General features: G+C 40.5%; 1 protein-coding gene across 2 annotated transcripts; it reads left to right on the forward strand.

The window, feature by feature from the left end:
* The first annotated feature begins 21,554 nt into the window (after positions 1-21,554).
* Positions 21,555-42,603, forward strand: Zc3h15 (zinc finger CCCH-type containing 15). 2 transcript variants are annotated; one of them, XM_059260798.1, is made up of 10 exons: positions 21,555-21,805; positions 29,745-29,846; positions 34,709-34,820; positions 35,693-35,845; positions 36,213-36,304; positions 37,800-37,982; positions 39,144-39,290; positions 39,439-39,540; positions 40,416-40,539; positions 41,792-42,603. In XM_059260798.1, the coding sequence occupies exons 1-10, from the start codon at positions 21,731-21,733 to the stop codon at positions 41,980-41,982; spliced, it is 1,281 nt and encodes a 426-aa protein (XP_059116781.1). In that variant the 5' UTR covers positions 21,555-21,730; the 3' UTR covers positions 41,983-42,603. The 2 variants fall into 2 exon arrangements, with proteins under 2 accessions (XP_059116781.1, XP_059116782.1); XM_059260799.1 differs by lacking the exon at positions 21,555-21,805 and adding an exon at positions 22,422-22,457.
* Positions 42,604-72,089: the final 29,486 nt, after the last annotated feature.

The following is a 72,089-nucleotide window of genomic DNA, read 5'->3' on the forward strand; positions in this document are numbered from 1 at the left end:
AGCTTAGTGTTCTACTGGCTCATTCAGCCTTGATATGAGGGTTTGTGTCTAGTTTTATTGTAACTTGTTATGCTGTGTCCATGATATCCCTGGGAGGCCTGCTCTTTCCTGAAGGGAAAAGGAGGAGGAACGGATCTGAGGGAGAGGGGATGGGGGGGGGGGGGGGCTTCAGTCAAAATATAATATATGAGAGAATTTTTTTTTAAAAAAAAGGATTCTGGAAACTGAAAGCCAAAGATAAAGTGTATTATCCTAATTTTAAATTTAAAATATTGGTACCCACCTCCCATTTCTCATTCTTCTCCCCCAGATGCAGCACCTGCCGCTGCTTTCCCTGGCCTAGGAGCTAAAATTCCAAGGCTGATGCGACCATTCTGAGGTTGGGGGACAATACTAGTGCTTGAGAAATAATCGTGGTTCCTCACTAAAATTAGGTTTACTTTAACCCTACAGACATCACGGAGTTAAAGCTAACAGGACAGATGGAGAGGTGCCTAAGCACATGCTTCTTCCAGGGGACCCGAGTTCAGTTCCCAGCACCCTGTCAGGGGTGAGGGGCTCACAGCCACCTGTAACTCCATCTGACACCTTTTTCAGACCATTGAGAACTCTCTCTCTCTCTCTCTCTCTCTCTCTCTCTCTCTCTCTCTCTCTCTCTCTCTCTCTCTCTCACACACACACACACACACACACACACACACACACACACAGGAATTTTTTTTAAAAAAACTAATGACAAAGAGCTTAATCATTGAGGTAAAACCAGAGTCCAAGTAAGCTGTATTCATTTTATGTAATAGTTGTAAACACATTTCTATTATGATCCATCATTTTTACCTACACATATTTTCATGTTTAAAAATTAATGAAAATACTTGAGAAAGCTTAGTCTCTATGTGTGTATATAAATATATACACATATGATACATATATTTACTTTTACTAGAAGATGTGTAAAGCAAGAGAAAACAAAACAGTAAATCTACAAGCTATTCAAACAAAAGTGGTTTCTCACTCACTTAGAAAGGAATCCTCTAATATCTTGCAAATACCAAAAGAAAATTCTGAATTCTACTTCTCAAAGTAGTGGTAGGTGTGGCTAAGCGCAAGCGCCACAGTCTCACCACTGGGGGGCACTGTGTAGCATCTGTACAGACCTCTGCTGGCAATTAATGTGCAATTTTGCAAAAGAAAATTTTGTCACTTTGAAGAACTTTGGATTTCTATTTTTAAAGTGTTCTATTAGATCATTTGAGAAAGTAACAAAAACACCATTTAATTGCTTCTGGGGTTGTGAAATTCCCAAGGTATTTGAAATTATCCAACTTTAAAATAATCGTGACTGCATTACTCAGTATTGAGGATGCACGTGAGCAGAAATTATCTGCTCTCTCAGCAGGGAGAGCATCTAAAATGAAATTTGTAGAGAACATAAAACTGATGAGTGTGATAGGCACATCAGAGTCTGAACTTCTGCACGTAGTAAAATCCACATTGCTTGACTTCTTAATTATTGCAAGCAAAAAAAATTAGTATTGCAATTGCACACAACGTTTAAAAAAAAACCTAAATGAATAGAAAGAGAATCATAGATCTTGTCACAGGAGAGAAGAAATGTGTTGGTGCTGCTGGCTTACAGCCCTAACCTCATTGTGACACCTGGTGGATACTGTTGAGAAGACAGAGGACAGCAGCAAGCTGCACAGTGACAACACTCTACAGAGTGACATGTAGCCGCCCTAAATGGAGATATGCTGTGCAAAGCACCATCGTGAAAATGTGTAATATCTCACTGATCATGCTCCATATCGACTGTGTGCTGAGACGGTGTTATTAAAGATGCAATCGTTAAGATACATTAATTCTGTTTCTATAGTCCTTCTCCTATGTGGTAACTGAAAATTCCGAAGTTACCTCTAAGATTCGCATTCATGGCTTGCCTTACATATCTGGAGAATGACGCTGTGAAAGCGTCTGAGGCTTAAATATCATAAAGATAACATTTCTCAGCTTGTTTCTGAAGACAGGAGAAACATTCCTAGTTTAATAACTGTACGGTGAGCAGATTTTTAAACATTTTATTATGTTTAGTTGGGAGGCACATGTGTGGAGGTTGGAAGACAGCTTTAGTCCGTTCTCCTCCTCTACCACGTGGGTCCCAAAGACTGAACTCAAGTCATCAGGTTACAGCGACTGCTTCCCCCCACCCCCGAGCCATTTTGCTGGCCCAGATTTTTTAAATGACTCTAAGTGAGCCATTCCCTTTGTATGATTTCTTCCCTTTGTGTTCAAAGGACCTGTGAATAAATATCATTTATTTCACTTGGGTTATACTACATAACAAGAGTGAAGGGAGTTGACAGATATAATTAAGGTCTCTAAGAAATTGACTTGAGTTCATTAAAAGAAAGACTATGTTGGATGGGGCCAGCTTTAAAAGACACTCAACATAACAGCACTCTTCTATGGGCCCAGAGAAGCTAACCACAGTGTTGTAGGGAAAGCCATACAGCAAAGAGCAGCAGGCATCAGTCCTTCAACTCTAAGACACCAAATCCTGCCAAATAATCAGTGAGCCTGAAAGGGGTCAGCTTCACATGAGGCTGCAGCTCTGCACAGTGGCTTCTTTGCTGTGAGAGCTGAGCAGGACCAGCTGAGCTGTGGCTGGACACTGACACACACACCAAGCAACTTGTGTTCTTTCTAACTGTAGTATTTACTTGGATGATTTGTTACAGAGCAGAAAATAAATAATGTGGTGATATATTGTATACCCCAATAAAGCTTGCCTGGGGAGCAGAGGACAGAACCAGCCACTAAATTAGGCATAGAGGTCAGGCAGTGGTGGCACACACCTTTAATCCTATCCCTCGGGAGGCAGAGATCCATCTGGATCTATGTGAGTTCAAGGCCACACTAGGCTATATGAGAGAAAGAGAACCAGGCAGTGGTGACATATGCCTTTAATCCCAGGAAGTAATATGGCAGGACACAAAAAGGCATATAAGACGTGAGGAAACAGGAACTCGCTCTCTTGACGCTGAGGATTCCATAGAGGTAAGCCAGTGGCTGACTCTTAAGCTTCTCTAATCTTTCAGCTTTCACCCCAATATCTGGCTCTGGTTTTTATTATAAGACCTTTTAAGATTCATGTTACGGGCTGGAGAGATGGCTCAGCCATTTAAGGCTAGGCTCACAACCAAAAATATAAGATTCATGTTACAAAATAACATACCTTTCAGTTGGCTTTTTTTACTTTACTTTTTGTATTAGAACATTACTAACATTCACTGAAATTGATTTTCCTTATTCATCTAAGGCATATTCATCTTAAGATGTCAAAATCCTAAATAAAAACAAGCACTTTGAGAGTAATACATTCCCATTACTTTATTATACCATGTACCTGTTATAACATACACAATGGAAGCAAATAAGCACAGTGCAATTATACAACACTAAATATAAACCTCTCAATAGAGCTGCAATTGTAACAGCCCAAGAGCAGCTCTTGGCAACCAAAAGCTGTGGTGCAGCTTCTTCTTCATCCTGACTAAAGTTCTTAAAGCCTCAACAGACTTAAAGTCTGCTCACCCTAAATATCAAAAGAAAACTGAATGGAGGGGGGAGTGCTGAACCCACAGACCCTGTGTCTTCTGAGTATGCTCACTATCGCTACACTACACCCTCAGCTCAGACCTCAATAGTAAGTGGCAACTGGTTACCAGAGTAAGGAAAAGCAGGACAGTTCTGTGAATTACCTCCACTAACTTCGCCATCCGGAGAGAAAAGCTATCAGTGTGTCTGCTCAAAGAGCTCCCACGTGCACAAGACTGGATATGCACAGGTATACGAAGAAAATGAAAGCAAACCACCGCCACTACCCCTTGTTTTTCATTTGACTACCTCCCTGAAATTGGATCTGAGTTATTCCTAACTCTCTCTTATTTGCATTCATGTGTGGTTGTAACACAGGCGGTTACTGTGCTGGCTAGTCTTATGACAACTTGACACAAACTAGAATCATCTGAAAGGAGGGAACCTCAGTTGAGAAGATGCCTCCATAAGATCTAGCTGTAAGGCATTCTCCTAATTAGTGATTAATGGGAGAGGGCCCAGCTCATTGTGGGGTGGTTCCACCCCTGGTGTGGTGGTCCTGGGTTCTATAAAAAAGCAGGCTGAGCAAGTCCTGGGGAGCAAGTCAGTAAACAGCACCCCTCCCTCACTTCTGCATCTTCTCTAGTCTCCAGGATCATGTCCTGTTTGAGTTCCTGCCCTGACTTCCTTCAGTGATGAATAGTGCTGTGGAAGTGTGAACTGAATAACCCCTCTTCTCCCTAACTTCCTTTGGTCATCGTGTTTCATCACAGCTACAGGAAGCCTAACTAAGAGAGTTAGTTACCCAACTTTTTTTTTTTTTTTTTTTTTTTTTATCTTTATGTGTGTGGGGCTTTGAATGAGAATGTCTGTTACAGTCTCGTGGATTTGGATATTTGGTCCCCAGCTGGTGGCACTGATTGATGTTTAGGAGGTGTCATCTTGCTGGAGGAAGTAGTCTCTGCAGGTGAGCCTTGGGAGTTTAAAGTGTCTTGCCACTCCCAGTTCACACAGTCTACTTCATGCATGAAGTTCCAGACCGAGGCGCTCACTTCCTCTTCCTGTTGCCATGCCTTCTCACCACAATGCACTCTTATCCTTCTGTAACCATAAGCTCGAATAAACTCGTTCTTCAGTAAATCACGCTGATCACAGTGTTTTATTCCAGCAACAAAACAGTAATTGTGACAATGTGTGTGGGTGTTTGGCATGTTCGTCTGTTTATTTTATAAGTACAGCCTGGTACTCACCAGAGCCAGAAAAGGGTGTCAGGGCCTCTGGAACTGATGTCACAGATCGGGAGCGGGCCTGTGGGTGTTGGGAAGCAAACCCCAGTCCTTTGAAAGAGCAGCCAGTACTCTTAACCCCTGAGCTGTCTCTCTCCAGCCTCCAACCCAGCTCCTTCTTGCATATCTGAGTATGTTTGTTAAGCTGGTGGGTGTTTGTTTGTTTGTTTGTTTGTTTGTTTGTTTCGCTGTCCTTGTATTTTGGTGTCTGATTCTTAGAAGAGAGCTTTTTTCTTAAATTACTTTTTTATTAAATCAACACATTTTCTAACTTTTTACATTCTATTGCATGTCCGGTCATCTGAAGGTCCTATTAGTTGTTTTGGGCACTGCCATTGGAAACTTGTGCTGGAGAATTCCCAACAGCGGGTATGAGCTGCTTCAGGCCTGTGTCTGCCACTCCACCTTTCTCAATTTCACATCCTTCATCTCTAGAAAACAATAAAAATAAGGTGAAACAACACAAATACACTGGCTCTGCTCCCTTAAGACTTCCCTGCGGCTTAGCCAAAGCACTTAGAACCAATGTCTGCTATAACCAACAGCAACGTGCATTCCGTCGAGTCGGGAGCTGAGTTAGCTGAACAGCAGCTACACTGCCATCAAGTGCAGGAGAGAGGAGAGTCGCCATAGTTTTCAGTTTCGACTAGTCTTTAAGAAGTTGCTAAACTCTGACTTTCTTGTAGATGAATGTGGTATTGTAGGTTAGACAAGAAGAAGAGAGACGAAATGAAAGGAAGACATAGGCCCTGAGGAGCAGGAAATTAAAGTCCTGCTGCTTTTTACCCTGAAAGTCATGAATGTCCTTGAGGTGTTTTGATTAGCTTCACTTCATGTTACTGGTGATATTTATTTTGATAATTAGAGTGTAGAAAGGTTTCTCTTCAAGTGAACGTCTTGTGACTCCTATGTCTATGAGTTTCTAATCTCTGTGTGAACTGAGCTACTGTCTGAGTCTGTCTCAGCCAAGTTTATTGGAATTCCGGTTTATTTGGGAAAAACTTAACAAGCGTTCGTTTTAAACTAAAGGGCACCCCAGTCCTTAGACACAATCCTGCCTCAGATTCATAAAGGCAAATCAACAGAGTCAGCCAACCCTAAGTTAACTATCAGCTTGGAACCATTTCTATTGATTAAACTTGTGTTTCTGCCTTATTGGGAAGAGCAAAAGATCCTTGGGAATGCTATGGAGAAAAAGGGTACCATAAATACCCTATTTATGCCCCTTAGTCATGCCCCTTATAACTTCTATTTCCAATTTCACACCAAAGGATGACATGACTGCTTTTATGTATGAATTATTCTTCCAGATTGGCAGAAGTCTTTTGCAAATATAAAAAACTGTCAATGTTAAAAATTGTTGGTGTTTCTAAACATATCAGAAAATAAGAGAAAGTGGAGTAGATAAGATACGTTGCACGTGAAACGTCACCACAAACTTCTATAAAATCAGAGAGTTAAAAAGTGGGAAGGATTATCTATAAGAATGAATATGTTTATAATGACTATTAATTTATAAAAATTACTAAGAAAAGTGTCCTATTGATTCCTTATGCAATTCTGTTAGCCTTTGCGTGTTTTCTACAACAGCAAAAGCAGATAGGTAATTTTATACATAAAAGACAATGAAGAAACGAAACATGTTTTCTACAGGAGGAATTCTGCCTCAAGACTATCAATTCTTAACTGAGGTTTTTTTTTGGGGGGAGGGGGGATGAGGGGTTTGATGTTTCATGTTTTTGTTTTAGAATTTCATACATGCATAGAGTGTGTTTTTATTAAAGCCAACACCCCATTCTTTTCCCTCTCCAGCTCATTCCCTAATCGCCAATACTTTCCTCTGCCAACTTCATGCTTCTTTTTCCAAAGCCCACCAAGCCCGCTTAGTGCTTCTGGTATACTCATAAATACCGGGTACAGGGCCATCCATGGGAGCGTGGGTTTCTTCAGTGATGTAACAACTGGTAAGTTGCCCATGCTCTGGTGAATAACCTTCCATTCCTATTCCTGTGAGCAACTCTAATTAAACTCGTGAGACCACAAAAACAGACACGAAAGGAGAAGTGGGACTCGCTGGGCAGAGGAAAGTGAGAGGGGACAAAAGAGTGATGAGCAAAAGTGACCAGAAGACATTATACAGGTATGGAAATGCCAGCGAAACCCATTATTACATAGTTGATATAAAATAAGAACTAATAGTGACTACTGTTCTGTTGATATCTACTGTTCTCTAAAGGAAAACTTTTCTATCAGTGTTTAACAGCAGGACCTAATCCATTTGGGGGTCTATAACTAATGTCATTAACTAGATAGCTTATAAGCAGCAGAAATTTATTTCTGACTTTGCTGGAGACTGGGAGACACACAACCAAGGAGGGAGCATAGGCAGTACCTAGTAAGAGCCAGCATTCTTATTCCTAATCAATTTTGAAGTGACGCAAATATTCCAATCCTAACAAATATCACTAGATGTCAATGCTTTGACGGTGTTGAGGTTCCTGTCACCCCCAGCTTCCACTGTCCATGCAAATGTTAGCACACATAAAGGGTCAATAATGTTGCAATTTATTATGAAAATGGTTTTCATCTCAACTCCTTGGAAAGTTCCAGATGACCTTCCCATGTCTATCTGCCTCTTTTTGAGAACTGGATGCTGGGATATAAGGAGTTTGTGTATTTTAACTCTCATCCATGGCAGAAATAGACAAACTGATCACTGAACAGCTACTTCTTTATGTAAAAATTCCAACCTTAAAAAAAAAAATCCTCCAGCATGAACAGGAAGCAAAGTTCAAGTCTGTGTAAAACAGATTAAAAGAGGAAAACCTGCTGGAGGTCCTTCAAAACTAATGTAACAAGAAGGTGAGCTATAAACTGCACATGGTGGCACAGCCATAATCCCAGCACTCAACAGACTGAGGGAAGAGGACTGCCTTGAGTTCTAGGTTACCCTGAATTTCACAATAACCTCTTATCTCAAAGAGAGAGAGCGGGGAGGGAGGGAGGGAGGGAGGAGGGAGGGAGGAGGGAGGGGAGGCTAGAGTAGTAAAGCCACAACAGAAAGGAAACATATCAACCAATTTCAGAAGTATCGGAAATGTCAGTATACCTTGGCTTTAGGAAAATATGGAAGAGATAGACAAAAATATTCCTCCAATCCAAGGAGGAGAAGCATCACTGAAGGAAGAGAAAATGAAAGACTCACTTTCCTGAGTCTTCACTTTTTAAGCACTTTCATCTTCAGACTTTTTAGACGTGTTTAAAAACTACAAATTTCTTTATGCATCTCTCTATTGATGGACAGACAGCTAGGCTGGCATCATCTCTATGGTGACTAGTGATGTCATAGCATAGATGCACAGGGATCTTTGTAGAGTGCTGGCCTAGACTCCTTTGGGTGTGTGCCAGGGGTGGTAGAGCTGGACCATACGGTAGTTCTCTTTTTAAGATTTGGAGACACCCTCACTTTGATTTCCACAGTGACCAAACTCATTTTCATTCCCATCAGCAGGGTTTCCTTCCTCCCCACTCTGTCCCCCCTAGCACTTTTGGGATTAGTCTTCTTCCATTTCTGGTTGTAAGCCTAGACATCAATGGCTGAGCCATGTCTCTAGCCCATTATCAGTCTTCTTAATGGTGGCCTTTCTGACTGGGATAAATAGGAATCTCAAAGCAGTTTTAATTTTAATTTTCCTGGTGGCTAAGAATGTTGAACATGATTTCATATGTGTATTCACCATTTGTACTTCATCTTTTAAGAATGTCTCTTCTATCTCCTGGGTAGACTGGGGGCAGGTGGAAATGGGAACATGAGGGATTGGGTTGAGGGGTGGATGGAGGAGGAGAGTAATGAAAGAGATGATTTGATGGGGGAGGGCTTTTCGGGACAGGTAGAAATCTGATGCAAGGGAAACCCCTACGAATCTACAAGGATGATCCCAACTAACACTCCTAGCAATAGAGGATAGGTAATCTTAACTGGCCATCTCCTGTGATCAGATTGGTTACTATCCCAATTGTTATCAGAGAGCCTTTGTCCAGTAACTGATGGAAACAGATACAGGGACCCACAGCCAAGCACTGAGCCGAGCCTGGGGAATCCTGTTGAGGAAAGGGAGGAAGGATTGTACGAGCCAGGGGGTTCAGGGTCATCACAGGGGAACCCACAGAAGCAACTGGCCTGCTCATGGGAGCTCACAGCCTATGGACCCATGGCTAGGGAGCCTGCATGGGACCAGTCTAGACCCTCTGCGTACATGTGACAATTGTATGGCTTGGTCTACTTGTGGGACTCCTGACAATGAGAGGGACATCTGTCCCTAACACTTTGGCTGGCTTTTGGGAACCTATTCCTAATGCTAGGTTGCCTTGCCCAGCCTTAATACAAGAAGAGGAACTTCATCCTACCTAAACTTGACATGCCATGCTTTGTTGACACCCATGGGAGGCCTACCCCTTTCTGAACAGAGGTGGAGGAGGGGTGAATTAGGGAGGAGACAGAGAGGAGGTGGGGTAGGGAATGGGAAGAGGGGGGAAGGGAGGGTTCCATCAGGATGTAAAGTAAATAAAAATTTTTAAGTAATAATAATAATAATAAAAAAACTAAAAGAAAATAGGCGGGTGGGGGGGTGGGGTGCATGCCTTTAATCCCAGCACTTGGGAGGCAGAGCCAGGCAGATCTCTGTGAGTTTGAGGCCAGCCTGGTCTACAGAGCGAGATCCAGGACAGGCTCCAAAGCTACACAGAGAAACCCTGTCTCGAAAAACCAAAAATAAAAAATAAAAAATAAAAGAAAAAAAAAATGTCTCTTTATTTTATTAGCCTACTTATTGTTTGTGCTTCATGTATGTGCAGTTCTCTCCTACTTTTATGTGAGTTCTGGGAATCAAATGCAGGTAAAGGCACTTTGTATTTTCTTGGTGGCCTGCATTTGGTCCCCAGAACTCACAAAGTTGTCCTCTACCTCCACATCTTCTATGCTGTGGCATATGGTGATATTTTATTTGTGCTGAAATGTGATTTTAATTGTATGTTAATAAATAAAGTTGCCTGGGGGTCAGAGGTATTACAGCCATAACAAAAGCTGGGCGTTGGTGGTGCACACCTTTAATCCCAGCACTTGGGAGGCAGAGCTAGGTAGATCTCTGTGTGTTCAAGGATACAGCCAGCATTGGAGACACACGCCTTTAATCTCAATACCGACCATAGAATACCTGGAGGTCTGTACAGATAGGCAGTGATGAGACAGTCATGTGGTTGGGTTTACAACCAATGAGAAGACAGAACAAAAAGTCTATATAAAGACAAACAGACAGGAAGTAGGTCTCTTTGGGAGAGGTCTCTTGGTTGAAGAGGCTAGCTGCAGCAGGCAGGTAAGGCTCTTAGCTCTGATCTCTTGGCTTTCTTCTTTGCATTGGTTCTGTGTTTCTTATTTAATAAGACAGTTGTTTACATCTACAGTAGCATACATGTGCCTCCCAACACATACATACATCATATACATATACACATATGAACACACAGTAATAATTAAATAATTAAGAAAGGGGTTGGAGATGTAGGTCAGTGTGGGGCGTTTACCCACCAACCCCACAGTTCCCCAGAGTTTTCTTGAGTGCGAGCAGCAGGAAATATTAGATAGAAGGATTTATTGTGGAGAATCTTGCGGAGATAAACAGAAAATAAAGGATAGCCTCGAGAGGGCCTGGAACCTATTCCAACGGGCCCCGACTGTCTCTGCCCCAGGGTTTTTATAGAGACGCCAAGGGGTGGAGCAAAAGACCTCCTCCCCCAGCACAGCCAAGTGCAGACCATCTCAGACACCTGCACTCAGGTCTGTGGTCTAATCATCCTCTATGAGGACCTGCTGGGTAAAGCCACGAGGAACCCGAGAACGGGCTCCCACAGGTCAGTTCCTAAAATGTTTACTTAGCATGCATTAAGCCTTAGGTTCGATCCCCAGCACTGCATAATTTGGACAAATTCTTGGAGAGTAGAAGGAGAAGGATCAAAGTTCAAGGTCATTTTTGGGTAGATAGCCAATGCAAGGCCAGTCTGGACTACAGGGGACTCTCTCTTAAATTATGTATGAATAAATAAAAGTTAAAAGTTTCACTTGCACAAATAAAAAAAGCACACTCCCAGGAAGAAACTTTATAAACACTTGATGAAATTAAACCCAACCACCAATGAGGTGTGTTACTTGATGGTTTAAACATCTTCAATTAGAAGTAAGAAGTGGGTCTTGCCTTTTCTAACAGGTAACTCTGCACAATGAATGTAAATTGCAGTTTTATCCTTGAATAATAAAGATCTTCACAGGTTTTTGTGATGTAAGTGTATCTTCAAAACCATGCATTTTGTAAACTCATATTAGGAGAACCATTCAAGCAACTATAGCATGGTTGGAGCAATCCAAGAAAGGCTTTCTCAGTGTGCTCACTAAAACTGCTTTTCAGATTACAGCAGTTTAATTTTTTTCTATTCAGCTGTCAAAAGTGTCTGCTGGTTTTCAGCCTTGACACATGGCATTGGTATGTGAATTATACATTACATTCACACATAAATGTTAGGGAAACTTGCCTTATTTTGCTGCGTTTGAAGTCTCTGTTTCATTTCTGTAGGAAATAACTTGACTGATGCTGTAAAATCCTTTTTGCGTTTATCTTCTTTGCCATGAAGGTTTTTCATATCCGTGTGTGCTACCTTTGCCTCAGAGTGTGAAAAGATAAGCATTTATTGAAGAATATCATTTGTTGTATGCGTTTTGGAGTCTCACATTTGACATTTGAATTAAATATATCCCAACTCTTCTTACAATTTACTTGTAAATGTATTATAGTTGGAAAACAATTTGTAGGGAAGTCCAATAATAAACTGGTTCAATAGACCATTAGTCTCCAGTAATAAATAGGAGTTAAAAGGCTGTACAGTTAGGCTCTGGCATTCACATGACACTCAATGCTGAACCAACCTGCTTCTTCCCTTGTCTCTCTGCAGGCCTCAGTGAAACAATGGAAATTTTCTTCCACTAATAAAAAATGTTAGATAACATATTCCCTAAAACAGAAAGAAAGAAAAGGAGCCAGGTAATGGTGTCAAATACTTTTCATCCCAGTACTTGGGAGGCAGAGATCAGCCTGATGTACACAGAGCAAGTTCCAGGACAGCCAGAGACACACAGAGAAACCCTGTCTTGATAAAACTAAATAAATAAATAAATGGGAAAACAAAATAAATAGTCCTTCATGCAGAAAACATAAGGATTCATATAATAAATATACTTTTTTCACTTTTATTATTTCTTTTAGTGCATGTGTGGTTGTAGAGACGAGAGAACAACTTGTGGGACTGGTCTCTCCTTTCAGCATTTAGGTTCCTAAAATGCACATCATCAGGCTCAAGGAAGCACCTTTCTCCAATGAGCCATCTTGACACCCCAACTGACACGATTGTGTTAGCAGTACTAGACAGTAGTTCAACAGGACACAAAAGACAGATGATGTGAAGATAAATCAAGGAAAGACTGAGTAGGAAGCGAGTTTATAAGTTGTCTGCCTAGCCACTCTGCTGCTTATAATCAAATAAGAAAGAAAAAGATGTAAAAGGAGAGGAGGGAGATGTGAGGTCGATGGAGGGAGAGAAAGAGGTATTTTATATCCTAGGCCAGCAGTTCTCAACCTGTAGGTCATGACCCCTTTGGAGGTCAAATGACCCTTTCACAAGGGTGTCATATCAGATGTTTACATTATGATTCATAACAGTAGCAAAATTACAGTTATGAAGTAGCAATGAAAATAATTTTATGGTTCGGGGTCACCATAACATGAGGAACTGTATTACAGGGTTGCAGCATTAGGAAGGTTGAGAACTACTGTCCTAGGTTGTAATATTTTGTGGTTGGTTCTGTTTCTGGAAATCTGTTCTAAATTCATTTATTGGATACAAACCAATTAATCCAGCCCAGTACTCAAGAGAAAGTAAGTTAAGCTCCCCATATTGAAGGCATCAATGAATGTATGGGTGTGTTTTATGATAATGCACCCTTCTGAAGGGGTCCCTGCAAGTGTCACAGCAGGCAGGGAAATGATTCTTAAAGAGGTAAGAATGAAAACTAGGTTCAGCCCAACTTAGTCTGATAGGCTGGATCAAACTTCTAGAAAATCTGATGCCAGGAAGTTTACTGCCAGCATATTTAAACACAATATAATTTGGAGAAAAAGTTTCCTGGTGTAATACAATCCCCAGTGTACAATTGCACAAGGAGGTAATAATTATATCAAAATGTAACTCAAAGTATATGTCATTTCTTCTAAGAAGATGGGTTCTAGGATAGTCTACCTATACTAGCTTAAGGACCTAGGGAAGGATCTGGCCTGGTCTTGGTCATACAAATAGTACAGAGGTCATTTGAGCTATTAGCCTGGTCCTGGCTGTGGGAGCTTGGAGGAGTCCCTGGCCATATAGATAATGTAACGGTCATTTAGACCATTAGGTATTTCCCATCCTGGTTGGGGAGGCTTGGGGAGGTCCTGGCTGTTCAAATAATATAAGGGTCACTTAGATTACCAGCCCCTCTGGGCCTGGTTGTAAGAGCCTGATAAGGCCTGGCCCAACACATATCGAAGATCACCAAGGCTACTAATCACTTCTAATTCCCAACCTTCCATAAAAACAGCTTATATGTCCTTTCCTTTGAAAGGACAATTCTGGGTGCTGAACATTCCTGGTTCCCCGGAGATCTGTGAGCGCAGGACCTTCATGCTCCCAACATTGTTCCATATTCTATCCCTGTACAGTGCTGTAGCTCAGGAGTCCTTTCTTGGCTCTCTCATTTCACCTTATTCAATCTCCTACCCTGAGTGATCTCAACTACTCCCAGGAGCTCTTTTGACACCTACGTAATAGATGGATCTAAAATTGTCTTTACCCTGGCCTCTCTCTGTGCACCCATATTTAAATTTTCAGCTGTGTATCAAGCCATCTCAGCCTATCCAAACTCATTCTTTGTGTTCCTCTCCCCTTGTCTCCATTGTGCTCCTTGCTCTAAATCTTCAGCCCTGTTATCCAAACACAAACTCGTTCTCAGTTCCCACCTGTCCTTCTTACCTCTCATAGGCTTTGACATAGATTTATCCTGATTATTTATAAGTCCTAAATAACTCAATTGAGTCCCTTATCTCAATCATTACTATCTGTACAGGCTGTCATTCATCTCCTACTCTACAGCAGTAACATAAAAATTGATTTCACTGTCTAGTCTCTCACCATTCTAATTTATCTTTTGTCAGGTTTATGTTGGTTAAAATATGGATCTGAGCTCATATATATCTCTATAAAAGCTTTGAATGGTTCACTAATAACTTCATTTTAAAGCTCAAGCTCTTTAAGGTCATATATAAGACTCTAAAATAAAATCTATCCTAATGTGTTTTAGCTGCATCTCCTATCACTGTCTCAACATTTCTTTAGCAAACCAGTCATTACCTGAAAATGTCATGTATATAGACATACATAGACATACATACACACATGCTATTTCCTCTGCCTGAAGACCCGATACACTCTGCTCTGCTTAGAAATTGTTTCCATTGTTTGCAAAGGCCCTTTTCTGAAAAGCTAACTTCCCTGGGTGAAAAGTCATTTCACTTTCTGTACCCTACAATATTTTTCATACACTAATAGTATTTGTCTGACACCTGTATGTTGTGAATGCTTTTAGGACTGTTTCAATTTCAAATTTTCTATCTTAGCCTTCTTATAAGATGAAAAATGAGGGTGGAGATATGGAGTTACAGCTTTGTGGTTACATGCCCATTGTGTTGTAGAATATTATTTTAAGATGTGTTACATTTGTTCATGCTGTGGAACATTTGCTTAATGATGCAAAGATGTGTTGCATTCTTTTATGTTGCATTTGTTTAACTCTGTGAAGCTGTGTTACTGTGCCTATCTAAAACACCTGATGGCCTAATAAAGAGCTGAACAGTCAATAGCAAGGGAGGAGAAAGGATTGGGCTGTCAGGCAGAGAGAATAAATAGAAGGAGAAATCTGAGAGGAAATGTAAAAGCAAGAGAACAAGAAGAGGAGGATTCTAGGAGCCAGCCACCCAGCCACCCAGCCACCCGGCCAGCCATGGAGTAAGAGTGAAAGTAAGATATACAGAAGTAAGAAAAGGAAAAAGTCCAGAGGCAAAAGGTAGACAGGATAATTTAAAGTTAAGAAAAGCTGGCAAGAAACAAGCCAAGCTAAGAGCATTTGTAAGTAATAATTAAGTCCATTATTTGGGAGCTGCCCCCCCAAAAAGCAAAGAGTAAAGAGAAAAAAACAACAACATTTTGGCACCCAACCTGGAGCTAGAGTAAAAGAAAACCCAACAACACTGTTGTTTTTCCAGAAGACCAGAGTGTGGTTCCCAGTACCACGTAGGGCAGTTCACAACCACCTATAGCTCTAGCCAGGAGGTGAAAAGTCCTCTTCTGGTTACTGCAGGCATACACACACACACACACACACACACACACACACACACACACACAAATAAATAATAAATCAGAATATAAATTTGTCAGGTGTCTTAGGTTTTTATTGCTGTGAAGAGACACCATAACCATGGCAACTTTTTTGTTTGTTTGTTTGCTTGTTTCGAGACAAGGTTTCTCGGTGTAGTTTTGGTGCCTGTCCTGGATCTCGCTCTGTAGACCAGGCTGGCCTTGAACTCACAGAGATCTGCCTGGCTCTGCCTCCTGAGTGCTGGGATTAAAGGCGTGCACCACCACCGCCCAGCGGCAACTCTTATAAATGAAAACATTTAATTGAGGGGACTCACAGTTCCAGAGGTTCAGTCCATTATTATCATGATGAGGAGCATGGCAGTGTGCAGGCAGATGTGGTGCTGGGGCTGAGAGTCCTACATCTTGCAGGCGACAGGAGGTCAACTGTCAGTCACACTGAGGGAAGCTTGAGCAAAACAGACCTCAAAGCCTGCCCCCACAGTGACACACTTCCTCCAACAAGGCCACACCTCCTAATAGTGCCACTCCCTTGGGAGCCATTTCTTTCAAACCATCACATCAGGCCACATTTTCTACTTTTAATTCAGAAAATACAAGAGCCAGTAACACCATTGACCTCCAGGCGGCCAAGATTAAGCTCAGAGATTTTTTTTCCAATCTTTTGATTGGGGGGGGGGGGAGAAACCAGTATCATTATGGGGGATTAAATGTCATTTCAAACTTAGAGCACAAGTAAATAGCTTGGTAACATTAATACCTTTTCCATATTGACCATTCCCCATTTTCCACAATTCACAAAACATTGTTACAAATCTACATTTCATATTAAGCTGTGATCAGGAAAACTTGGGGGAAAGGAGCCTACAAATGTATGCATCAACATGGAGACCTTCATCCTCAGAAGTATCTTCTATTGCACGACTTTGTTGTGAACTTGAGCCACTGAGGGACAATTACGAGTCCCGTGATTACCAGGAAAATCTCCAGATGAGTCTGTGTGCTCATGTGATCTTGGCACAGAAGCTTTTCTCAAATCCATCTCCAATAACAAAACCAAACATAAAATTAGATGTACCACTGCAGAGCAAGTGGAGAAGAAATTCTCAGCACTCAGGAACCATTTGTTTTTGATGTTCTGTTTGTGAGCCTGGGTTTCACTAGCTGAGCCCTCTCTCTGGCCCGGCATCATTCATTTTGTTGTCGATGTTTGCTTGGTTTTGTTTGGTTTTTGTAGGTATTGTTGTTGTTCTCACTGTTGTTTTGAGGCGAGGTTTCTCTGTGTAGTCCTGGACCTTGCTATGTAGACCAGACTGGCTTTAAACTCACAGAGAGCCTCCTGCCTCTGCCCCCAAGGACTGAGATAAAAGGTATGCACTACCATGTCTGGCCACATCATTCTGTCTGGCCACATATAATCACTAATCCTGGGCCATTCATAAACCCCAGAAAAGGATGAAAATCTTTATAGGGTTTAGATTTAGCTTCTAAGACAGTAACTGTGTGAAAAATGTTGGGGGGGGGGGCGCTGGAGAGATACCTCAGTGGTTAAGAGCACAGACTGTTCTTCCAGAGATCCTGAGTTCAATTCCCAGCACCCACATGGAGGCTCCCAACCACCTGTAATGAGATCTGGTGCCCTCTTCTGGCCTGCAGGAACACATGCAGACAGAACACTGTCTACATAATAAATAAATAAATAAATAAATAAATAAATAAATAAATAAATACAAAAAAAAGAAAAACGTTGATACCTGTTAGAGGAAAAATTGACACTACTGTAACTATAGAATGATCATCAATGTATTATAAATTTCTGAAGTTTATTAGTAAAATAAAAACCTGTGATGGAAGCATTCCTATACAGTTAGGAAGAAAACATTTAAGTAATAGAGTAGCACCATCTAAGTCATACCATAGCACTTACTTTGAGAGGAATAACTGGGAAGAAAATTGAACAAGATAAAGAAAGTAAGAGCCTCTCATAACAGTCCAAGCAAAAGATGCAGCCCTTAAATAAGATTGTGAGCTGGAAAGCAGATATCTGAATCCTACTGAAGAGAGGATTGTGGCTCATAATAAATCACTAGTGTAAGGCCTCCAATTTAAGGCCTCCAATTCTACCTAGAATTGATGGGGATAGCTATGAATTGGCTGGGTTCAGAGGTTGAAGAATAAAACAGTTCATTAAAGATCCCAGCACTCAGGAGGCAGAGCCAGGTGGATCTCTGTGAGTTCGAGGCCAGCCTGGTCTACAGAGATCCAGGACAGGCACCAAAGTTACACAGAGAAACCTTGTCTTGAAAAACCAAGGGGGAAAAAAGGATTCTAGTTATGGTACCTAGATGGTACACCTTTTCTTCTTCCTCTTCTTCTTCTTCTTCTTCCTCTTCTTCTTCACTTTCTCTCTCTCTCTCTCTCTCTCTCTCTCTCTCTCTCTCTCTCTCTCTCTCTCTCGTCATATATGTAAGGCATGAGACAGTAATGGGTGGTGTGTGAAGGTTGGAAATAGGAAAAGTTGAACTCAAATTCAGAATATCAATTAAAGTGGCAGAAGCTGAAAATCATTCACTACTGTGCTAAGGAAAGTGCAGACTCCTTGCATTGGATTCCAGAGGACATGGGAAACCACCAGAAAGCTATTACTAGGGAAATGACATGATTGATGGGGATCAGGAAAAAATGGTTTAAGCTTCAGTGAAGCAAAGAAATATTTGGAAATTGTACATCTCGATTTCTTGACAAATGCCGTAATAGCTATTATAATGGTGCCAGCAGTATTTCAAATAGAAACAGATAAGTCATCCACTTAAGAAAATTTTATGTCAGTGTAGGTTGCAGTGAAGGGTTACAGTACAGAAACTCAAACTGACAAGTGAAAAGAGATTTTACATGCTCTGCTGAAACACTGGCAAGTCTTTGGTCATAGTTTATTTTGGAGGGGAAAATGTCTTAAAGGAGACGGCCTGAATGTCAGAGTATTTTGAAGCACTAAATATTTAAATAAAAACATTTCCTGGTTGGCACCATCTCAACTCATGATTCAGCAATTTACATGGTTGGGTATATTAGTCTTATCTTTACCAAAAGAATTTGAATAAAATAGCCTCTGTTCACACAATAGCAATTATCTATACTATAGTTCTATCCCTTATCAGAGTATTACTTTGATAGGGTTTCCATAACACAGTACTATAGATTTTGTACTTAAACAATACGGAGGCTGTAAAGATCAAGAGTAAGGTATCATGTAGCCCAGGTCGGCCTTGAACACAATGGAGCCAAAGATGACCTTAAACTTCTGATTCTTTTGTCTCCATCTCCCAAATGCTGGGATTACAGGCATGGACCACCGTGCCTCATTCGTGTGGTACTAGATATTGACCCCAAAGCTTTGGGCATGCTAGACAACCCCTCTGTCAGCTGATCTACAGCATCATCTCTGTGTTTTGTTTCTTCTAAGGCAGTGGTTCTCAACCTTCCTAAAGCTGCAACAGTTCCTCATGTTATGGTGACCTCAACCATAAAATTATCTTCATTGCTACTTCATAACTAATTTTGCTACGGTTATGAATTATAATGTAAATATCTGATATGCAACCCCTGAGAAAGGGTCATTCGACCCCCAAATAGGTCACAGTGCACAGGTTGAGAACCGCTGTTCTAAGGCCTCTCCTTGGCTCAGAAAGCCCCTTTCTGCTCTGTCTTTGTGTGGTCTTTCTTGCTTTACACACACAGAGATACTCTCTTACACCAGGCCTGGAGACACAAATATGTAATTCCAGCTACTTGGGAAGCCCAGGTGAGAGGGTGGCAAATTCAAGGCCAGCCCAGGCTAGAGAGTTCAAGGCCAACGTGAGCAACTTAGGGAGACCCTGTCTCAAAAGAAATTTTTAAACTCAAATTTTCTTTTTTAAATAAGGACTTCAGACTCCATTTAGATTGGATTAGGGTTGATCCTGAAAACCTCATTGCAACTTAACTACTTCCTTTATAATGTCCCTATCTCCAAATATAGTCACATTCTGAACTAGTTGTGGGAATTTTGAATATTGGGAACACAATTCAGTCCCTAACAGTTTTGGGTTACAAACAACTAAAACCAACTCTAATTTCCATATAAAAGGAATGTACTGGGAATATTGGCCACAGAGTCTAGAATTAACATGGCTTAGTTAAAAGCCAAGAGCAACGAACAGCCAGGCGGTGGTGGCACAGGCCTTTAATCCCAGCACTAGGGATGCAGAGGCAGGCAGAGGCTTGTAGCTTTCTCTGAGTTTGAGGCCAGCCTGGTCTACAGAGCAAGTTCCAGGAGAGCCAATACTACACAGAGAAACCTTGTCTCCAAAAACAAAAACAAAACAAACAACAGCAAAAAGAACAGCCTCAACCTTCTCCATGGAGTGCTGCAGTATTTGGATTGGCTTTGCAGGGCTGTGGTGGCACATGCCTTTAACCTCAGCACTCAGAAGGCAGAGGAAGGTGGATCTCTGAGTTCGAAGACAACCTGGTCTACAGAGCAAGTTCCAGGATAGCCAGGGCCACACAAAGAAACCCTGTCTTGAAAAGGAAGCAAACAAACACAAACAAACAGCGGCAAGAGGCCAATAATGAACTATGGTTCTTCATCTATAACTGTGAGAGTCTAGATTGTTCTAGATTCCCCTATGTGTATTGTAATGACTGCCAATAAAAATCTTCAAAAATCACAGACATTAAATGAATCACTAAAAAGGAAGAAATTAAGACCACTACATTCTACCCTTACAGGAAGTCTTAAAGTAATCAACTTCTGAAGAAATACATAATACAGAAAGTAAACTGACACAGTGTCCCACAAAAGCCCATGTTGGCTTGAGTGGCACTCCTGGGGAAGTGGAACACATAAAAGGTGAAGGGAAGTCAGGCCCTTGGGCAAGCCTTTAAATAGAAATATTGGAATCTCTGCCCTCAAGTGTCTCTCTTTGCTTCCGTTACCACCAGGTGAACAAGCCTCCACTATCCACGCCCCCATGGTGGTTCTACGATTGTGCCACCACCTCCCAAGGTAGCAGTTTTCTCCTTATGAAAAAATATTGAAAAATTAGTAACTCTCTTCTCTGAAAGGATGGTTCTTCCCATAATCAAGGCAAGTAAAACAATAACTATGCAAAAGAACAGCCGTTCATTGTGTTTTATTTTATTTATTTATTTATTTATTTAGGTTTTTCGAGACAGGATTTCTCTGTGTAGCTTTGGTGCCTGTCCTGGATCTCACTTTGTAGACCAGGCTGGCCTCGAACTCACAGAGATCTGCCTGTCTCTGCCTCCCCAGTGCTGAGATTAAAGGCGTGCACCACCTCTGCCTGGCCTCATTGTGTATTCTTTTTAAGTATGTATTTTGATTGTGCAAATACTAATAGACTCGTTTACATATCAAGGACAAGTCGTAATTTTGGATCAGACTACAATAGAAATATTGGCCCTGAAGCAAGACTGTCCGGGCTGAAATCTTTGTCTCAGACCTTACCTTAAATTTAGGCAGCTTCCCTTCCATGTTTCACCTAAAGAAGTGCTAACAGTTAACCATTCGTACCTCAGTGTAGCTGTTAATGAGTAAAATCGTGTGCCAAGTCGTTATGGAATTCACCAAGCACTTAAACTAAGCTTAAACTGGGTTTAGCCCATACTCATACTTTCGCATAGTAAAATGGTGACTTTCAGGAATCGTTAAGGCGTTCCCTTAGAACCTAAAATTAGTACAGGACTTCAGAAGAGAGCAAAGGCTCCATCCACTAGGACTCCACTTCTGATCTCCAAACGAAACTTTATTTCTTCACATTGTTTCATATTGAAGGTGCAGCATTCCAACCCTGCCCCTGCAGGGGTCAAGAAAGCGGTTCAGAACCGCTGCAGACGCTTCGTGACCACCCAGGATGGAACTGTCTAGTACTAACCGGATCTAGAACTGTCTAGTTCAAGGGTCCACACAAGCTAAGCTGACCGACCCCGTAACACTCGTCATGCAAGCGAAGGAGGGAGCCTAGCCAGCCCCAAACCCCAGGAACCCAGGTATCACGTGGTCCGCCTTTTCCCGTTCCCACGTCTCATCCACGCCCCCTCCTGGCCCGCCGCAGCCGGGGCGCACGCGCAGCTCCACTTCCGGGCTCCTCTCCTCACCCCCCACAATGCCGTGCGGCGCCGTCCTGTCGCAAAGGCCGCATCCGGGCGGCGAATGAGCGAGTCGCTTTGCGGGCGCTGCGGCGGCGGCTGGGTCTTCCTGCTCCCGCCGTGCTGCCGGACGCCCCGACGGTAGCCATCTGCTCCGCAGTCGGCCCGGTGCCCCCGCCTCCGCGATGCCCCCCAAGAAACAGGCTCAGGCCGGGGGCAGCAAGAAGGCGGAGCAGAAGAAGAAGGAGAAGATCATCGAGGTGCGTACCCTCCCCCCTCCGCGCGGGGCTGGGGCTCGGCGGGCTGCGGAGCGCCGCTCCCGGGGCCACGTGTCGGCGCCCAGCCGGGTGGGCCCCGGCCCGGGTGGCGCTCGCCGCCCCTCATCGCTGGACGGAGGCCGCTGCGCCCCCGCGCCCGCCGCGTCTCCACCCACGCGCCCGCCGCGCCCACTCGGCCGCCCGGTGACCCCCCGGCCCGGCCTGTCTCGGCTCACGAGTTGCAGCCGTTCCCAGGGCTGTGCCTGAAGAAACAGGCTGAGCGTCGTTCTGGAAGGCCTCCTCCGACAGGCCCAATGCCTCTTGTATTTTTTTCTTTATCAGACAGTGAGACGTAGCACTGTTGGTTTTCAAGCGCCAACATATTTACTTGTTTTGTTTTTTTTTTTTTTTTGATCCATCTGGAAACTTTCGGGTCAAGCAAAGGGTAGCCCAACAGTCTTGGACATAGTATTTAATTCAGAGTCTGAATTAAATGTGTGGGCTGTGTCACTGCCTGTGTTGAATACGATTACGATGCATCTACACACAAACACTCGAGAGACTTTCAGTGCATTGGACCTGTAGGCCTTCAGTGAGTGAGGCAAGGGGTTGATGTTCTTAAATGTTCCTCAGCATGTTTACAACGATTGTATACGTGAGTTTCCTTAAGCTAGTTAGCCATATTTGACATTCGGTAAACATCATGTGTCTCTTTGTGAGATCTGCCTCACTAATCCTCCTCGTACTTAAAAATAACAGATACCCCATAGATTTGGGGTGTAATTGGGAAAAGCGGTGACCGTTTTACAGCATAACATCTGAATAAAAATGGCCTTTTATAGGTTCGTTCTTATTAAAATACCAGAATGAATGTTTTGGTGTTTTGAAATGAGATGTTTGCTTGTTTTTGTTTTTCAACATTTGATTGTTGCAGCCTTGAAAGATAGCAGTGAGAATCCCCAGGGTTCCCTTCTACAAGTCTAATGAGAACTAAGTTGGCTGATTTCATTTAAATAAAATTAGTGTGAAGACATCCAATAATCAGGGCTGCTGTAGCTCTGTAGTAGAACTGCCATAACCAAAACATTTGAAAGCAAAATAATTGCCGGAGGTGGTGGCGCAGGCCTTTAATCCCAGCACTCAGGAGGCAGAGACAGGCAGATCCCTGTGAGTTCAAGGCCAGACTGGTCTACAGAGCAAGTTCTAAGACAGCTGGGGCTACACAGAGAAACCCTGTCTTGAAAAAAAAAAGAAAAAAAGAAAAGAACAAAAGCAAAATAATTGTCATCTTTACATCTGAAAAAAAAAAATCAGGATTTTGGAGACAAACCTCTGGGAATAATAATCTGATGGTGGTTCAGTGCTGTGCTAACAAAGGGCATTAGGCCATATCATTTTGCTTAAAAACTACTGAGATTGAACGAACATAATGCAAACCACAAAACAGTAAAACTTCATACAAAAATAAATGTAACATAAGTTAGAATGCACTTCAGACAATATAGAGCTCTAACCACTTTTAATTAATAAGACTAAAGGTATTTTTTTAAAGTAGTGGTGCAGGTCTCTCTGAGTGGGAAGACAGCCTGGTCTACAGAGTGAGTTCTAGGACAGCCAGGGCTATACAGAGAAACCCTGTCTTGAAAAGAACAAAACAGAAAGTCAAAGTTATTTATAGTATTTTATCTAGCCTAAAAGTCCTACATATCTTTTGGCTTCATTCATCTTGTAAGAAGAAGATTTTGTTACTTTTCTGGGTGGTGTACCCAGGACATTACACTCTACCACTGATTCTTCTCTACCACTGATCTATAGTCTAGTCAAGAAGGTTTTGTTTGGTGGTGGGTTTGGTTTTGTTTTTGAAGTAAAGAGAAACAGACTTTAGTTTCCATTAGTGAAGACATCTTTGAAGGTAGATGCATTTTCTAAAAAAAGATAACTACATCCTTTAACTGATTAAAAGTATCCTAATAGGGTAACAGAATTAAGCCTGGTTTGGTTTGGTTTGTATTTTCTTGAAAACCCTAGCATGTCTTGATGACTTTCATAAGGAGCTATGCAGTGGTGGAATAAGCTTATATTTTGGCTCCTTAGTCAAATTTCATGTAAAACAGCCCTCTATTGATTTTCATTAAAAAAAAAGAAAATTGTCTGCATTTTTTTCCCTCTTCCTCTTTTAAACTGTCTGGGATATCATGAATTCACTTGTGTGAATATGTGTTTTTTTCTTGAAATAAATGTATCACATAGCAGTCCAAATTTTATTCTCCATTCACATATTGTCCCCAAACAGTATATAAGATTTGTTTTCTTATGGCCAAAATAGTACATTGAGATCAGCTTTGAGCAACAAAATGTCTGATTATAGACCAGTCGGAGCCTGGAATCCCAGCTGAGGGATAAGGATTTCAAGTTTGAGGACAGCCTTGGCTACAATATAAAACCCTGTCTTAAAGAATAAAAGAAAGGGACTGGAGAGGCAGCTCAGTGTTTAGGAGGACCCAGTTTCAATTTCCAGCACCCACATGGCAGCTCACAACTCTCATAACTCCAGTTCCAAAGGATCTAGTGCCTTCATACAGACATGCATGCAGGCATGTAAAAATATATCTTTAAAAAAAAAAAGACGAAAGAAAAATAAGTATAATCGTTGGCTTGGGTTTGGGGTCTTTGGGTTTAGGGAAAGCAGATAAGGAATGTTTGGCATGTCATGTCCCCCCCCCCCCCCCCCCAATCAGGACATGTAGCACTGAAGAATAGTTATCATCAAGACCCATGCAGACAGGACCCAGACTTGTAAGAAGGATGGAGAAGCTGCTGGTTGCTGGCAGCTAAATTAATCAGTTGCAAAGTGTCCATTTCATAAATAGACAACAAAATACATTAGGTTGTGTATTTGGAGACAAAACCACTGAGTTAATACAGTGTAAGCCTCCACCTACCCTAGGGTCCCCAGTAATAGAATCCAGAACCCACTTACCTTGGAACACTCAACGTTGACTTTCTCCTGCTTTGTTTTTTCTTAAACATCTTTAAGGAGCGGAAGCTGGCCTGTAAAGGGAGCGGGATTGCTTAAGGGTCAGAAGAGAAAAGAGGTCAGAGTTGTAAGTGAAGTCTGGAACCGGGTGTGTGGAGACTCAGGAAGCAGTCCTTGGCTTATAGCCTCCTTTCTGAGTCCTTTTCATTCTGCTTCTGAATTCAGCCACTGAAACTTCAGTACCCTTCTTTCCTTATACCTGGCTTTTGAAACCTTATACATCCAGTATTTTCCTAGTTTTATTTTGTAGAGTCACTGAAATCATTTCCTACCTAATACTTTCCCACTGCCAAATCCATCCCAACTTGGTAAGAGCTTGTCCAGAGCTCAAGCAAAGACTTTATTGAAATAGTTGGGGTTGTAAACCATCCTAGTTTTCAGATGTACCAATGTTATTCCAGGATGTGCTGTTTAGAAGGCTTATTGTAACTGGGGCTATAGCTCAGGTCCAGTGCTTACCTAGTACATGTGAAACCCTGGGTTACTCTATAGTACCACAGAAACTGGCCATGGTGGTATATTTCTGTAATTCTAGCAAGTAGATCAGAAGTTCGAGGTTATACTCAGCTACATATCCAGTTTAAGGTCAGCCTAGGCTGTGGGGGAGGGGGGGAGGTTGTTGGCTTTTGGTAAACCATTCTCGCCTATAACTTAACCAGACTCTGAAAAACATAGGTTTTGGTGGTGGGAGGAGTCAGGGCTTAGATCAAATACATAATAGTTGACAGGTATTGAGCTAGACGTGGGTTCTCAATACTTTGAAGGCAAGGAAAAAGCCATGTATAAGTGATACATAGCTCCTTTATTTGTCTCATAGTTATTAGTACCCATTATGCAGTTGAGATAGCAAGCACAAAGGTAAAATGACTTGACCAAGGTATACTGAGCTGGCAAGCAGGAAGCCAGGATTTAAACCCAGAAAGTCAGGCCCCCTGAGTCCTTGCTGTCAGCTGTCTTCTAGAGTGCCTCCCTGTTGTAAATCTTTAATTCAGAAAGCTAAGGTTAGACTCATTTTCCTATGGCAAATTACCTGGCTCAGTTTGACTCTAGATTATATTCTTAAACAACTTGGGAACATGACAAAGTTTCTACACTTGTAGGAAGAGGTATCTTAGGTTTGTGAAGAACCAGTGGAGTGTATATGTGTCTGTATGTATGTATGTATTCAGGAATATACTTAGTAAATGTGTGCCCTTTCTCTGGAAAAAAAAAGAAATTCTTGCCCAAAAATAAACTAGAGCCTTCCGAGATATTCTTCAAACTGGTTGATAAGGGCTAAAGCAGCACAGTTAAACCTGGAAGCTTGCTGGGGGTTTTGTTTGCTTGTATTTTGTTGTTGTTTTAACTTTTCAGGTCTGGAGTTATATACCTCTCCTGGAAACTACTATTGGAAGTATGTTGTTCTCAAGCTGCCAGGTTCCTGTGGGCCCTTTTTTCTTCTTCTTTTTTCTTGCTTAAATATTTTTATGTCAGTATATGCTTTATCCAGTTTTACTTATTCATGGTTTATTGTGTCTCTGTACTTGCATATTGGACAGAGTATTTATAGATGCTGATGCACTTTGGTCCTGATGTTTTACCTAGAGTCTCCTTTCCCACTCATGATAGCTCATTACTGAACAAAGAAGATAGGGCATTTCATACTTGGTTGCAGCCCTGTATTAATCACTCCCATATGTCATATGACCCTTGGCCTTACCCTGGAATTGGCTAGAATATTAAGCTTTGTACAAAAACTGAGGATACTATTTATAAAAAGCTTGATAAGAGACAATTTCAGCTTGTATGTGTTTCCTTTTTCATGTGCATAAGCTATGGAATATGTGTGTAGACTTGTAATATGCTGGGATATTAAAACATGAGGCAGACATTTACGTAAGTAAAAGTAAAGCAAAGTTTAAGTACACGATAATGAATAAAACAGTATTTGCCAGTGAGAAGTAACCTTTTAGAATCAAAACACCTTTGAGCTCTTTACTGTTAAAAACATTGAAAGACTGTATTGAGTTTAAGCTGCTGTGACGAGTATGTTGTGTTGCATGATTTTGGATAGTTCTTTCGATAGTGTTTGTTATTTCAGATTGAAGGCTTTTCAGAGAATCTCGAGTTCCATTTAAAATACTTTTTTGCTTTCTGTGAAACCACTCATAAGCAAGAGAATGAGAAGGAAAAACACAAATTCTGATTTGAAAGTTGGAGCCATCTATAAAGTGCTTCTACCTGTGAAGGTTGGCAGCTTACAACAACAGGCCCGACGGAGTGCCCAGTGTTGTGAAGAGTGTTCTGGAAAACTCAACACTAGGAGACACTATATGCTGCAGAAAGTGAGAGGCTGAAAACTGGATTAAAGATGTTAGAATAGCTATAGTTATACCCACTACAGCAAACAGGTGTACATTCCTGAGAGGGATGGAAAGTGGTGTACTCTTTTCAAACACTGGGCACAGAGGCAATGGGGAAAGTGGTTCACATGTGAGGCTGAAGCCGGGTGTGGTAGGACATGTTTATAATCTATAAACACTCACGAAACTGAGGCAAGAGAATTATGTCAGGACTATCCTGATAAACATAGTAAGGCCTGCCTCCCCCCATGGGCCTGAGAATGTCCAGGATCTGTGCAGTAAACTAAAAGATAACTGTCCCCACCTGTTCTCTTTCCCGGCCCTGTAGTCAGGCTTATCCCTCTCCTAGCCAGATCCTTGCAGAGAAATGAAATTACATCAGTGAAACAGTTCAGATGGCAGTGCCACCCACTCATGTTAGGGAAGATCTCACTGTGTTAGTTTCTTTGGGCTGCTGTAACAAATTATCCAAAACTATTACTAGACGGCTTATTTTCTCACCATTCTGGTTGGGAAAAGTCTGAAATCCGAGTGTCAACATGGTCACATCCCCTTTCTGAAGGCCACAGGGAAAAATTCTTCTTGACTTCTTCCTAGTTTCTGATGTTATCCAGCAATCTTTGGTGTTCCTTAACTTGTGTTTATGTTCATCTCTGCTGTCTTCACATGGCCACCTCTCAGGGTAGATTTCCAAATAAGGACACATTTAAAGTGTGGTAGACACAAGTTTTTAAAGTTTTCAAGGGATACCATTCATCTCATTACAGCCCCTAGAACCATGTGCGCACATCCTTATATATCTGAAATCCCAGCCTAGCACTTGTGGTGTGCCTTTAATTCCAGCCCTCAGGAGGCAGAGGCAGGCAGATCTCTGAGTTGGAGGTCAGCCTGGTCTACAAGGCAAGTTCCAGGACAGCCAGGGCTGTTACTCAGAGAAACCCTGTCTCCATAAAACAAAAGACAAAACAAACCTATCTGAAATGCTTTCTAAAGGCTTTTGCAGCATACTTACTAAATTGAGGTAGAAAGCCAAGGATCATCGTTAAGTGCTGACCACAAAATGAGAACCTCCATAATGGGAAGCTTCCAATGAGCTAATAAAATCCCAAACTTAACTAAAATACTGCTTTCCAATTAAATTTGTGTTATTGTCCTAGAAACTAGTCCAGAAATTTATGTGTCCATTCTTGTACAGCATTCCCCAAAATAAATTCATCAATACCTCATTCAGCATAAGCTTACAAAAGTGCATCCTGAGATCAATTGAGTTTTGAAAGTACTGTGTATATCCCCTCTGCTAAAAGGGGATGCTAAAATATATTGTAATTTAAGATTTTAGGATCTAGAATTTGGTGTTCAGCTCGGTAATAGAGGAATTACTCATATACCCATTGCCCTGGGTTGTGCTACCGGCACTGGAAATGAAAAAGAGTTAAGAACACACTTCAAGCCGGGCGGTGGTGGCGCACGCCTTTAATCCCAGCACTTGGGAGGCAGAGCCAGGCGGATCTCTGTGAGTTCGAGGCCAGCCTGGGCTACCAAGTGAGTCCCAGGAAAGGAGCAAAGCTACACAGAGAAACCCTGTCTCGAAAAACCAAAAAAAAAAAAAAAAAAAAAAAAGAACACACTTCAAAAGCACTTTCCTTAACTTGCTTGAGCGTGGGACTACTTGTATATAACAGCTCCACAGGTCCCAAGGACTGGTATCTGAATCACACCGAGGAAGAAAACAGCATAGTAAGATTTAATGACAGTGACTATTTTAGATTAGTATTAAATGGTGAATAGTCCTAGTTGACATTTTGAGTGATAAATGTGTTCATACTCATTATACTGGCTAGTTTTTATGTCAGCTTCACACAGGCCAGAGTTATTTTGGAAGACCTCAGTTGAGAAAGTGCTCTCACTTATTTTCTTGATTGATGGTTGATGTGGGAGGGTCCAACTCACTGTGAGCCATGCCACCCCGGGCTGGTGATCCTGAGTGCTATAAGAAAGCAGGTTGAACAAACTATGGGGAGCAACCCAATAGGCAGCACTCCTCCATGGCCTCTGCATCAGTTCCTGCCCCCCACCCCAGGATAATGGATTACAAGCTATAGGATAAATCCTTTCCTCCCCAAGTTACTTTGCTCATAGTGTTTTATTACAGCAATAGAAACCCTTAACTAAAATAGTGACATATTGCCTGATGTTGTAATGTTTTATATATTTTTGTGGCATAGGAAATATATTTTCTGGGGCTAGAAAAGTGGTTTAGCATTTAAAGAGCACTGGATGCACTTCTGGATGATCTAGGTTCAATTCCCAACCCCCACATGGCAGCTCACAACCACTTACACTCCAGTTCCAGGGCATCCAATGCCCTTTTCTGGACTCCATGGGCACTGTACACATGTGGCGCATAGACTTGCGTGCAGGCACAACACACATACGCATAAAATAAAAATAAATCTTATTTTTTAAAAACTTATTTTTCCTGTCAATAAATAAGTGGTTTTTACACATCATTGAAAAGATAGTAATAATATACCAAGATATTTCTATGTTCTTTCTCATTTAGGACAAAACTTTCGGTCTAAAGAATAAGAAAGGAGCAAAGCAACAAAAGTTTATTAAGGCTGTCACTCATCAAGTGAAGTTTGGTCAACAGAATCCACGTCAGGTAAATAATTTAAGTTGCTGTCTTTTCTGATGGGCATAATACAGTATACCATCTATCTCAGGTTACTTGGTATTGTAATTACATTGTGAAGTAATATCCTACTCTCTAAACTTACATTTTAATCTCTTTTTGTTGTTTTCGAGACAGGGTTTCTCTGTGTAGCTTTGGTGCCTGTCCTGGATCTGGCTCTGTAGACCCAGGCTGGCCTTGAACTCACAGAGATCCGCCTGGCTCTGCCTCCTAAGTGCACCGCCGCCACCCGGCTCATTTTAACCTTTCTTACATCTTCCACAGCAGTACCTCTTGAACATTGCTCCCACCTATTTTGATACAACTCATTTTTTTCTAATGATAATTGCATACTGTTCTACAGTATACTATTATTATTAGTAATAGTAGTATTTTATTTCATTGTTCAGAAATGATCCCTTTTTTTCTATCTTTTTGATACTTTATTTCCCTTGTATAAATTATCTATTATATATAAACAGACTTTCTTTTTGTAGATTAAGGAAAATGAAGTTAATACTTTTTACATTTTATTTATTCTATTTTGTGTATGTGTATGCACATGCCACAATGCTTGTTTGTAGGTCAGTGGGCAACTTGTGAGAGTTAGTTCTCTCTTTCCACTATGTAGATTCCAGTAACTGACTTTCTCAGGACTGGCAGCAAATGCCTTTACTCACTGAGCCGTCTCTCTGACCCTGAACTTCTAATTTTAATAAGTTTGTCTGAACAGATTCTGTGGACTAATATTTCACATTTTCATTTCCTGTATGTACTAGATGCTAAGGTTTCTTAGTGTTTTCCCCCATAATAAGTTTAAAGTGACATTTCATTGTGTTCCTCAGTGGAAGAGTGAGTCTTCTCATATGCTTGTTATTTTACACATCTGTGACTCATCTCTCCTACCCAACTACTCAAAAATACTGGCTGCCTTTTTCTTAACAAATGTGTAAGAAATACTTTTGTTAACATTGCAGATAATTTGTTTTATCTCTATTTTGCTGTACAGTGATTTTTTTTTTCACTTTCTGCTGGATTGTTATGCATAATTTTCTTAGTTTCTTAGGTTTTGTTTTATTTATTTATTTTCTGGTTGCTTCCTTTTTGCAGTCTGTACTTTGTCCTATATTTTATGTATGTGTAAGATTCTCTTTAAAGTTGAATAGCTACTTGGTCCAGCAGCATTTCACCACTGAATTGGAATATAACTACTGATATATTAGGATCTGTTTCTGGATTCTGCTTATTTATTGTCTGTGTTGTTACCACATATGTGCTGTTAGCTACAATGTGTCTCCTTTTTATTCTTGCTACTTCTGAGACAGTTGTTCTTTCATAAGAATTGATAACTTGCTCAAAAACTTTAGCCTCTTTTTCTTCAGATTCGTTAGACCTTTCATCCCATAAGGTTTTACAAATATGATCTTTTTCCTCCCCATTTCCTTTTTTAATGTCTTTTCCTTAATTCTTGGCAGTACTCTTTGGACATAGAAAAGAAATTCTCAAGTTATGTTTTTAACTACAGTGTTTTAGTCTGACAGTATCAGCATAATATACCTGTTAGATTACTAATCTCTAACTAAAACCCATTTCTCTTCATACTGTCTCCAAATCATTCTCTCTTTCCCTCTCAAATCACAGCTTTATTCCAAAGCCAAAAGATAATATTCTTTCAAAGTGCTAACTTTACCTTGTTTAGTAAGAATGTCTTCAGACTGAAACAACTAAAGTTCAAAAAAAAATTATTATTTTTTTTTAAAGAAAAGGTACATCGTTGCTGGTGTATTTAGATCTAAAAGGATGGTCGTGTTTGTACTGACTAGGTACAGAGTTTTGAAAACTATTGTTCCTTAAGCAGTACAGTGTGATGATTGAGATTTAGCCCACATTGTATTAGATATTACAAGAGTACTCAGGGTCTTGAGCTACCGTGGGTTTGGGCATCTGGAAGAGTCCTAGAATCACTGCTCAGAGGTACTGAAGGATAGCTGTATGCTAAGACTTGGAGACAGGTAACTTGGGTTAAATCTTTTTTGGTGCATGATTTAAAATTGTTCACAAATACTAGTTTTTATTGTACGGTGGAAGGGCAGGTGTCCCTTGTAGGATTCCCCTGGTGGTTAAAGAAGGCTCCTGTCCAATACTATTTCCTCTTCCTCTGATATCTTCCTACTAGTTTGAGTAGTTGTTTCAGACTTAATAGACCTAGAAATGTTATAAAATTCATGCACTACTTAAGTATGTCACTGCATTCAGTATTATATTTTTGATACTTTCTTGGGTAACTGGTCTAGCTTTGAATATAGAGTACCTAATTACCACATATTACTTGGAAGCTGAGCAGCTATCCTGTTTGTAGACCCAGGCCTGAGGTTCTGCCCTGGGTTGTGTGCTGTGGAAGATGGCCCTGCTCTTAGTTATTTCTCAAACATCTTTGTGGTATTGTATTTCCCCAAATATTGTGCATGCTAATAAACTTATCTGGGGTCAGAGACAGAGCAGCCACAACATTAAACATAAAGGATAGGCAGTGGTAGCACACGCCTTTAATCCTAGCATTCCAGAGGCAGAAATCCATGTGTTCAAGGATACAGACAGGCATGGTGACTCATCACGCCTTTAATCCCAGAAAGCTAGCCTTTAATCCCAGGAAGTGGTGGTAGAAAGCAGAAATGTATATAAGGCATGAGGACCGGAAACTAGAAGCATTTTGGCTGGTTAAGCTGGTTAAGCTTCAGGCTTTCGAGCAGCAGTTCAACTGAGAGCCATTCGGATATGAGGACACAGGCTTCCAGTCTGAGGAAACAAGACCAGCTGAGGAATTGGCAAGGTGAGATAGCTGTGGCTTGTTCTGCCTCTCTGATCTACCAGCATTGACCCCAATAACTGGCCTCAGGTTTGATTTTATTAATAAGAACTGTTAAGATTCATGCTACACATCTCTTCCAGGGGGTGTGCACCACAGATCCCAAAAAGAGCTGTCAGGGCATGTGAAGGCCCCTTCCCCATTCCCATGTGCAGGGAGAATATGTTATGCTGCCAGTTTACCTCAGAGCCTAAGGGAAGTGTGCTAGAGACTCAGGGCAGAGCCTCTACTATACCATTTCCTCCTCACTTTCTACCCTCTAACGCATACACAGACAGATACTTTGAGCCTGGGGATCAGTCAGAAGACGACAAGTAAATGGGGGCTGACTGCATGGCGACCACTAAGCCTCGTTCAGCAACTCTAAAAAGGAGCCTGAGTGGTTTCAGTTTGAACATCATAGGCCAGAAGATGTTTGTCAACTAGGAAGACAATCACATTAATGATCTTTGTCTCCTTGCCTCAGGTCCCAATTGATTTCTAACTATAAATATTTCAAGCGGTTTATGGGCCTCTAGTCTATTCTTCTAGATGCTACATATGAGATGAGCCTAGTCAGCAAAGACTACTTATTTAAAAGAAAGCAGAATGTTTTTTGTTGGTGTTTAAACACTTCCACTATTAGTTGAAGTCAAAACTTGTAGCATTGGTTCATTCTTCTCCCAGGTTTGTTTTGTTTTTCCTTTTTGAACACATTTTCTTCTCATTGATTTATTTTTCTTCCTGCTGTTTCTTGAGTCTCTTTAACAGATTAGGTTCTGTTTTATCTCGGGCTGGACCCTGTCTAGTTGCAGTGAAATCGGTATCGTGGCCAGTGTAGCTGTCTTTAAACTGCTCTGCCCAGATGCTCTGTAAGCATTTCATGCTCCTGTGTCCAAAACTGAACTCATCTCCACCTCCTGCCCTGAAACCTGTTCCTCCTGTATTCCCTGTCTTTTTCAGCAGCGTTTATTGTGCATATGCTAATCCCCAGCTCCTCTTTCTCCTCTGTGTTATGGCCAGAGTCTTTTAGTTCTGCTTCCTAAAATGCTCTCTTTTCTCCTCATCCTTGTACTAATACCTATTTAAAACATTCGTGCCTTCCTACCTACAATTGCAGGAGACTCCTTGCCTTTATTCTTGGATTGCTAGTCTGTCCTCCAGGTCACCACCCTGTCTTTGTAAAATGAAACCTGATCTGGTTACTTTAACCCACTAAGTTATAGACTCTCACCTATAGATAAAATCCAACTTGTCATTGACGGTTCTCGTATCTTGGTGTTCTCTGGTCTTTGTCTTCACAGTGCAGGTTCGTTCTACGTTCCTTTCTTGTTCGTCAGAAGAATTCCTCTCTAAAGATACTAGCGCAATCTGATTTTCTAAGCATATAGACATTCTTTGCTTTCAGAGTATTGTGTGTATTGTGTTATTCTATTATATATTCTGAGCTTCCTTAAATAAGCATCTTGTATTGTGTCTTCTAATATAGGTGCTGAGGTATAAATGTTTTAGATGAATACACTAACCATATTAAGTGTATAAAACATATACTAGCACGATGGATGTATTGTGTCTTCTATTATCTCCTGAAATTAGTGTTTTTCAATAAGGGCATTATAGTTTGTGGTGGTTACTGACCATTATTGTATCACTGAACATGTCAGGATATTTTCATCTCTTGTCAAAAAGCACTCATATCTGTAGAATATAGGTTGTTTTCATTGGAAAAAAACTGCAATTGAGATCTATTTGTTAAATGTCAGGGTTAAGTGTTTAATACTTGCTTGTTGCCATGACCTTTTTTTAACCATGAGCTTTGAATGTGTTTTAATTAGGTGTGGTGCCTAATTATAGGACCAAAAAGAATTTGTTTACAAAGCTAATAATTTTAATAGGTTAAAGACTACATACATATAAATATGCAAATATTTTGTTATATTAGTCATTACTGTATAGTGAAAACAGTTTTGTAAGCAATCAGATTGACATTTTTGACTTGGAAATGTAGGTAGCACAAAGTGAAGCTGAAAAGAAATTGAAGAAAGATGACAAGAAGAAAGAACTACAAGAGCTAAATGAGCTGTTCAAACCTGTAGTTGCTGCACAAAAAATAAGTAAAGGTAAAATTTTAAATGTCAGAGTACTATTTTATCAAATATAATTCGTGTTCCAAACTTGACTTGTGAGGAGCTGGAGTGATGGCTCTTGCTCTTAAGGAGGACCTGGTCTCAGTTCCCAGCACCCACAGCAGGTGGCTCACAGTCATTCATAACTCCAGCTCCAGGGGATCCAACGCCCTGGCCACCTCAGGCACCAGGTACATATGTGGTACATGTACCTACATGCAGGCCAGCACTTACACATAAAATAAATTTTTAAAAAATTTTTAATTACTTTTAGTCCCAGCTCTTGGAAGGTAGGGGCAGGCAGATCTGTATGAGTTCAAGGCCAGCCAAAGCTAAACAGCAAAACCTTGTCTTAAAAAAATAAATAAATAAAAACAACTTGATTGTTTTCTGGAGTTTTGTTCTTTGTGTTTGGATGGGGGTAGTCTTTAGGAGCCAAGACAAAGCTGTGGTTTCATAAATTGTAAGTCTCATACATATTTGGGGGAGTATTCTTCCATTCCTGTTTTCCTTTGCCTCCTGCCTTAGTGACTCAACAGTGAAGGAACTCTAGAATAACCTACATGTTTGGGTTTCCACTTCTGCCACTTACTTTAAGAATAGAAGAAAAACAAAGAACTTTAAAGAAATATCTAACCAAACACCACTATGTGCTACTTTCTCTCACATTAGTAAATAGAAAATAATAAGTTAAGCAGAACTAACTATATCCCAGGTACAAGCTACACCGTATCATCCAGCAGCCTATAAGAAAGATCGAGGGGCGGGGGGACATAAACAAGGAACAGCCAACACCTGCAGCAGGAAGGGGGTCCTGGAAGTGGGTTGCCTGCCTGAATACAGATGTTACTTCCCGTTTGATACAGGTGCAGATCCCAAATCTGTGGTGTGTGCATTCTTCAAACAAGGACAGTGTACTAAAGGAGATAAATGTAAGTTCTCTCATGACCTCACTTTGGAGAGAAAATGTGAAAAGCGAAGTGTTTACATTGATGCCAGAGATGAAGAACTTGAAAAAGGTATTTCTTAACTTTCTCTTAAAGTTTGAAAATAAATTCTTTTTTTTTTGTTGTTTCTTACTACTTAGTAATAGTAGAGTATTAACTAGCATTGTTCAGAACAGTTGGGGTTTTGCATAAATTTTAAATAAATGATGCTTAGAATACAGTGATGTAATTTGGATTTGGCCATTTTACTTCCTTTCTGTGCTAACATCTCATTTATCTAAACTGATTAAGGAGCTTGGGTAGATAATTTGCAATGCTATGTATGCTGTTTTTGCTGCTTCAGAAAAAATTGTTAGATTATGAATATTACCAGTCTGTTTAGAGGCCTGTACTGTGGGAGCAGGAGATCAAAAGTGCTTGTTGTGTCTTCTTTCTGTAGATACTATGGATAATTGGGATGAGAAAAAGCTGGAAGAAGTAGTAAACAAGAAGCACGGTGAGGCGGAAAAGAAAAAACCAAAAACTCAAATAGTATGTCCTTTTCTTGAATTGAGTTGCTGTGGCATTTTTTATTAGGGAGAATTTTATGGCAAGGTATTGATGTTTTCTACTGGACCGTTGAGTATTAGAAAATGCATTTCACCAACATAACTATAATACATCAAGCTTTATTTTTGGAATTTACAAGTTGTTTTGTTTTTTAATTAGAATGTTTTAACAAAATTGGTCTAAAAGCTGAGTAACTAAGTCTCCTAAATGCAATTTTCTGAAATGATTTTACTTCCTTAACTGTGGGTTACCATAGCTGGACATGGTAACATATACCTGTAATTCCAATAGGTAGATTACATATTCCATGCTGGACTAGGCTATATAAATAGACTCAAAAAAACAGGATGGATACAATGCATACTTAGATAAGAATCTTCTATCTTGTGGGTAGTGATGGAAGTAGGCTTGTCATTAATTGTTTGATTTTAATACTTTGGAAGTTTTTTTAATTGCTAGGTCAAAAATATTTTTTACATATGAATTCCAAAATGTGTTTTTTGGTAGGTAGTAGCTCTAGAGTTCTGGGAAATCTGCCTTTAAAAATTCAGATTATTCCTCTGCTTCTGTACTCACTCAATATATCTGTATCCTGAGTACATGTCTAGCAAGATTCTGCTCTGCTAGAAGACTTAATAAATAAGCATTGGTTCGTGTACACTCCTTGCTTTTTTTGGGAAATGGATACTGGTGATTTTTTATTTGTGGAGTTGCTGCCTGACATTTGAGCACAGTTGCACTTTGTACCATTTATGTTTGCAGATCACTTCTATGTTCCTTTTGAACCTTGTACCGCTATGACTCATGTACAGAGTTGCTGTTCAGTCAAGTCATCGCAGTAGGGTTTATGTCATTATTGCTAGGATTTGTTTTTGTTTTGTTTCATTTTTTTTTCTTTATTGTGCCTTGCAGTGCTAAGAGTTAGACCTTGGACTGGATTTATTTTTAAAAATTATACTCTTGGGGATTATATTTACAAAGGCTAACTGAAACATCCAGAGTAGAGGCTTTGGATTTTGCCAGTATACTGCGTGGTTTGGTTTTAATTAATTATGCGTAACATTAGTGTGTGTATGTGGTATGTGCACATGAGTACAGTGCCTGTAGAAGCCAGAGGCATAGTCAGATCCCCTAGAGCCTGAGTTAGAGGCAGTTTTAAGCCTTCTGACATTAACCACTGAGCTATCTCTCTAGCCCCTGGCTTGGTTTTTGAGAACTGGGTCTCTGTAGCCCAGGCTGGCCTTGAACTCTTAAACAGTTCTTGCCTTGGCTTCCTGAGGCCTGGAATTACAAAGGAGTTAGCCACCGGACCTGGCAATGTATTAGACATATTTTCAAACATTTTTGTGTATAAGTGTGCTTTGTACATAAGTTAGCCTTAGGATGTGAGTATTGTTAGTTGTTCATATATGTAAGCAACTCAAAGTGAGATAGATTTACACTGCACCACCACTTCTGAATATTACTGTTTCTATAGGTGTGCAGACATTTCCTTGAAGCTATTGAAAATAACAAGTATGGCTGGTTTTGGGTGTGTCCTGGAGGTGGCGACAATTGCATGTATCGCCATGCACTTCCTCCTGGGTTTGTGCTGAAGAAAGACAAAAAGAAAGAAGAGAAAGAAGATGAGATTTCATTAGAAGATCTAATTGAGAGAGAGGTAACAAATATCTTTTCTCTTAAAAGCTATTTTTAATTATTTTTGTAAATTCTAATATTAACCACTTGGGGGCAATAGCATGTTAAGAAAGGAAAAATAATATGCCCTTTTCCTAAAGTTATTGTACTTTAACTACTCTTGAGTTTCTTAAATGTCAGGTTTACCGATGACATTACCAAACATGCTGTAATTATAGGAATGTGTAGGGGTTTGTTTTTAAAGCACTAGCTACTGCTTTTTTCATACCATGGGGTTATTTTACATGCTTTTTTATGCCTCGTTGATGGGCCTTTTAGGTTCTTTGCTTGGTGTCCTTTTCTCTTTGTAACATAATCACATGAGTGTGGAAGGAAACCACTCCTCCAGGTTCTGGTTATATATTTTACCTTTCCGGTCAGAGGAGAAGTAGTCTGAGTGAAGAGCTTCTTCAGCTGCTGTTCTCTAGCTCAGTGAAGTAGATGATTGTGTGAGTTGGAGGGCGTTGAGGATAGGATGAAGTTGAGATTATTGGGGACTCTAGATTTAGGATTGTTTGCTTCATTGTGCGTGTGAGTGACTAATACTAAGATTGTATACACTTCGTAAGTGGCTGTGTTGTGTGTCACACAGGATGAAATAATGGAGTGGGATGTTAGAGTCCAGAGTGCTGGAGATGGTTTTTACCCTAGTTCCACCACTTCCTGACTGTTCATGATTGATGAGTGTGCTGCCACCCTCATCAAGGTGTTTGTGGAGATCAACGTGGTAGTATAGAGAGCTTTCAACAGTGCACGGCCAGCTGATACTTAGTTTTCTACCCATTTATTACTTATACTCCTGAGAAGTGCAGGTGATATTGTGCTTTTTGGTTTTATCTCTCATCTGAAAGAGCACAAATGAAGCTTGGATTTATTATGATATTTTTTTAATCTATGAGTTTTACCAACAGTTTTTCACATCAAACTTTTCTGCTCAAGTTAAGAGATTTATCTCAAAGTGTTAGCTGGGTTTGTGGGGGGTGTGGGGGGGTAGTAGTAGTTTCACTCATTGCCATGCAAAGTAAAAGTACCATAGTGTAGTCTATTTCCTGTTTTAGGGCAGTCATGGGGAAACGATTACCTACATTAAAAGGAAAATGCTGTTAAATAACTACAAGTGACTTTAAATCTCTTCCCTCTGCAGCGTTCTGCCTTAGGTCCAAATGTTACCAAAATCACTCTAGAGTCTTTCCTTGCATGGAAGAAAAGGAAAAGACAAGAAAAGATTGATAAGCTTGAACAAGATATGGAGAAGCGGAAAGCGGACTTCAAAGCAGGGAAAGCACTGGTGGTATGTCCCAGACTCACCCCGATGGCCCCTCATTCTTCTGTCTCACAGTTTTTAAAATGCAGGATTCTGTCTGTCTTTAGTCTAGGCAGTGTGTCTAGAAGTAATGGTAACTTCCCCTGAGATGATGATATATTGTGTGTCTGAATAGATCAGTGGTCGTGAGGTATTTGAATTTCGTCCTGAACTGGTCAATGATGATGATGAGGAAGCAGATGATACCCGTTACATTCAGGGAACAGGCGGTGATGAGGTAAGACCAAGCTTTGACCTCCCATGTTGATCCTACTGGGGGGGGAGCGATGGTAGAGAGAACAGAAACATGGTTAAAAGCACCAGCCACTGGCCAGACTGGAGTTCAGGTACTATTCCCATCAATAAGAAACTTTCTCTAGACCTCCACTCTTACCTGCAGTGCAGTTAAGTAGTTCCTAACCCAGGCTGCTTTGAGAATGAATGAGTTGATTGATGTTTATTTTAGGGTTGCTTTCTTTATAGAAAATTTAGTATATGCTGAGTGGTGGTGGTGTACATTTTTGATCCCAGCGCTTGGAACACAGAGGTAGGTGGACCTCTGAGTTCAAGGCCAGCCTGGCTTACAAGGCGAGTTCCAGGACAGCCACGCCTGTTACACAGGGAAACCCTGTCTTGAAAAAACAAACTAAAATAGACCTTAGTACAGTGCCTTGATGCATACAGTTAAGTGCTATGTGCAAAAGATGTTTAAAAAAAAAAAATGTTTTCCCTTAAAATTTGTTCTGCAAAAACAGTCAGGGATTAAGGTCACCATATAAATAGTAAAGAACATGCAAGAATAGCAGTTCTTTAGCAGTTCCATTAATACATCATACAGTTTTCTTGTGTCATTGTCATGGAATTCCAAATTGAAAGAATGTCAAACTCCAAAACCATGATTCCAGAGAAGGAAACTTCAGACACAGTATTACTGCTTTTTTTTTTTTTCCTTCTAAAAGATTAAGGGGGGAAAATGAGTTTTCAAACAGTAGTTGATCACTTGTTTTCTCTTGGTAGTAGTAATAATTTTGTTTCCAGAAGATAATGTGTCAAGATTAAAAGTGAGTTGAGGAATTTTAATTTGTAATAATGTTGCTTCTCTCTGTTGTTAAGGTTGATGATTCTATGGGTGTCAATGACATAGATGTAAGCCTGTACATCCCAAGAGATGTAGAAGAGACAGGTATCACTGTAGCCAGTCTTGAAAGATTCAGCACATATGCTTCAGATAAAGATGGTAAGTATGCTGCCCTTTTCAGAGTTCCAAAGAACTAGTAAACTATTTAGAGGGAGCTAAACTGGCCTGGGCAAATGCAGGCTCTAGACTGGAAATGTGAACATTTGGCTAAATAAAAAGGGTAGTGGAAGCTGTAGAAAAGAATGACATAATGGATATTGAAACCATGGACTAAACTTAGAAAGAAACTGAAAACGAGTTTAGAGATGCAGCTTTTTAGTATTCTCTAAAGTTCTGTGTAACTATTTACAGACAAAAACAGGCTAAAAGTCATCTGCACTAGGGTCAGAATGAATGAGCTCAGCTAGTCAGAGTGCATAGCTTAGCAATCTAGAATATACTGCACACAACAGTGTTACAGGACAGACCAAAAAGGAAGTGTTTACAAAACACACAGCACTTGAGTGAAAGCATTCAGAGACTTGAGTTTCAGGGGATAGTAGAATCACAGGTAATTTCTTAGTTGCAGTTAGGAAAAGGGATACTGGAGTAAGATGCTTGTGCTAAGACAGTGGAGAGCTTGGGAGAAGGGGACAAATGAGTACAGACCAAGTGTCAGAAGCAGTGTGGGCACGGGAGGGGCTTTAGATGTGAGAAGTATGAATGTGTGTGTCAGACAAGGAAAAAGACCCTGCTAGGGGAGGAGGGAAAAGGAACAAGTCCTGGGGTCCCAGTAACAGTTTACAGTGAGAATGGAGGGAAGGCTTCCTAGGGACTGTGTGGACATGAAGATTGGGTTTACATCTCTTGTACCTTGAGTAGGAGGTTTGAAGACTAAGTTAAGGATGCATGCTGTGAGAGAAAAGCACAGCGGAATACTAATTAATACAAAGGCTGGAATACAGAAGACCAATAAACCTGAATTTTATTATGAAAGTATGCAAATTCTAACTTAAACAAGTGGTTTACCCTCCCGAGCTCTGAGATTGATAGCAATGCAGAGACTGATTTCCTCTTTCTAAGTGGGGCTGTGGTGACAACATTTGAAGTTCTGATCCCTATGCCCTGGTGACCAGAAATGTTTAAATGAACTAAAATTGAAACAAGGCTGTTAAATTGTCTTTGTGTTAGTGTTGTCGTTGATCAAGAAGAGGCAGCAGCGTCTTTGGTTTCTCGTTTATGGCCTGCCCTTGCTGCAGGAATTTCAGGGAAATAATTCTGAGAAAGGAAGACAGGCATCAGTCTGCTTTCAGTTGCCACTGTAATAATGTCTTTTATTTCTAGGCGTTACTGATTTCAGTTTTGTTTTCAGAGAACAAATTAAGTGAAGCCTCTGGAGGCCAGGCTGAAAATGGTGAAAGAAGTGATTTGGACGAGGACAGCGGAGTGGGGGGACAAGAAAATGGATCCATCGATGCTGTTCCTGTTGATGAAAATCTGTTCACTGGGGAAGATCTGGATGAACTAGAAGAAGAGCTAAACACACTTGATCTAGAAGAATGACACCAGACAAGTCAAGGAAGAAAATCAGGTCAGCTCAACATGATCAACATGAACTGAAATTGACTGCGTTAATTGCTTTGCCACCTAGAATCAACAGGATGTTCATTTCCCCGTGATGATTCTGGAGGGATACTGTCCTCCAAAAAAGGAATACTCTCCCTCCGTCTTCTCTTCTGACCTTGACTACATCTCCTATTAAGTTCAGAGTAGTTGATAACAATTGAAAACGGTCATTACAGAAGATGATTGTTGTTGTAACTGTCCACTCCCATAGGAAGTGTAACTGCTTCTCCAGCTTTTGGTTTTCATTGGGCATGTGTTATTTCCAGGAACAACAAATTCATACTTAAAATACTTTCCGTTTGATGCAGTTTTTAATGAGTGGTTTCCTTTCCTTTGTATTTATATGTTTTAAAGACTGCCTGAAAGGTGAGCACTGTACTTGATAAAGGAAACTGCATATGCAGGTTCAGTATTGTCCATCTGGACAATTAGGTGGACACTGAGAATGAACTTGGTCAACCTGACAGGGTCAGCTACAGTGCCCTGTATTAAAGCTGTTTAAAGTTCTCCCTCTTTTTTGCCAATAAAGTTGTAAATAAAAACCATCATACATCCAAATCCAACTCCGGTCTTTTTACGTTTTTCTGTGAAGAGTTTCTTAAAATTCCTAGCTTGGTATTTTAATTAATATTGATTATATTAGCTGTGTGGGTATCATAGACACAAAGATTTAATGGATTTTCTTGGTACATGTTCTATAACCATGGAGTGCTGACAATGTTATTTTTCATTTCTTAAGTACTTAGTTAATGTACTTGTTACTTTAATTCTGGAATTGTTACATTACCTAATTAAATGGTTACTACAGTTAAATACTTCCTTGGAACCAACATTACATAAAGTTTGATTACTCTGTTTGCAAGAAGGTAAGCAAATTCACCAGTAAACTTGGGGCTGAGGGTCTTGGCCATTGATGTCCCTTGAAAATTTAGAGTAATAGCATATTTTAAATAGACGTTAGGTTTTTAATGGCATACTTAGCACTAGATAACGTTAATCATGGTTTTGTGTTTTTATGGGGTTATTTACAAACGTGGATTTTTAGAAATTTTTTTTTAAGTATCTAAGAAAATAGCATTAAAATATCAGGTGACCTAAGCCCTAACCAGTTTTCTGCCTCAGAGAAATTGTATCATAAGTTTCTGGGTTTTAGTTTTTTATTTACCTATAAATTTTAATACTGATTGTGGTTTTAGGATATAGCTCACTTAAGAGTGCAGAAGACCCTAGTTCTGAAATTTCTTTTAAAAACCTGTTTTCTACAAGTGCTTTCAAAATCTAACTTAAGAAAAAGAAAGACTATATATCTTATTAATTGATAACCTCAAAGTTTATAAAGAATTTTGTTTTTTAGCTCTTATAGTTAACGTTTTCAAATATAGAATATAATGAACCAAGTTTATTTCCCATCTACTTTTTATATAAAAATACTGTTTTATACTTTATATCTACAAAGTATTTCTTCCAGTCTTTTTGGGAAGAAGTTTGATTACTTAGTGAATTATCTAATGACAAAATAGTCTAAAGGGCTTACGTCTTTTTTGTATTGTTCACATTAATGTCAGTCTACATTAATGCAGTTAATATGAAATTGAGTGTGCTTTTCCAATCTTAACTTTAGTTTTTATTACAAATTTCTCTTACATAATTCCCATGTAACACATCTTTGTATTCTAATTTCAGTGTGTAACTTTATTCATTTTAAGAGATCTGGAGTTTAGAAAAATCATGAACGTAAATATAAGTTTTCTACAAGAGAGGAAATATAAGTTTGCTTATATGCTCTATTAATATGCTCTATTAAATGAGCTCTTTTCTCCTTACATAAGTTGGAGTTCATGAGATCATACTTATCCTATGTTCAGTAAGCCCATTGTGTGACCTCATGTTTGACAGTCTAATTCAGAATAGTCTGAATTTCACCTTACCTTTGCATAATGGCTTCTCATAATCTAAGCCCCACTCTACATGAACTAATTGTATAATATATCTAAGTCATCCATTGGATGATTTTTCAATATGATAGTAACAAAACTGCAGGTTCACAGGTTTAGATACAGATTATTAAGAAAGCCTAATGGCCAGCTCCAAACTTAAGCATGAAGTCAACAGAGGGCATTTGGGACAGAAGTAGGTAGATTATTGTGAATGTCTTCTTATATCCAGGATGAAAGCTTTGTGTAGAGAATATTGTCATCACAGACTATAGATCTTCATCACATTTGTTCAGTATAGGACTATTCTGATATAAATACTGTTAAGTAAATATTTGCAAGTACTTATCACTGTTGATATACTACAAACTTAACAGTGAGTATTTCAGTAAGTGAATTTTCAAAAATACCAGAATTAAAAATGGACTACCAAAGCTGGGTGGTGGTAGCACACCCTTTTATCCCAGCACTTGGGAGGCAGAGGCGGGCATATCTCTGTGAGTTTGAGGCCAGGCTGGTCTACAAAGTGAGTTCCGGGACAGCCAGGGATACACAGAGAAACCCTGTCTATGAATGAATGAATGAATGAATGAATGAATGAATGAATGAAAATGAACAACCAAAATCTTGTTTTGAATTTTTCAATCCTTAAGCATATATTTCTAATGATAACTGTTTGCTGAATAAAGATAATAGTTCTCAATTAGTAGAGATTAATAGAAGCTAACTTTTAATTAAAGTAGAATTTGGTGATGTATCTCTTTTTATATCTTCATCGACAAACCTGGGTAAAACATTAGTACAGGGTGCTTTTAATACTACTTTTCTTGCGTTGTATATTTTCTCTTGTATTATTGTTTTTGGTAATGTAGAAAGAAAAAGTGTCTTTTTATTCATCTAGTTAGTAGATAATTTTACACTTTTCACATAGACAACATTTTTTTTTTTTGGTGCAATATATATAACCTGAACTATCTAACCTATTTTAAGATATCACCTCTTTGTGTTTTGGATGTATGTTTTAGAAGGAGAATATCAGAAATAATGATAGTATATTATTATTTGGTATATCTATTGGCCTAGCTATTAATATAGATACTTTGCAAATAATCTGTAATCAAACTTTGCAGTGACATTTTGGGGGTTTTTTGTTTTGATTTTGTTTTGTTTTGAATCAAGGTCTTAATGTAGTTCAGGCCTTGAATTGGCACTGTAAGCCAAGGGTAATCATGAACTCTTCCAAAGCATTGGGGCTGCAGGAGTGTGCCACCTTGATCAGCTTTTTGGCGACTTTGTTGTTTTCTTTCTAGATTTCATTGTGATTTGTTGTTTGGGTGACTGGGAGGGGTGGTAATGGAGATGTCCTTTGTGAAAATAACATGGTGGATATTTATCATGCAAGAGTTATTTTGTACCTAGTCCCGAAGACCAAAATCTGACAGCTGATCTCATTTTCAAACAAATGTATCTAAGACTAGCATACCCTTGTGGAGCTCAAGTACCAGGACCTAATGTGCCTTAGTCCATCTAGTAAACCTTGCACTGTTAACTCAAAAGACAGTAAAGTCTGGGGATGTGGCTCAGTGCTGCAGGGCTTGCCTAGCATGTACAAGGCCCTAGGTTCAATCCCTGGCACTGGATGGTACGGGAGAAGGCAGCTGTAAGTTACACTTTAGTTTCCTTCCAAATGTGCAGCTGTGTTTCATTTGGTCTGAATCCTAAATTGTACTTATGTCTTAGGAAACTGTATGTAGTCACCATTATGACTTCTAATACTGTACGTTTTCAGAACAACCTTCCATCATGTACAGAAATATATCAGAGAATGTATCATTAGGGGTATTTCAGCAACTGAAACTTGACAAGCTGCAGGCATATTGTGTGATAATGTGCACTAACTTTAGATGCTTCTAGAAGTATCTATCCTTGAGTCTTGACACTGCTAATAACCAGGGGAAGGGAAAGCCTGAGCAGGTAAATCTGGTTTTGGTCAGTAGTTTTGTATTTAACATTTAAACAGAAAACAACTAGATATATGGAGCCAGGTGTGTTAATGACACACATTACACCATTCTGTTGGCCTGGTATGCTAAGAGCTATAAGATATTCCTAGATGTCTTGTACTGGTTACCCACAACAGAGAGAAGGGGTTGGGATTTTTTTTTTTTTTTTGGTTTTTCGAGACAGGGTTTCTCTGTGTAGCTTTGCGCCTTTTCCTGGAACTCACTTGGTAGTCCAGGCTGGCCTCGAACTCACAGAGATCCACCTGGCTCTGCCTCCCGAGTGCTGGGATTAAAGGCGTGTGCCACCACCGCCCGGCGGGGATTTATTTTTAACTTCTTATTCTAGTTGGAAAATAGTAATAGTTATGTATATTTTTGATCCATTAACTTTTTTATACTGGAGACCCACCTCCGACCCCCTACTGGGAAGGAAAGTAATCGTTTGATGGCATGTTTCATGATGTAAAATTAAAAGAACTGTAATCTAATTTGAGATGAGTGTTCCAATTTTTAGTGCATGTGTCATGCTTTCCCCCAAAGTAATTTTCTAACTGAAAGGACAATGTGTGGGCTATCTGAAATGCAGCCTGATGGGACTTGGCATGGTGACTCATACCTATGACACTTGGGAGGCGGAGAGGCAGGAGGATTTTGAGTTCTAGGCCAGGCTAGACTGCATAGCAAGACTTTATCCTGAAAAGTTTCAAAAATAAATGCAGCCTCAGAACCACTTAGATGTACAGGAGGCCATAGACATCTGCCTTTGTGCTCTCCTGAAAATGGACTTTTTTTCCCCCTTCCCTTTCCTCCCTCTAAACCATCCCATGTAACCATTCCACTCTCCTTCAAAGTCATGGCCTCCTTGTTTTCATTAATTGTTAATGCATGAGTATGGATATACATATATGCTCCTACGTAGAGCCTACAGTTCGTATTTTTATAAATGTAATGACCTCAAAATTAGTGAAAACTAAAAGTTAGTAGGTCTGTTACTTGGTAGTTTCTGATTATAGGCATCTGTAAAAGTCAAAATTATGAAGGGTGAAAGATAGCTTTTATTAAAAAAACAAGATACAAATAATAGAGGTATTAACACAGCTGAATTATCCATAAGGTGAACAAGTGAGCTAGGGCCACGTAATGTTTTTAAGGCCATATTATTAAACAGAAGTGTATTTAATAATATGCTAATATTCATATACCTCTGTGTCTATGTAGCATGCTACTGTACAAAGAAAAATGCAAGTCAAATTTTTTCATTAAAAATGTTTTTCTAGGGCTGCAGAGGTGACTTGGTGGTTAAGAGCATTTGTTGTCTTCTGGAGGATGCATGTTTGATTCCCAGCAACTACATGGTAGTTCACAACTCCAGTTCCAAGAGATCTGACTCTCTGGGCATTAGTTGTGCTTGTGATACACATAAGTACATGCAAACAGAACACTCATACACATACATAAATCTTTGAGGGGTGGGATTCCAGACAGGGTTTCTCTGTATATCTCCGGTTGTCCTTGAACTCACTCTGTGTAACAGGCTGGCCTCCAACTCAGAGCCACCTACTTCTTCCCTAGTGCTAGGATTAAAGGCTTGTGCCACCACTACTAGCTAAGATTCTTAAATGCATAATGTGAAGTAACATCCTTCATGTTCCCTGAAGAGAAATATGTGGCATTATCAATCTTTAAAAGATTGTCAATCTTTTTTCATTTTTTTTCCTTAGATAGTTAAAGACAAAATGCAAAACTGACTGAACTTGTCCTGAGGCAAACAGCTAAAGCTTAGGAACAAACTAAAGTGAGCCCCTGCGGTTTCAGGTGTTGCCCACAGACTTAGGCAGCTAACAGGTTTCTTCTTGTGCATTGCTGCTAACAGGTTTCTTCTTGCACTTGGGCCTGTATGTCTCATTTCATGGCATAAGTGAATAAGAGTCCGTACATTACCTATAGACGTTCAAAGACCTTTCTGTGAGAAATAGAGCAGTAGTTTACATTGGGTTTTGAATGGAGATGTGGGCCACCATTTTAAGTAAAACTTCTTTTTTAAACTGTGAGCTTAAATTGTAAACTATTAGATCACTTGGGGTGGTACACACCTTTGATACCAGCATTTTAGAAGCAGAGTTTGAGACCAGCCAAAGCTACATAGTAAAATTGTCTGAAAAACAAAGAAAACTCATAAGTTAACACCTAAGCATAAAGTAAATAAAGTCTCAAAGATTCCTGTAATTTACAGGAATCCCTATAAATTTGAAACTAAAGTTTTCAAATATCTTCACTCAATTTTTAACAGCTTTAAGGTAAAATTGGGACAGTAAACATCTGATATGTAACAGCTGATGTATTTACCAGTGAAACATAGTCAATATATAATGTATGCTTATCTTCCCAAGATTGTTCATGCACCTTTGTAATCCTTTCCTAAAATGAGCACTTAATTTACATCCCCAGGAAAGTAATAATCACTCTAGGTTAGTTTGCATTTTTATAATTTTATTGGAATCATGTTATTTTATTTGTTTATTTGCTTTCACTTGGCATAATTGGAAATTACAGGTAGTAACAGTACATTTCTGGAAATTGCTAAGTACTATTCGTCTGAATGCATATAATGTAGTTTGTCCATTCACCTGTTGACTGGTATTGTTTGTTTCTGGTTAGGTGCCTTTACAAATAGTCACCTGACTAGTCATGTACAGATCTTTATATGAGCAGTGCTTTCTTTCATTTTTATTTTTAACATTGGTTTATAAAGGTTCTACCATTCCTTGATGTGGTGGTTGGTTTTAAAGGAGGTAGGCTAAAAGTTTGTTTAAAATTTCTTATTTCTAACCGGGGGGGGGGGGGGTTGCACACCTTTAATCCCTGCACTCAGGAGGCAGAGGCAGGCAGATTTCTGTGAGTTTAAGGCCAGCCTGGTCTACAGAACTAGTTCCAGGACTACACAGCGAAACCCTTTCTCTAAAAAACAAAAACAAATGTATTATTTCTTTATATGTGCTGGTGTGAGTTTATACATGATGGAGGCCAGAAGAAGGCATCAGATGCCCTGGAACTTGAGTTACAAATGGTTGTGAGCTGCCATGTGGATACTGGGAACCTGAATCTGGGTCCTCTGCAAGAGCAGTAAGCATATTTATTTAAGCTCTGAGCCACCTCTCCAGCTCCCAAAATGCAGTTTTTGCATGTAGTGAACAATCCAGCTGGTGTTACTCCAGTTGTTGAAAAGACTGAATTCATCTTACATCTTTATAGGCAGTCAAACAGCAGTTCTGTTTTTTGTTTAAGGCCCTTTTGTGGGGGGAGGGGGTAAGCCATATTCTAAGGAGTTGTTTTCTTTCTGTTTATGGATTGTCTGCATGCTTTTGTGCTACAAAGACATTCTTGCCTTTTTATGATCTTAAATAGAAAGCATTCAGCATGTATGGTGACTCAATGGGCCATCTTCACAGCATGCTGTATTTTAATTTCTGGATTTAATTAAATCAGTTAGCTTATTGATGAATCTCTGTAGTTTATTTTTTTGGTGCTGGGAATTAAATCATGATCATTAAATCTCTTACATGATCAGCAAATACTTTCATTGTTTCATCATTTCAATTCATTATTCATCCTTTAATTCTATAAAAAGGGAATCTCCCAAATAAATTGTTTTGCTCTCAGAGATCTTTTCATGTAAAAATTAGTGACAATATATTTAAAGCCTTGTAGACTTTATGGAAGCTCAAGTGTTCGGTCTGTTGCATCAGTAAAGGCCCAAACACACTGCAGTGTTGTTTCCTGTTGGATACCTTCTGAGAACACCATAGTTTCATCATGGTGGGAACATGATAGCACTAATAGGAACCCTGATGATGAGGGTCAGCAGAGTTACATGGACAGATGTGAAGAGATGTGTAAGGCTGCTGTTGGTGTAATAAAGCATGCTGGTTTTTGTTGTTAGAATCCACTTTTGTTTGTTTTTGAGATGGAATCTCATAGTGCAGGCTGGCCTCAAAACTGGGTATGTGCAGAGGATGACAGGAGGAGTTGAGTTTGATCCCCAACACCCTTATAAAATGTTGGGGTTGTTAGTCCAGTGCTGAGAGGCAGAGACAGTGAATCCCAGGGGCTCACTGGCCTGCCAATCTAGCCTAATGAGATGCCCCGGCCAGTGGGGTGTCAACGGGGGCGACCCACCTGTGGGAGAGAATGAGAGGGATGGGAGACACGAGAGAAGACAGCAAGACAGTGGGTTCTGATCAAGCTGCAAATTTTATTCTCCTCAGCAAGGCTTATATGGCATGGGAGGGGGAGGGAAGGGGTGCACGACTTGCCGTACGTGCAAGTGAAGGGCTACGTGCAAGTTATGAGGCTGCTAGGTGGTAAGGTCACTGGTCAGGGCCCATTGTTCTGTTGCTATGCTACCTGACCTGCCTGACCTGTTCTTTATCTTTGGGGGCATCTGGTTTAGGGCAGGGGCTTGTTCTCTGGCTTAGCTAATACTTTTCCATGGTCCATGTTTGGTCTCTGACAATGAGAGAGCCTTAGATCCAAGTGAGAAACCCTGTCTCGGGGGCTAGTGCAATGGCTTAGTGGATAAAGATGCTTGTTGCCAATACCGATGATCCGAGTTTAATCCCAGGGACCCATGTGACAGGAAAGAACCAACTCCTGGAAGTTGTCCTCTGACCTCCACGTGTGTGCCATGGTACACAGGCCCACACCTAATTAGAAGCACAGTTTTCTGGTAGTTTGAATAAGATGTCCCCATAGTCTTGGGCATTTGAACACTTAGTTCCAGTTGATGGCACTCTTGGAAGTTGAGGAGCTGCAGTTTTGTTTGAGGAAGTGTTTCACTAGAGGCGCACACTTAGAGAGTTTAAAAACTAGAGCCATTTCTAATGCAAGCTTTTGGCTTCTGCCTGGGATTAGCCGTTCTTGCTACCATGCCTGCCATACTTCTCTACCATAATGATGATTGAGTCTTACCCCTCTGGGACTGAATGCCCAAAGATACTCTTCTATAACTTGCCATGTCATGGTATTTTATCGTAGCAATAGAAAAGTAATTAATACAATGGTAAGAGATCGGCCAACCAAAAAAAGTGGTTCCCTTGATGAGTAATAAAAGTCTGCATAATGTGGATTCCCACAACTGCCTGAATTCATTATACAATTCAGCATTCTTAACTGGATACATACATTTCTCTTCTAAGTAGGCCCTAAAACACATTACCTTCTTTCACAGAGAATTATAGCTGAGTTGGTATACTGTGTTTTGGGTTTTGATACAGCGTCTTATGTGGGCCAGGCTGGCTCTGAACTTGATCTACTTTGTTTCAGCCTTCCACTTTTGCCAATAATAAACTTGATGGAAATATTAAGCAGGAAGTAGGCTATGAAGTTGCTCATAGGTTTCCTGACTAGCTATATCTAAACTCAGCTTTCTTCCTGGGCAGTTGGTAATTTCATCTGGCCTGACAGGGAAGCAGTTAACAGAACTGCCTGTAACTCTGTTTGAAACCTAAAATTGGAGGAATTGTAGATCCTTTCCATGTGCTCCAGGCTTTTCTGCCATCTTCGTATTCTGTCCCTTGCCAGCCTCACTTGCTTTCATGATTTCAGTAATCACTTCCACATGAGTGACTATCTCTAGCCCCATATTTCCAATAAGCTGCTCACAGCAACATGTGTTTCCTGCCAGTATGTCAGATTCCAAACTAAAGTCATTGTTTTTCCAAAACCTAGATTTTTTCCCCTCATTATTGGGATTTTATTACCCAGAGACTTGGACTGAAAACAACCAGTCACTGTACCACACTAGGATTTCTCCTACAGCACTGCTCTTTCCTGTTCACGTGGCCACTGTCTTTACCAGGTTCTTATCTTTGTCCATAATTTGACACACATCGTTCATATTTCATACCAGGGATATTTTAGAGTGTGAGGTCATGCCAAAGCAAGTTCTTTTAATAGAAATATTAAGACAACTGATATACATGGGACTGTCCCTTTCAACCTAAGATTATAGTCACCAAACTTATCGTTAACCTGTTTCTTTCCCAGGAAAATCTGCCCTGCCAGATTTAGCTTTTAATAGAACTCTGTTAGTCATGAGTTCTCCCTCTTTGTAATTCTGCATGTCTTATTTTTGAAATACTCCACATTTCCAAATAGGGATAGCTTTAAGAATCTAAAGATGGGGGGCTGGAGAGATGGCTCAGAGGGTTAAGAGCACTGGCTCTCTTCCAGAGGTCCTGAGTTCAATTCCCAGCAACCAAAGACTACACATAATAAATAAATCTTTAAAAAAAAAAAAAATCTAAAGATGGAGTTCTTTCATGCCTTTGAGTCACCAAAACAGAGGTCCCCAAATTCACAGGTAATTTTGTTATTTTGTTGGAGGAAGGTATTGGTTGTAAACTTGGTATATTGGTTGTAAATTTGATAGGACCCCCCCTTAGGAGAGGCCAAGGTATGCCAGTGAAGGATTTCCTGATAAAGTTTACTAAGGTGGGAAAATCCACCCTAAATGTGGGCAGCATCATTTTACAGGCTACATGAAAAAGACAGCGGAGCAGCTGCGTTCAGCATCCCGTTTCTTACCTGCAGTGCACTGTGAGGTCCGGCCTGCTGGTCCAGCCACCACTCCCCTGCGTTCAGCATCCCCTGCTGACCTGCAGTGCACTGTGAGGTCCGGCCTGCTGGTCCAGCCGCCACTCCCCTGCGTTCAGCATCCCCTGTTTCTTACCTGCAGTGAACTGTGAGGTCCGGCCTGCTGGTCCAGCCGCCACTCCCCTGCATTCAGCATCCCCTGTTTCTTACCTGCAGTGCACTGTGAGGTCCGGCCTGCTGGTCCAGCCGCCACTCCCCTTCTCCACTGTAGTAGTCTCCCATGTGCTGAGTTTACAGGCATGAGCCACCAAATCTGGCTTTATTTGCACACTTTGACCCCACAGTGTTGTTTATGTACAACCAACAACTCTTGTCATTCATTTTAGTGCCCTCTCGCATTTTGGTAATGAATATTTAACAATTTGATTACTACATGTTTTACCATCAGATTCATTTATTTTGAAACATTAAGGCTGAGGCCTATGGTGCCTTGACCAAATATTCCATATTCTGCCATAAAAAGATGACCATGACATTTAAGTACATTCACCTTATTCGACCTCACTAAAATTTTTCATCTTGCAAAACTAAGTTTATATTCATTAACTACTAATTCTCCCATTCACTTAGCCCTTGACAAGCATCTTCCCACTGTGTTTATGTTAGCTAGTTCAAATGAATGACATCATACAGCATGACTTCATCCATGTTACCATGTGACTGGATTTATGTTATGCTATGTAGTACTTTGTGTGTGTGTGTGTGTGTTTGGCTCATTTCTTTGATGAATCTCCCATCTCCTGGTTGTTTTAAATAATGCTGTATTAAAAGAAGGGTAGCTGGGCGGTGGTGGCACACGCCTTTAATCCCAGCACTCGGGAGGCAGAGCCAGGTGGATCTCTGTGAGTTCGAGGCCAGCCTGGACTACCAAGTGAGTTCCAGGAAAAGGCGCAAAGCTACACAGAGAAACCCGGTCTCAAAAACCAAAATAAATAAATACATAAAATAAAAGGAGGGTGTACAAATACTTCTGAGCTTCAAGTTTGAATTCTTTCTGCAGTATACTCAGAACTGAAGTTGATGAATCAGATGATGGTGATGTTTTCACTTTTAAAGGAATATCCATTTAGTCTCCATAACATTTCCACCGTTTTACATTCCCTACAACAATACACAGAGGTTCCAGTTCTCCACACTCTCCTCAGTTCAACTCATTTTCCTTCTTTAGAGTCAGTTATTTTATAGTACAAAGATCCAAATTCATTTATTTGTAGATAGCTATCCAGTTCTTTCTCCATTTATTGAAGAAATATTCTTTCTCCATTGTGTAGTCTTAGCATTCTTGTCAGAAATCATTTGACCAGACATGGATGAAGAGAAGTTTCACAAGACTCCACTCCAGATGAAGAACTCCAGGCAGTCAGTGGCTGCTGAGAGGGGGTGAGCAAGTTGTTTCGGGGATAGTGAGGGCAACACTAACTGGACTCAGCAGGTGTGTGTGACAGTAATCACAGAAGGTCATGTACATGGATTCAGGCGGGTATGTGGAGGAATTGGGTTGGGGAGAGCAGGGTGGAAATGATGCAAATACAGTGTATGAAATCCTCAAAAGCATAAAAATCATTGGCTGTTAAGATCTACAGAATCTTTTTGTCAAATCACATCAACTTAATGGCTGTTGCTCTGCAGTAAGTTTGAAAATCAGGAAGTATGCCTGGCATGGTGGTGCACACCTTTACTCCTAGGCAGAGGCTGGCAGATCTGAGTTGGAGGCCAGCCTGGTCTACAGAGCAAGTTCAAGGACAGCCAGGGCTACACAGAGAAACCCTGCATCAAAAAGAAAAGTCAGTAATCCTTATTAAGATTCTTTTCTTCAGGGTCCTTTGAGATCCCATGAATTTTAGGCTGGCTTTTTTCATCTGTTCAAAGGATGCCACTGTGATTGTGGTAAGTATTGCATTGAGTTTGGATCATTCCTGTAGGCATTTTAACAATATGAAGTGTTCATATGGGCATGAATGCTTTTGCAGTTACTTCTCTCTTCAGTGTTTAGCAATGTTTTACCGTATTTTGTGTACAGGTTTTTCACATCCTTGATTAAGTTTAGTGCATAATATTCTATCCTCTTAGATGCCATGGGAAATGAATTTTCTTTGTTGCTGCTGTTTTTTGTGTATGTGCATGCATGCATGTGTGTTTCATGTGTTAATTATATTTTGCAGCTTTGCAAATCTGGATTTTTTTTTAAAAAAACAGGTAAAGTAATATTATCAAAAACCAGATAATTTTATTCTTCCTTTGGATGCCTTTTCTTTCTTTTCCTTGTCTAGTTATCTGGGCAGTGTGGTGTACTGTGGGAACGGCCACCTGTGAAGCTCTTTCCTTCATGCAGAGAGTAGGGTTTCACACGCTGTAGGCTTCACTGCCAAGCTGTTGCCACAGTCTGGCCCTTAGGTCTCGTTTTGAGTTTCCTTCTGTTTCTACTTCGTTGAATACATGTTATCCTTAAAGACTATTAAATTTTTTCCAAAGATTTTTCTGCATTGAGTTCATGGTCTGTTTCTGTGCATTCTCTTAAAGTGATGTAATAAATTGATTTTTATCTACTAAATTGATGATATTATGCATTTCTTTCTTGTTTATATCATCTTACAAGTAGTATGCAAAATAAAATATGAAAAAAATGCATGTATAAAAAAGCATATTCAAGATAAGATCTTACTGTTTAAAACTATTTTAAAAGTTTAAAATGAGACCCAGATACATTGATGTACACCTGTAATCACAGAACTCAAGGATCTGAGGAAGGAGAATTGTGAGTTCAAGGCCAGCCTGGGTTGTTTTTTAAGAAGTAGAGAAAATACAAAAACTTCAAATACTCTAACTCATAATACTCAATATTTTTTCCATTGTGTTTTTTAACTCAATCTTAGAAGCCTTGTTCACAAGCCAGTGAGCTGGACCAGTAGGTAAAGGCCTGATAACCTGAATTCAGTGCTGAGAACTGACTTCTGCAAGTAGTCTTCTGATATCCACACACACGCTATGCATGCACCCCTCACACACACTGAAAATAAATTATAAAAGAAAACCAACCATATTCACATTGTAATTTATAATGGGTTAAAAGTAAGACCATTGTTCTATGAGAAGCTCTTCATTCCTACTGTGTATTATGGAGGTATTGTGGTCACTGATATGAAAATTTGTATTATTTATGTAGAAGAAGACAGTCTATTCAGATACTCACTTGTAAGCAATGGGCTTGCAGGATGAATCAACGTGACCAAGGTCCAGCAGATCCGTTCAGACTGAATCGAACTCTGTGACCAAAAGGTTGTGCAGTGGCATCAGTAAGCTATTGTTAGTAGGATAGCCAGCTAAAGAGGTGATTTGTTGCATCCCTGGAACGTGCCCACAGCAATTCTTTGAGCTATGACTTGGAGGTTTTTTGAGACAGGGTGTGTCACTATGCAGCCCTGGCAGTACTGGAACTCACTTTGTAGACCAAACTGATCAAAATGTGCCTACACATTTTGTTGTCCAGACTGTGAGAACCTAAGCTTAGTTCGGATGGAAAACTTAAGAATACGTTGTGTAGTTCACTGAAGTCACTGCAGAACAGAGAGGGGTCAGTGGAGAAACTGGCCGTGAGTTCTGTCCTAGCTGTGTTTGGTTCATTCTGTCAAATATGGGGGAAAATCTCAAATCACCATTTTGTTTCTTTGTAAAGCACCTCAGCTTCATTCAGCAGACATTTTCACAGCTACTTTGTGCCAAATTGTCTTCTAGGTATTGGCAGTAGCAAGAGCTTTAAAACAACCCCTTAGAGAATGATGAAAAATAAGAGCTGAGCTACTGGGGTGGGTTGTGTAGAGCACAAACATGAAAGTTATACCTAAATTCCCAGAGTTCCGAGGGCTAAGCATGGCTGCCCACATAGGGAAGGGTTTCTTGCATCTGAACTTTCACAAGCCCAAAGGACTAGAGAATATAAATGTGCAGGCAGAGGGGCCCTTTGGACCTTACAGGTAGAAATCCATAGGCAGTGTGACATTTCTCCTCCCGCTCTGTTGTAGCCGTGGGTGCCAAGTCTGTTTCTCATCTTTGTAACGACATGCCGAGCATGTGTGTGGAAAGGTGTGGCTGATTTGGACTGCAGTAAGCTTTTTCTTGACATCATTTAACAGTCTGATCCGACACCATGAACAGTTGCCTTGCTGTGTGAAAGGAAAGTATAACACTCCGCTGCCTCTAAATGAAAGTGGACTGTTAAAGCAGATTCTCGAGAAAGCAGAACAAAAGCAACAAGACGTTTGTAAATTAAAACACATTCTTGGCACAGCACAGTGTTGAACGAGGCAGAGAATATTTTCGACAACAAAAGAGCTGAGCAAAATGAACCTAAAAATGTGGATATCAAACTGAAGGAGTTAGAATATAAGCAATAAACCATGTGGGGCAGCCATCCCAGCGTAAAGACAAAACACTGAATTTTTTAAGACACGTGTTAGGAGAATTGTTGGATAAGGCTAATAGCCATTTCTAAGTGTTGCAAACTCTGGGGAGTATTAGATTATTTCTGCGTGATTTGAAAAATGCAAGATAGGTTTATTGAGAAGGTGCCTGAGGATGAAATGTAGGGTGGTTGTGCAAAGAATTAAGAAACAAGACTGCCCTTTTTCAGTTCTCCTTGTTCTGTGAAGAAAATAAGTAGGCCATCTCAAATGATTTCTTTGTGTCCAGGATATAGCTCATCCCAAATAGCTTTTGCATTGCCCGGGAGCTCACAAAAGGTCCCTCAAGGATTTCTAAAAGCTATGAACTAGTTTGAGTACACTATGCTTTCTTTGTGTGTGGTATCCAGCAGTTCAACATTCAAATAGGCACTTAATAAATTATGTTGCCTTGAATAAGTTAAGTCAGTTTTTTATAGTTTCAGATTTATTGCTACTGGGACAGTCATAAAAGTATCTTTTTTAGAAATGTCACTATACTTTGAACCACATGTAAAAGTAAATTGTTTCTTAGATATGCCTTTTATCACAATTCTTTGCCCACTGATAAGCAAGTTCAGGGAGCTCCTTAAACCATGTTTGGTATAAAACCTCATTGTGTCTGGCAAGAACAGATGAGCTAATACATTTTCTGTTTCAGTTGATTCATGTTCTTGTCATCCTAGGATGGATTCCAAGGACAAGGTAGAGTTCTGTGACTACATGGAGACACGTTTTGTCATTCTTTGATTCGTTAGAAGTGCCATGGAGAATTTGTACCCTTCATTGTTCACAAAAGCCAACTGGTTGTAGGACGAGCTGGATGGTGACAATAAAGCCACATATCATCATCCTTGACATTTGCAGGCTAAAAGGAACTCTTGTTTTGTTTCTGCTTTTCCCACTTGGTTCCCGGCTTCACTCACTGGCTCAGTAAACAAGACTTGTTGTAGAAAGATTGAAAGTCCAAATGCTGTCTGGTGAAAACGCAAGAATCGAAGGCCTACGTACAAATCTTACTCTCCCCCTGCCTTAGCAGCTGGATAGACCATAACCTCCTGACCTCCCTCCATGGTAAAAGGCAGCAAATAAGATTCACCCTGAGGATGTGGAACTCTGGAGAAGTGTATGTGAAATACAAGCAAACAGGCAGCCAGCAATGAGTGTTGGCTTGCCTTGTCTCTTTTCTATTCCTGTTACACATCATGTATCAAGAAGAAAAAGCTGTCACACATTTCTGCATCTTTCATATACACAAATAATACATTCTTACTGATACTAATCATACAAGTCTACCACGTGTAATATCAACAATACTAAATCATGATTATACTAGCAGCTGTATTTTTAAGTTTGTATTACATTTATTGTGCGTGTTCATGTGCACACATGCATTTATATGCATGGACCCATAGCATACATGCAGAGGATAATTTGCTCTACTACGTTAGTTCCAGGGACTGATCAGCAAGCTTTGGGGCAAGCACCTTTGTCCAGTGAGCTATCATACTGGGCTGGGTAAAGTATTTTTCATGAACGTTGATTTCTGAGTTGTTTGAATAATTTTCAGTATACTGTAAGAAACATTAAGTACAAGATCAAGTACAAGGGTAGGCTACCATTGTTTGGCAAAGCTTGATCTAGATTTTTTTTTTTTTTTGGTTTTTCAAGACAGGGTTTCTCTGAGTAGTTTTGGTGCCTGTCCTGGATCTCGCTCTGTAGACCAGGCTGGCCTCAAACTCACAGATCCACCTGGCTCTGCCTCCCAGTGCTGGGATTAAAGGCATGCACCATGACTGCCTGGCTGATCCCAGGAAGCTCACTTTGAGCCAGTTGAGGTAAAGGAGGACTTGCATCTCAGCACTCCAGAGGCAGGTGCAGGCGGAGCTCCTGAGTTTGAGGCAGATTGGTCTACACAGTGAGTTCCAGATCAGTTGGGGCTACAGAGTGAGACGATCTCAAAAACCAAGCCCGCCACTTGGTTGTTTTTGGCCTAATCCACAAATTTGGAACCCAGATAATCCAGAAGGAGAGATTCTTTGTGTTTGTGCTGTGGTTTCAAAGTCTCATGGGTTCAGTGGTTGAAGACTTGGGCCACCCAGAAGATCACTGCAGCACTGCCCTCTGGAAAAAATAAGGTAAATCTTTGGTCCTCTCTCTGCTTGCTGCCGTTAAATCACACCCTCTTTGGACAGTCACGTTTCTTCATCCGTGAGTGTGCCCACTTCTAATGACTCTAACAGGAACATGTTCCTTGGGAAGGCTTTGTGAGTCACCATTTGCGACGGCTCCCAGGACACGGGGGATTTTGATCAATCTGTATTACTTTTTTTCTTGTTAACATGTCTTGTTATAAAGAGTCCCTTTTGATAAGGAGCAAACATCACACTTTGCCTCTCACATAGCTGTCGGCCGTCAGAAAAGTGAAAGTGTGAGCAAAGATGTATTTACTCAGCAGACAGGGAGTCAGTGGCAGGCCAAACCCAACTCCAACGCGGTGAGCCGGTGTGTTGTACTGGAGTTATTTACAGGAGTGTGGGTGAAGGGATTACTTAAAGGAGCAGAAAGGACTCAGGCTACATCACCAAGGCCCACCCTAGCATGGGTGACTGCTCACAAAAGCAGGGAACCTGGGGCACGCTGCAACCCCTGCGAACAGCTCCACATGCCGGAGGGGGGGTCTCTTAAGGTGATCTGAGCCTTCTACAGGCCCTGGGCTGACCTCTGCTTCTTCCAGGTAGCTCAGCTTATCTAACAGTGACTCTCCGCAGTCTTCACTGCTTACATATTTGGGGGTGGGGGTGCTAAATGAAATTATGATGTTTACTACCTGAGCTTGGTGAGAATGTGTTTCACCTGCCTTTAGAATATCCTGCTGTTTCATCTCTCCCTTAGCCTCTTAGGAGGAGCTTCCATCTTAGAGTAAACTGCAACACATCCTGACCACAGTTCTGAAGAGAAAGAAGGTATGAGAATCAACAAGTGAGTTGCCTGGAAAGATAGAGCCCTGGCATGGTAGCGCATGCCTTTAGTACCAGCACTCAGGAGGCAGAGACCACAGAGAGGAACCTGTTCCAAAACAACAACAAAAAGGTAGAGTAGGGTCTCAACCAGTGCAAGACATGAATTTGAAGTGAGAACAACAAGCTGGCTGCTCATCTTCAACTGTTCAGCTGCCCAAGTACACAGCAGAAAAGTACTTTTGGTTTTCGAGGCAGGGTTTCTCTGTGTAGTCCTGGCTGTCCTGGAACTCAATATGTAGACCAGGCTGACCTCAAACTCACAGATATCCACCTGCCTCTGCCTCTGTGTGTTGGGATTAAAGGAATGCGCTAACAGATCTGGCCAGGAAAAGTAGTTTGGTGAGGGGGATGGGGGCAGAACCTGTTATGGCCAGCACAGTAATGATCTGCAGGAGGAAAGAGGTCAGTTTGGTTCAACACACCTTAAGTCACTGGTGTTAGTTCAAACTTCAGGAGTCTGACACCAAGTAGTTTGTTTCAGACTTACTTAAGCACAGCACAATTTGGTGAAAACTTTCCCTGGTAACTCAGTCCCATGTGCATAATAAAGCTTAAGACATCTCTACAATCGTAACTCCTTGTAAAATACATGTGACACCTTCCATAAGGATGAGTTCTGTAGATTGACAAGCTCATGATAAGAGATGATTTTGGACACAATGATAGCACAAAGCTTACCAGGCTATTAGCCACATCTATTCCCAGGCTTTTGGGCAGAAAACAAGTCATGTATCCCTTCCTTTGAAGGGATAACACTGTGTTTAACATCCTAGTTCCTCTAGTGCCTATTTGTAAGCACAAGGACCTCAGTACCTCCCATAAGGGAGGATGAAGGCTAGAGCACAGACTCTGGAGTCAGACTGGGTTCAAATTCTGGTTCTGCCTCTTTGTAGCTCCATGATCTTAAAAGAACTGATTATCTGTAAAGTGAGTATAATGCAGCCTTGTTGTCCCTTTGCAAAGAGATTAGAAGCAGAGAAGAGGTGTACGTATTTCCAGCTTGGTCTCCCAATCTGGAGTTAGACACACATATCCTGTCATAGTCTCGCAGTGTTGACAAGTATAAAGTACACAGAATGGTGACTGACACATGCAAAGCTTGAAATAAAATTTTAATCTGCTGAGAGAGTGAAATAGAAGATTGGTCAGGAAGGCTAGAGGTATATGATGTAGCTCTGTTGGTAGAATGCTTGCCTAGCAGGCACCAGGCTCTGGGTTGGACCCCAACACCGTGAAAACAAGTTTGGTAGAAGTCAGAAGTTCAAAGTAATCATCAGCTATACATCAAGTTTGAGGCCAGCAGGGGCTATGTGAGACCCTTTCTCACAAAAAAACAAGTAACAATAAATAAAAGTAAGGAGAGGTTAGAATGATGAATAATGAACTGGGATTCCACTTCTTTAGATCTTAGTACATATGAATAAAACTTTTGATGTCAGGGAAAGTCCTTCAGGCAAAGGAATGCTGGAATTTTTTTTTTTTTTTTGAACCTCGATGGCTGGGAGGCAGACCTGAAACAATCTCTCATGTAGTTCAGTGATGAAAGGAGAAACATATGCCAAGAAAATGGCAAATATGAGTAATTCTGAGTCTTAGTTGAAAGTGCTCTCTTTTTTTTTCTGCTGTAACTAGTTCAGCGGTCCAGGACTGACTCTAATCCCTGCTCCAAGGCATCTCACGCAATTCGCATACTACCCATTTCATGAGTCTAGAGTTACCTGGAGCTTGTCATGAATCTTCCATGTTCATTCACCTCAAATCCCATATTCTTATTAGCGGGTTTTGGTCAAAGAAATGGAAGTTCCCATGTTTATTACTTTTACACCATTCCATCGGTTTCACTCTTTCCTGCTGATGCAGTGAGTATATCATGTTTTGGTTTTTTTGTTGTTGTTGTTTTTTGTTTGTTTGTTTGTTTGTTTTGTTTTGTTTTTTGTGGAGGTCTTTTTTTAATGTCCCATAAGGAAACATCAGAGACACTAATGAGGTAACAAGGTATTTACCAGTCAAATAATGAACAAGCAAGTCTTGTGCTTAAGGGTGTGGCCTCTGGAGCCATCATCGGCTCTCACCTCCTTTCACTTCTGCTAGTTGGGCATCCTTGATTTGGGTTCTCAGTTTTCTCATTTGCAGATAACAAGACTGGCTGTGAAGATACACAGTGAGTATAAATGTTTAGAACAATACTTGATACTGTTAGGAGCAGCCCGCCAGAGATGAACAACTACTCAGACACAGTTTATAGCCAACTGAAAGTCTTTATTCCAGTCAGTTGAGACTACACTCAGATTTTCAGAGACCTAAGTATAGCCCTGAGCATTTAGACCAATAGGCTTTGAAAGGCAAAAAAACATTTGTTACCTTCATCAGCAGGTGCAGGGAAGGTTTGCACTAGCAAGCAGTTTAACAGAAGCCAAGATAAGCTGTAAGCTTCAGGGGGAGGTCTGGACAAGCAAGCAGTTCAACAGAAGGTAAGATAAGTTAGCTGGGGCATCTTGACCTTGGGTTCCTAGAATAGAGTTGGGTAATTTTCCATGGGATTCTCCATCAAGGAGATCAAATTCTAGTTAAACCTGAAATAGCCTCAGTAAGAAATACAAATTGGCGGGCTGGAGAGATGGCTCAGAGGTTAAGAGCACTGACTGCTCTTCTAGAGGTCCTGAGTTCAATTCCCAGCAACCACATGGTGGCTCACAACCATCTGTAATGAGATCTGGTGCCCTCTTCTGGCCTGCAGTCATACATGCTGTATACCTAATAAATAAAATAAATCTTTAAAAAAAAAAAAAAAAGAAATACAAATTGGCGAACCTCTGCACTGTCTTCCCCTGTCACAATATACTCTGCTCTCAACAAAAATTAAACATCACAATTAAATAACACATACAGATTATCACTTTCTATAGTTGTCTTCCTAAGTACCAAAACTTGAGACTCAGACAAAAATATTTGTGTATCCCATCCTTTTGGTTTGCTTTTAGTATTTTCTAAAGAAACCCTGGGCCTGTCCTTTAAAAAAAAATCTCTTAATGATAACTTGGTAAGTGAGGGGAGGGATAAAAAGTACAGCAGAGATAGCTCAGGTGGGATTGTGAGTTCATGTTCTCTACCATATATTCCTGGGGGTGTTAGGGCTGAGTTAATAACGTGTGCAGTCCCTGGTTCAGCATTTGCCCTCGGCTACTAGAGAAAAGACAGCAACAAGAAATGTGAAAAAGAACCACCTACCTGTATCCAAATTATTATTGAGCCATCCTCACAGACTTGGAAACTTCCATCCAGTTTCCTGCAGGACTATGAACATAGTTTCTCTACCTGCAATGCTCTTACAGCTCCCAACCCATTCATTCTCACCTCCACTTTTAGATGAGATATTGGTTATTCCTACAGGATTTTCGTAGAGGTTTTGTTTTGTTTTATTGGCTGCCTAAGTCAGATCCAACTTCAGTCTTTATTGTAGGGAAACTTCGTCCTGGTGCTAGAGGAGGCCAGAAGACAGAGAATCCACTAAACCTGGACTTACAGGGGGTTGTAAGCCTCCGTGTGGATGCTGAGAACCCAACTCAGGTACTCTGCAAGATCAGTGCATGCTGTTAACTGTTAAGTCATGTCAGCAGCTTTATTCTCTTTCTTTTCTCCCAGTGCTGGACTGAAGCCAGAGACTCCTGCATGCTAAATAGATAAGTTACCCCTAAGTTACAAAATTTTCCCTTCTGGCCTTCTTACACTTTTTTTATTTTGGCCTAGTGTGGTGTTTTGAAAGAAAATGGCTCCCAAAGGCAGTGGCACTATTGAGAAGTGTGGCCTTGTTGGAGTATGCATGGCACTATGGAGGTGGGCTTTGAGGTCTCATCTATGCTCAAGCCACACCCAGTGAGACAGACCACTTCCTGTTGCCTGCAAGATGTAGGACTCTCAGCTACTCCAGCACCATGTCCTCCTGCATGCTGCCATGTCTCATCATGATAATAATAGACTGAACCTCTGAACTGTAAGCAAGCCCCAATTAAATGTTTTCCTTTATAAGAATTGCCATGGTCATGGTGTCTCTTCACAGCAATAAAAACCCTAAGATACCCAGGGTCTCACTGTGTTGCCCAGACTGGCTTTGAACTCACCCTGTAGCCCAGGCAAGCCTTGATATGACACCTTCCTACAGTTGATTCCTAAATAGCCAGGATTGCATTTCTACAGCCAAGCCTAACTTTTGTAGCAGGAATCTTAAAATTTCTTATTAATAAAATCAAACCCAGAGCCAGGTATTGGGGTGAATGCTGGAAGATCAGAGAAGCAGAACAAACCACAGCCACCTCACCTTGCTAATTCCTCAGCTGATCCTGTTTCCTCAGACTGGATGCCTCTCTGCTGAACTGTGCTGCTCAAAAGCCTAAAAGCTTAACCAGCTAAAGTTCCTGGTTTTTCACACCTTATATACCTTTCTGCTTTCTGCCATCAGTTCCTGGGATTAAAGGCGTGAGTCACCATGCCTAGCTGTTTCCAATGTGGCCTTGAACTCAGAGATCCAGGCGGATCTCTGCCTCTGGAATGCTAGGATTAAAGGCATGTGAGCCACTATTTTCTGGCCTCTGTATCTAGTGGCTGTTCTGTTCTCTGACCCCAGATAAGTTTATTAGGGTGCACAATATTTTGGGGAACACAGTACCACCACACACTCTGTTCCCGTTCTTAACTCTTGGAGACTTTTCTCTTCCCTGTAACTCCTCCACTGTGAATGACTGAAGAGTAACTGAAAGTAGTGCCCAGAGGAGAAAGGGACCAATATTATATCAGTCAATGGCTATGTAACTGGGGCAAGGAGAAAAAAATAATCACTTTTATTTTTTTAGGTATAAAATTGTGATGATTTGAATAAGAATGTCCCCATAGGTTCTTATGCTTGAATACTTAGTCCCCAGTTGGTGGAACTATTTGGGAAGAATTAAGAGGTGTGGCCTTGTTAGGTGAGGTATGTCACAGGGTTGGCTTTGATGTTTCAAAAGACTTATGTCAATCCCAGTCTCCTCCTCTGCCTTTTGGTTGTATTTCAAGATGTGAGCTCTCAGCTACTGCCCCAGCACCTTGCCTGCCTGCCTGCCTGCCTGCCTGCCTGCTGCCATGCTTCCCACCATGATAGCCATGGACTCAACCCTCTGAAACCGTAATCCCTGGTCATGGTGACTTATCATAGGTACTAAGGCAATGGCACAAGAGCTGCAACTGTTCTTACACACCTTAGCCACCTCCTCAGTACTGACTACACAGGAAAATACATCTAACGCTTTTGTTGTAGTGCTTCTTGACCTTTTGGTTAAGAGCAAATGTAGTATTTTTGTTGAGAACTTCAACCTACCACCTGCCAAACCAGAACTCTGTACACAAGTAGAAACAACACATCAACATCTGCTTCCTTTAAACACTTTTCTCTTCAAGACTAAAACCACTTACAAAGATAGAATTCTCATAACTTAGCATGTCTTTTCAGTGGTGGTAACACTGGGGACTGAACCCAGGTTGTCACACATGTTATTAAGTGCTGAGCTACTGACCTACATGCCCAGCTGCAGGGCAAGCCTGGTAAACTCCTCCCTTCCTTCTTTTCTTCCTCCCTTCCTTCTTTTCTTCCTCCCTTCTTTTTTTTTTTTTTTAAAAAAAAATTTGTTCATCTTATGTGTGAGTGTTTTGCCTGCAAGTATTTATGTGTACCACATGAGTGTCTGATGCCTTCAGAGGTTAGCAGAGGACACGGGGTCTTCTGAAACTAGAGTTGTGAATCGTTGTGAACCATCATGAGAGTGCTAGGAATCAAACCTGGCTTCTCTGCAAGAAGGCATGTGCTTTTAACCACTGAGCATCTCTCTAACACAAGCCCCTTCCTTTGTAACCCCTCATTCAAATGTCAAAGGACTTTTTCTTTCAGAAGTTTGAAAGGTCCTACTGATACAGCTATAGAGCTGCTCATTAAGTGTACTTCAATAAGGAAACACAGTGACAGCCAATGTTGTGAAGAGCAACCACTTTTCTACATTGATACCAAGTAGCATAGATCCTAAAGGACTGAAAACTCTAGACACAGGAAGGGGAAAAATTGAATTTAGTTTGATAATATTCTCATTTCCTTTTCTCCACTCTTCCTGGAAAAGAAAATTTGCCTGGAAACTTCTTTGTCACTGCGCAGAGACCTCCATAAAATTTCCCTAGTGACACAGGCCTGGTGAGCTTCACATTGCTCAGCCTATTGTCCCATTCTCTCCACAGTCCCTCTCTACTTTGAAGAAAACATTCAATCCCATTTAGTCAAGGGACATAATGTTAATGTGTTAATAGGCTACTATCCAGTCTCAAGAAGATAATAACACCCTTTATCCAGTTAAAATCTGAGTTCCCAGAAAGCCCTGAGGGATGACTAATGTGGGGAATTTCTGCCTGAGACTCATGGGTTGAAATAAAGTTGAGCCATTGAGGCTCTCTGCTTCCGTTCAATGACTGCTATAGGGAACTTCCTGTAATTGACATGTGCAGGGCTGATTCAGAAAATCAAACAAGCAGTTCTTACCAATAGAACACCCTTACAGCCAAAGAGAGCAAAGAGTTCTGTGCAAATTAACAGTTGTTTCCCACAATAGGCATATTTTTAAAAGATAAAGTCAGGCAGGCCTACATTCCAAAATTCAACAGACTGAGGTATGAAAGGTCAAGGCTATAGAGCTACATAGTGATACCATACTCCACCCCTACCCCAAAAAGCAACATCAGCAGAGCATGGTGGTACATCTTGTAATTCTAGAGTTTGAGGGATAAATATATGAAGATAAGGAGTTCAAGGCCAGCCTCTTGGCTACATAATAAGTTGAGGGCAGGGCATCCTGTCCTTCATGAGATACACTTTTCCTCCCCCCTAAGGAAAAAAAATCATTTTCAATAAAAAATTATATATATATAAAACTAAAAGAAATGAAGCTTCAAAATAAAATCTCCACCTCCATTTCAGTCATTGTACTGAATTTTATAGTATGGTGCTACAAATTACTATTAGGGTCAGTAAATTAGGTAAGTCCCCCAAAAATTGTTTATCCACAAAATGTATCACTTTTATATTATTTTTCTTTGATCCAATAACCTTTCCCAGACAACTTTGTTGTTGTTATTTGGGCTTTTTGTTTGTTTTGGTTGGTTGGTTGGTTGGTTTCTCTGGATTGCCCTGGCTGTCCTGGAACTTGCTCTTAGACCAGGCCTCAAGATTAAAGGCACGTACCATCATGCCTGGTTTCCAGACAACTTTTTCTTGCTTTGGTTATTAAATGTATATTTCTCAAGTTGCTTTTAAAACAACTTAAAAATATTTGCTGGAATCATTCCTTTGTTAGACAATGAGAGCTATGTGAAAATTCTTCTGTCTTTGTTGTCATAATAAATTTAAAATGTATAACAATCATTCTCTTAGTTAGAGTTACTATTGCTGAGATAAAACACCATGACCAAAGAAATTTGGGGAAGAAAGGGTTTATTCATCTTAGGCTTCTACATCACAGTTCACAATCACGGGAAGTCAGGACAGGAACTTAAGCAGAACAGGCAGGAGCTGAAGCAGAAGCTAGGGGAGAGTGACTTGCTCAGCCTGCTTTCTTATAGAACCCAGGAGCACCAGACCCGGGGTGGCCCCACCCACAATGGGCTGGACCCTCCCCCATCAATCACTAGTGAAAAGAATGCCTTACAGGCTTACTTACATTCTGATCTTCTGCAGGAATTTTAAATGAGGTTCCCTCCTTTCAGATGACTTTAGCTTGCCCACCAAGTTGACATAAAACTGTTATCATGTTGATTTAACCCACTAGATGCTGGTTGCACACACCTAATCCTAGCACTTGGGAAGCACAGACAGAGAATCAGAAATTCAAGGCCAACCTCAGCTGCCCACAATCTTGAGGTCAGCATTGGCTACATGAGACTTTGCTTAAAAAAAAAAACAAAAAACAAAAAAAAAACAAAAACAAAACAGTGAGACACCTCAGCAGTAAGGGTACTTCCCACCAAAGCCTGGCAACGTGAGTTCAATCCCCAGAGCCACATGTTGGAAGGAGAGAAACAACTCCCACAAGTTGTCCTCTGACAGCCGCTTTTACAACACACATACACACAGACACACACACACACACACACACACACACACACAAAGACACAAAATAAATAAATGTAAAAAAAATTAAATAAATAAAAATGATACAGTAGAAAAATAAGCAAAAGTTATGAACAGTAACATAAAAGAATTAAAAGGAAACAACCACAAACATTTTGAAAATATATTCAAACTCTTTTGTAATATTAATCCCACTGGTCAAAAATAAGACCACTACCACAATTTTGAGCCAAATTTGAATCAAACTTTAATTAAATACTGGCCAGGAGGATGGGCTCTGGCTAGGACCATTCAAGGGTTCCCAGGAAATGGCCACAAGTCACATTTTTCAGAACCTTAAAAAGGCAAACCTACAAGGCCACAATACTTCCCGCCACATCCAATTAAGGGCAAGCATATCCTGATGTACTTCCTGTAGCCAGAAGTTTCTCCAGTCCTGCCCACCCTACAGTCAGGGCGAATCTCTCCCACCCACATCCCTCAGCCACTTGGTCCCAAGTAAACACACAGAGGCTTATATTATTTACAAACTATATGGCCTATGGCTCAGGCTTCTTGCTAGCTAGCTCTTACAACTTAACTCAGCCCATTTCTATTAATCTATGCATTGCCATGTGGCTACATGGCTTCGTGACTTACATGTACTTTTATATCTCGCTTCTCCTGGCAGTGGCTCACAGCATCTCCCCACTCTCCTTTTCTTCTCCTCTCTCCAGTTTGAATGTGCCTACTCAGCTTATTCTGCCTCACCATTGGCCAAACAGCTTTATTTATTCACCAATCAGAGCAACACATATTCACAGCATATAGAAAGATATCCTACAGCAACTTCCTGCCTGCATACTTCCACCTACATCCCAATCAGGGGCAAGTGTACATCCTGGCATAATTCCTGCCCACGTACCTCCTGTCTACATGTGACTAAGCACAGCTGGTACAATTGAGTCAAACAAATTTGTTTAGGGGCAAAAACATGTGGCTTGTTATCTTCCATAAACAAAAGCCTCCAGCATTTCAGGAAGTATCTGTCCTTGGGCAAGGGGCTTACAAGTTAGAGACATTTTTATTCATGGCTCTCTTAGGCACAATAATTAAAACTTAAAACATGCCAGGTGGTGGTGGTGCATGCCTTTAATCCCAGCACTTGGGAGGCAGAGGCAGGAGAATCTCTGTGAGTTTAAGGCCAGCCTGGTCTACAAAGTGAGTTCCAGGACAGCCAAGACTACATGGAGAAACCCTGTCTCAAAAACCAAACAAACAAACAAATAAATAAAACATAACTTTGGTTTTCACATTTCCCCCTTGAGTTGTGTCCTAAGTCAGATCCTTGACTCTGTGATGGGTACCTGTTTATATTGGGATCTGATAACCATCAGCTTAATGGTACCTAGACAAGGAATTATCAACCATTTAAGGCATTAATGATGCAAGACTTAACAGTAATTAGCAGAAACAGAAGGGCCAAAAGCCCTGCCATGGCTGACATCAGAGTTACTATCTAGGTGGAGCCTAGAAATGAGAATGGGACCAGTCATTTATTTCATCTCAGGTCCCCCCTTTTTTTACAATGCTTTTTTTAGTACAGCCAAATTATCTCAACTAATTCCAAATGGTTTGTATCAAAACAATTTTCTTTTAAAGCTGTACAATATCCTCTCTGTTTATGTAGAGCAGGTTGAGTTCCCTATTATATTGTAGAACTATTTCAGCTAATGAATTTATCTGTTGATAGATCTGGGTCTATTTGGTTTTAACAGGTGCCAGAGGATGTGGGAGTATACAGCAGATGACAACTAGTATTCAACAGGTCAGCCTACCAGATAAATAATTCTCTGATGGGGAACAACCCCACTTGGCAAAGCCATGGGGTCAATGTAATGGGAATGTAAATGACTGGTTGTTTCTGTCTATAATTTTTTTATGTGCCACTACATTTCTTTCCTAAAAACTCCTATGGGTGTTTTCCCACTGCTTGTGTGTTTATCTCATGTATATATTCCATCTATTGGGCACACTTACAGCTGTGGATAGTCAGGAAGATGATTTCTGCTTAAGCTATATAATTCTGATGGATAGAAATAATACTAGGATATTTTTCTTAACTGAGACTAACATAGAAAAATTCTTGGCTACAAAGACAGCCTTTTACACATTTTCTAAGACCTCAAAGCAAATCCAAAACAGACTAAGTTGCCCTGGAGATGATTTACTCAAAAAGAAATTCTCAAGTGTCTGTTGAACCAAAGTCAGGCTAATAATATTGAGACATGGCTTCCTGTACAGGTCCTCTCAGCAGTTGGCTTTCTGCACATACTCTTAGCCTCGAAGTTCAGCTAACTAACTGTTTATTGTTTAAGTCTTGAATTTCAACGTCATTCTTTATGATGTCTCTCAGGCTACATGCTTACTTTACTTACTATGCCCAATCAGCATGACCTCCCTAGCCTGGAAGAAACTGTGTGACTTATCATGTGTTATTAGAATGGGTGGGACCCTGAAAACATAACATATAGTTGTCCAGAGTTTGGTGTGTTTGTGTATGCGTGTGTGTGTGTGTGTGTGTGTGTGTGTGTGTGTGTATGCTGAAAGGGAGATATAGCTGAGTGTGTAAAGAAAGAATGTGTGGATATTTGTAACTGTGGAGACAGAGATGTGTATGTAGGGCAGAGACGTGTATGTAGAGGAGAGTGAGTGAGTGAGTGAGTGAGTGAGTGAGTGATGTAGAAGAGAAATGCAAGTTATGGGTGAAGAAATGTAGCAGGGTAGAGAGAAGTGTGTGTAGGGAAGAGCTGTGTGAAAAGAGATGAAACTACATATAAAGATGTATGGAGAATGTAGCTCTCTAGAGACAGATTTTTAGAGAAAGATTTTTCAGATGAAGTAAAAGAGAAAGTTACCATGAGAAAGCATGTGTTTCCTTATTTTTCCTTCAGATAGAAAAGTCAAGCTCTCAGATAGATAAGAATGTTTTCTAAGTCCTCACTACTCTGTAGGCATTCTTTTTTGCTACACTGAAGGCTGGTCTTCCTGGGCTGCCTTAAACAGGTAACTTTCCTGCTATGCCAATAGGCACTATAGGTAGCCATTTTGTCCCTATGCCAGGGAGTTTCCTTTTGATCTAACATTCCAGCCTGTTGGGACAAGGGGCAACATACCCTCTTCTGTAACTACTCCCTGCTGAAAATAGGATGTTGTTGTCAGGGCCCAGGAGGGCTGAAATGCTAGTCAAGGGTTGGAAAAGGATTCAGGCAATGAGGCACTCACCAGAAGCATTTGGTTCCCTGACCCAGATGAAGAGACAGGGAATATTTACATGGTCTGTACTGGTCCACATCAGCTTTCAGCAAGTCCAGGGCTTGCAGTTGTTTGGAGCAGGTTATAGTCAGCACCTGATGCTTGGATGGTGTCTGTTTACTAAGCTGAAGTCTACTGAGACAGACATAGACTAGGGACAGAAGTTAAAATTTAGGAACTTAAAGGAAAAATCTTACATTTGGAACTTTCAGGTCCATAGTCCTGGTAGTTGTGGCAAGAACAGGAGGGAGTGAGAGAGAGAGATCCCATCTTCAGGAATAGACAGGAAGGGAAACTTAGGCTGTATTTATATGGAGTCCCTTTGACCTGTGAGAGGCAGATCCAATTCTTATGACTCCCTCAACTCCCTGAAACTTATATGAATTTTTTAGTTTACAAGAAGACATACAAGTTTTACATATATTAGCATGACTACTGTTTGTAATTTTTACTGAAATTCATATTGTAGAAAAAGCAGCTAGCAGGTGTGTCTGTAAAACAGCTGGAGTTGACTCACACCTTTGAGTCATAGCAAAAGCTATAACTTTGGATTAAAAAGGATG

Source organism: Peromyscus eremicus, chromosome 4 (genome assembly GCF_949786415.1).
Source record: "Peromyscus eremicus chromosome 4, PerEre_H2_v1, whole genome shotgun sequence".
Lineage (NCBI taxonomy): Eukaryota > Metazoa > Chordata > Mammalia > Rodentia > Cricetidae > Peromyscus > Peromyscus eremicus.

Coding starts and splice junctions, on each gene's coding strand:
- Zc3h15 (XM_059260798.1), top strand. CDS start 21,731: ATGCCCCCCAAGAAACAGGCTCAGGCCGGGGGCAGCAAGAAGGCGGAG. Junction 29,847..34,708: donor GTCAACAGAATCCACGTCAG/GTAAATAATTTA, acceptor TTGGAAATGTAG/GTAGCACAAAGTGAAGCTGA. Junction 40,540..41,791: donor ATATGCTTCAGATAAAGATG/GTAAGTATGCTG, acceptor TTTTGTTTTCAG/AGAACAAATTAAGTGAAGCC.